General features: G+C 41.6%; 2 protein-coding genes and 1 long non-coding RNA gene across 3 annotated transcripts; 2 read left to right on the plus strand and 1 right to left on the minus strand.

The window, feature by feature from the left end:
• The first annotated feature begins 23,654 nt into the window (after positions 1 to 23,654).
• Positions 23,655 to 30,845, plus strand: LOC121397892. The gene is made up of 3 exons (XR_005964014.1): positions 23,655 to 23,988; positions 27,476 to 27,580; positions 30,642 to 30,845. It is a non-coding gene; the product is annotated as an uncharacterized LOC121397892 (long non-coding RNA).
• A 7,303-nt stretch (positions 30,846 to 38,148) lies between these two features.
• LOC108704742 lies at positions 38,149 to 45,205 on the minus strand. The gene is made up of 4 exons (XM_018241420.2): positions 44,659 to 45,205; positions 39,740 to 39,863; positions 39,135 to 39,208; positions 38,149 to 38,774 (listed from the first exon to the last, which is right to left on the minus strand). The coding sequence occupies exons 1-4, from the start codon at positions 45,110 to 45,112 to the stop codon at positions 38,401 to 38,403; spliced, it is 1,026 nt and encodes a 341-aa protein (XP_018096909.1). The 5' UTR covers positions 45,113 to 45,205; the 3' UTR covers positions 38,149 to 38,400.
• Positions 45,206 to 47,401: 2,196 nt separating this feature from the next.
• Positions 47,402 to 50,588, plus strand: LOC121397890 (P2X purinoceptor 7-like). The gene is made up of 3 exons (XM_041575931.1): positions 47,402 to 48,158; positions 48,991 to 49,400; positions 49,931 to 50,588. Exons 1-3 carry the CDS (start codon positions 48,108 to 48,110, stop codon positions 50,118 to 50,120), a joined length of 651 nt encoding a protein of 216 aa, XP_041431865.1. The 5' UTR covers positions 47,402 to 48,107; the 3' UTR covers positions 50,121 to 50,588.
• The last annotated feature ends 21,501 nt before the right edge of the window (positions 50,589 to 72,089 follow it).

A 72,089-nucleotide genomic window follows, 5' to 3' on the forward strand; every position in this document is an offset into this window, starting at 1 on the left:
TCACCACACCCAGACATTAAAGAGTAAAAAAAGTTCCATCCAGGATGTGGCACTTGCAACAGGATCTTGACTAACTGGCAATCTGGGCAGCTAAGTGGCAAATGAGATTCAATGTTGATAAATGTAAAGTCCTGCACCTGGGATGTAACAATATCCACTTATACCCTTAATGGGACTGCACTAGGCAAATCCATAATGGAGACGGAGCTTGGAGTCCTTGTAGATAATAAACTTGTCTGTAGCAAGTAATGCCAGTCAGCAGCATCAAGGGCAAATAAGGTCTTGACTTGTATTAAATGGGGCAGAGAGTCACGGGAGGAGGGGGTCCCACTGTATAGAGCACTGGTAAGGCCCCATCTAGAATATGCCCTACAGTTTTGGTCTCCATCACTCAAACAGGACATTATTGTATTAGAGAGGGGACAGAGAAGGGCAACTAAGCTGGTAAAGGGAAAATCTTAGCTATGAGGAAAGACTGGCCAAATTGGGGATGTTCACTCTGGAGAAGATATGATAACTATGTATAAATATATATGGGGAACATATATTAATCTCTCTAATGCTTTAAGTATTTAAAATCTTTCAACTTTTGGAAAATAAAATGCATTGTCGCCTGCACTGGTAAAAATGTTGTATATCCTTCATAAAAGCTACTGTAATTGGTATAAAGAATCTGCTGTGCAGACACGGGAGCAGCCGTTGAAGAGGAAATAGGGCTAAAAGGCACAGATTACATAGTAGACAGCAGATAAAATAGATGTGACAATTGGATTAGACAAATCTAATTCTTTCACTGTACCAAGTCCTCTGCCCTAATTCAGCTTGAATGGGCACCTGGGTGACTACACAGCAGCTTCTTTAGATAGACAAAAGTATTGTTTGTAAAGCAAACACACCAGTTTGGCCAGTGCAGGCAACTAGTGATGGGCGAATAAATTCGCCTAGCGCGAATATCCGCATTTTGGATGTCTGAAAAATCGCCAGCGTCAAAATTGGCTCATGTCAACACTATTTGGGTGGTCATTGACTTTAAGACCAGCGTCAAAATTTACAGGACCGACTTTTCAGATGCGGGAGTCAATTTTCGAGTTTCACAAATTTTTCGCCATTTTGCAAATTTAGCGGGAAATTCACAAATTTTTCGGTGAAGCGAAATGAAAAAAATTCGACCATCACTACGGGGGAACACTAAATGTGTACACTAATATTTGTTTTATTTGAAGACATTTTAATAGTTGTTACTAAAAACATAGCAGATGCTTGAAAAGTAAATGGATTTTTTTAATCAACTCCACAACTACCAACACACAGCTGAAGGTGAAATATTGTCACGTAACATCCCATGTCTGAACTGCAGACTTTAAGGGGGGAACTGGCAGCACAGAGGGGAAAATGTGGGAGAGGAAAGGAGGTCACAGAGCAACCACTGGCAGTGTCTCTAATACGGGTGGTGGGGGGAGTGCAAGGAAGGAAAGGCAGGTTTTAGTTGTAGGGGATTCAATTATTAGAAAGGTGGATAGGGGAATCTGTCGTAAGGCCCCTACATGCCGAACAGTCTGCTGCTTGCCTGGTGCTAGGGTTCTGCATGTGGTGGAACAGTCTGCTGCTTGCCTGGTGCTAGGGTTCTGCATGTGGTGGAACAGTCTTCTGTTTGTCTGGTGCTAGGGTTCTGCATGTGGTGGAACAGTCTGCTGCTTGCCTGGTGCTAGGGTTTCTGCATGTGGCGGAACAGTCTGCTGCTTGCCTGGTGCTAGGGTTCATCATGTGGTGGAACAGTCTGCTGCTTGCCTGGTGCTAGGGTTCTGCATGTGGTGGAACAGTCTGCTGCTTGCCTGGTGCTAGGGTTTCTGCATGTGGTGGAACAGTCTGCTGCTTGCCTGGTGCTATAGTTCTGCATGTGGTGGAACAGTCGGCTGCTTAGATGGTGCTAGGGTTTCTGCATGTGGTGGAACCAGCGCCGATTCTACTTACAGTGCCGCCTGAGGCGGTTCCTTCAATGCCGCCCCTCCCTCACCGGCAGGAACACTAATGCGAAGAGCGCAATTTCCGGTTTAAAAACTGGAAATTCGGCTCTTAAAGGTACCAGGAGCGGCTTTTTGCCGCCCCTGGAAACCTCTCCTGCGTTGCCGCCTGAGGCGAGTTTCTCAACTCGCCTCATTGGCGGCACGCCCCTGGGTGGAACAGTCGGCTGCTTGCCTGGTGCTAGGGTTCTGCATGTGGTGGCACAGTCGGCTGCTTGCCTGGTGCTAGGGTTCTGCATGTGGTGGAACAGTCGGCTGCTTGCCTGGTGCTGGGGACGTTTTGCACTTGTCACTTTCTTCATTGTTGAATATGTGGCCTCTTTGCCTATCCTCGTCTTCCACTTGATTCACAGTCCTGTGGTCTGACTGAATATTGTCTTCTGATCATGGTGGATTGATTTGACTTGCAGAACTCCTTGTTCTCCTAACTTAATTCAATGAACCACATTTTAAATTTGGGTTTCCCTTGGCTCTTTACTGACATCACCTTCAATGTGTCCGTCTGTCTAAACATTCATACCTATAGTTAAACAAAGAATGTTTAAGCCTTTTAGATATACTTAAAGACTATTACAAAACTGCATTGACATGCAATAATAACAGCGGCTAAGCAGTATATTGACATTGATTAACAACATGGCTTGATGCTGATGCTTAGTATGATATGTACCTTTTTCCTATATTTTGCTTGCATCGTAGCTACTGTTTGAACTTTCAACAGCTAGAGTTAGAGTCCATAACCCTAGCAATCAACCACTGGTTGTAATGACACAATAGGATTCTAAATGGACACAGGCGTAAAGATTTGAAAAATCGTCACTAACACGAAAATCATTTGCAATGCTAGGATGAGTGAGCACTATTTTAAATATGAAATGTGGCAAAATACTTCAAAACTTTTATTCCGAGTGATGGTAACATGATATGTTTTGGGTACAATACCCTTTATCAAGCGAATAAAGGACCATTACCAAGTGCACCTAATTAGGGCTCATGTGAACTTCGACCTGTTCAGCTTGATGCATTCTGGTTAATCAATTTAAAGGGAAATACCTTAAATACTCATGCCTCTTAATGTAATAAATAGACATCACAATATAACCATGACATTATAAACATCACAATGACACAATAATGATAACGGGTATAGTACCCAAAACATGTCATGTTACCACCACTCAGAATAAACGTTTTGCAGTAAATACTGCTGGAGTTCCTGTTCCTATTTTTGTTTATTTTTGGACTTTGCTAATTAGTTGCAGCACAGCAACCATAAAGGAATTGGACATAATCCTTCAGAATTTTTTGTAGTGACCACCACACCCCTGCTTGATAACATATTTAAAGAAAATGGTGACATTACCCTTGAAATGCTAAATTAAAAAAGAACAATGGTGAAGTTACTCTTGAAATTCAAAATTTTAAAAAATTATGCTTACCCTTTAAAATTAAAAAGTCACATTTATAAACATGTTGACAATGTTCACATGACTGGTAAATTTTATGTTTCAGTAATAGTGATGTGCGAATTTATTCGGCAGCCACGAATTCGCGGCTTATTTGCGCAATTAACTGCCGGCGAATAAATTGGTGAAATATTTCTCAGTTTGGCAAATTTCGCAGGAAATGCACACGTTTTCTGGTGAAATGGCGCAAATTCGCCCATCACTATTCAGCAACACATTCTTTACAACAAATATCTGCAGTATAAAACAATTGCTATGATTATTATTGTTGCCTCAATTCTGCCTTGTCAAAGGCCAAGCAAGAGAACTACAGTTCCCTTATAAACAATCACAAATCCAACCCACGATGCCTGTTTTCTCTATTCAATACTCTTCTCCATCCCTCACTAACAGTATCAGTCAACCAGACACACTCTCCTCAGGACTTTGCTGATTTGTTTAAAGACAAAGTAGAGTCCATTCCATCCGCAATCAGATCCCTACCTCTACTAATGTTAAGCAGTTCCTCCTTCCTAAGCCCCTTCTGCATGTCTTAATTCCTTCCCTCCGATAACAATGTCTGAAGTCTCCAAGCTTCTCTTGTCCCCCCCCCACTCACAACTTGCCCCCTTGGCCTGGTCACTCTACTGAGACTGCTTTGTGCAGAGTTACAAATGATCTTCAGGTGCCAAAGCCAAAGGTCACTTCTCCATCCTTCTCCTCCTTGACCTATCATCTGCATTTGATACAGTTGACCACTCTCTCCTGATGCAGATTCTCTATTCGCTTGGCATCCGTAACCAGGTTGCATCTTGGCTCTCTTCTTACCTTTCTAACCAATCAGTCTCCTATGATAATAAAACCTCATCTGCAGTTCCACTTAAAGGAGAAGGAAAGGTTAAAACTAAGTAAGCCTTATCAGAAAGGTCCATATAAATATACCAGTAAACCCCCAAAGTAGTGCTGCTCTGAGTCCCCACACAGCATTTCTTTTCTTCTATTGTGTACACATGGGCTTCTGTATCAGACTTCCTGCCTTCAGCCTAAACCTCATTGCCCTGGGCTTGAGCATGCTCAGTTTGCTCCTCTTCCCCCGCCCCCTCCCTTCTCTACTGTAATCTGAGCCAAGATCAGGGAGAGACTCAGGCAGGAAGTGATGTCACACCATGTTAATACTGCAGCTCCTATCCTAAACAAACAGAGAGTTTCTAGAGCTTTTTACTCAGGTATGGTAAAACATTCTATAGAATAAATATAGTCTTATAGCTTGTACTATTGCAGCTAATCTATTGGCAAGAAAATGCCTCCGTAGCTTTCCTTCTCCTTTAATGTGGGGGTGCCACAAGGCTCTGTGCTTGGCCCCTTGTTGTTCTCCCTGTACTCTTTGTCTTTGGGAGATCCCATCCGATTATTTGTCTTTAATTATCATCTGTATGCTGATGATACCTCAATATATTTATCCACCCCTTCATTAACAGCTGAAACAGAGGTTCAAATCTCTAACTGCCTCCTGGCTATCTCAAATTGGATCAACCACCTCAAACTCAACCTAACAAAAACTGAACTTATCATCTTTCCACCTAAGCCTACTCCCCTATTTACTATCTCTATTGATGGCTCATTAATCCTGTCAACTCAGCTCACTGTCTGGGGGGAATCTTTGTCTCCTCTCTCTCCTTCTCTGATCATATTAACACCACTGTCAAAACCTGTCACTTTTTCTTACCCAATATTGCCAAAATCTGTCCCTTCCTTTCACCTGATACATCCAAGACGCTCATGCATGCTCTCATCCTATCCCAACTAGATTACTGTAACTTTGTCACGAATCGGCACCCAGAATCCCGAAACAATGCTAGGCCCCCTGGTCTCGGCTCTTACTTCTGCCTTTAACAGCCGCCTTTCACCTTGGGAGGAGCCCTCAGCTAATTGGATGCCACCAGGTCTTATAAAGAGAGGAGCCAAGTGAGGGTTCTGGATGAGCTGAGGGGCACAATCGTTAAGTCTTTTGGGCAAAAGGTCACAGTTGAAGGGTTAAATAAAAACAGTCAAACAGGCCGGGTTGGTGCAGGCAGAATTCAAGCAGAGTCAGACAGGTAAGGGTCAAAACCAAAAGATCAATCAGAGTAGTCAAACAGGCACGGGTCGGATAACGGAGTGTAGAATAGTCAAATAACAGGCCAAGGTTAGGCTCACAGAAGTCAGGAGAAAGTCAGGCAGGGGTCAAAACAGGAATCAGAGGACAGAATATAACAAGAATAGCTACCAGGAATTCACAAATGGAACCAAACAACAGGCAGTGAAAAAATCTATAAGGTCCCTTTAAATAGCTTTAAATCTTGTGCAATTGCGCAATCACGCCAGCGTCGTTTGTGTATAAATCCAGGAGATGTGCCCCGCACGCGCCATAAGGAGCTTCGGCAGCATGGAGTAAAGATCAGCGCCCCCCCCCGAGAGTGCGTCAGGCATCTCCGCTGGCCGACTAGACCACCAGGGTGAGTCTTCCTCATAAACCTTCTACTAACTGGCCTCCCTAACTGCCATCTCTCCCCTCTACAGTCTGTATTAAACACTGCTGCCAGAATTCTCCTCCTCTCATCCAAAAGGTACAGGCCCCTCCGCTGCTGAAGTCCTTATCATGGCTTCCTATAAAACAAAGAATAACTTATAAACTCCTCCTTATAACCTTCCCTTCATTCCTCTGCACCTCACTACATCTCATCTCTTGTCTCTCTATATGTTCCTGCCCGAAACCTCCGCTCCTCTCAGAGCAACCGCTTGGTTGTACCCCCCACTACTACTGCTGTTTCCCGTATCAAACCCTTCTCTCTTGTGACTCCTTATATTTGTAATGTCATTCCTGAATCTCTCAGGAGAGAATCCTCCTTCAGTGTTTTTATAACAAAACTCAAAGACTCCCTCTGGGAGCACCTGGATAACAGCTGAACTGGCACTTATATATCAGTGTAACAAACTGTAACTCACAGCACCTTAATACCCCTCTGAATTGTGTCTGTATGTTACCCTCCCATTTAGACTGTAAGCTCTACGGGGTAGGCTCCTCTAGCCTTTTGTTTCCTTGACACTAAGCACTTAATCTGTATTGTAATTATATTTTATATTTATGTGAATTGTATTTCTAATAATTCACTTATTGTTACTTTTTATTCCAATGACCCCTTGTTTGTTACTACTAATTTATTGTTTTGCTGTACAGTGCTTTGCCCTCAAGGAGCGCTATACAAATACAATTATACATAAATACATAAATGATTATGTGTTACTGAAAGAGAAATGAATTAGAATGTGAAATAACGCAGTCTTCTTTTTGCTGAGAAAGTAAGTTCTGGTGTGAGTGTCCACTTAATGTTGTGACATTGTCGCTTCTCTTGCGGTGCTGCACTTAGACCACAGACTCAGAGAGACCAAATGAATGAGCTGTTAGTTTTCAATTGTCGGGGCCTCCCAAAGTGAAAGGTCTGGCCCATAGCACCTGGACCACAATCACCATTTAGTGAACATTTTTTTTTATTAAGGAGACAAGTAGAGAAAGGGCTGCTCAGAGATTTTTATAAATTGTGCTCAACTAGAAGTGAATCCTTTATGGCAGGGGTCCCCAACCTTTTTTTACCTGGGAGCCACATTCAAATGTAAAAAGAGTTGGAGAGCAACACAAGCATAAAAAAGTCCCTTGGGTGCCAAATAAGGGCTGTGATTGGCTATTTGGTTGCCCCTATGTGGACTGGCAGCCTACAAGAGGCTCTACTTGGTACTATACTTAGTTTTTATGCAATTAACACTTGCTTCCAAATCTGGAATTCAAAAATAAGTGCCTGCTTTGAGGCCACTGGGAGCAACATCCAAGGGGTTGGAGAGCAACATGTTACTCACGAGCTACTGGTTGGGGATCACTGCTTTATGGGATAGAATAGTGGTTTCCTTTTGTAAACGTGGCCCATCATTTGGAACAACATAGATTGATTTGAACAGTTTCATTAAAATGTTTTGCTATAAAGAAAACAGCAGTAACGTTTCTCACATTCCGACAGATGAATTTGCAAGAAGAAGAATTTGGAAAGACATGATATTTTGGAGGTAGAGACTTTCTTGTTTATTTCCACTTTAGTGCATTGAATCCGGCCCATTGAGGGACAAAGAGATTTGTGCTTTGGAAAACCCATCAGCAAGAGCTGTCCCCTTAGGTAAACCTGCAAGTAGTGGTGTGTGGCTCTGTCCTTGAAATGAACAAATGATTAGTGATGGGCGAATTTGCGTTTCGCTTCGCCGAAAAATTTGCGAAATTCGCGAAACGGCGAAAAATTTGCAAAACAGCGCCGGCGTCTCATTTTTGACGCTGGCGTCCGTTTTTGACGCTGGTGTCCGTTTTTTCAAAAAATATTTTTTGACGCGGGCGAATTTTTTCCGCGAATTTATTCGCTGGCGGCGAATCGCGCAAATTCGCCGCAAATTCACCCCTGGCGAATAAATTCACCCATCACTACATATGATAAATCAAAAGGAAAAAGGGGGAAAAAAAAAAGAAAAAGACCAGGACAAACCCCAGTCCATGGGTTGTCAATCAATTTTTCAATATTCAGGATTCAAAGTGGGATGAGGCCCATTTGCTAGTAAATCAGTAGCTCAAGTTTTAAGAAAAAAAAAAAGGCTTTATTAGGACATACAAAAAGCCTAACGTATTTCGTGCCAGAATGGGCACTTACTCATAGGCTGTAGGTCTCCCCTTGGTATAGTCCTTTCAACATCCCTTTAAAAGGACTGTACCAAGGGGAGTTACTGATTTACTAGAAATGGGCCTCACCCCCACTTTGAATCCAGCAATAGCTGCCCCCTCTTCTTTCATGTGACCAGGCTACTTTTGGGGTTTAAGATGCTTTTATAATTCCATTGGATAATCCTTGGCAGGGGAACCGTGGCAGAGGGTGAGGCACTTGAGCTGTTATAGGAGCAGCTGGGAAAAAACTGACTACAAAGATACAAAAGGAACTGAACAAACACAGACAGGTGTAGTCTTTTCAGAATACCTTTTAAATCACTTTGTTATTTCTTTCTTCATTGTTTTTATAGCAGAATATGTTTCACTTTCATTCCTGCTGGTTCCTACCAATCCCATTGTTACCACTGCTCCATTTGATACACCAGCACTTTGCCCATCACAACCGTCTCTGTCGCACTGCTCCTGTTGTGCAGCCATGGAACAGCCAGCACCAAATAATCACCGGGAGAGGCTGCGTACGTACACTATACCCAACCCTATAAACCAAGTCAGGCACCAGTTCACGCAGGTATTTATCATGCTGTTCGGCATGCTGGGACATGGCAAGAGTTCCCTTATTAACTCCTGTATGTGTGTGCTGAAGGACCGCATCTACCAGAATGTGGCTGGAATCGGTAATACAGATTTTGCATCAACAACTGCCAGAAATCAGTACAAACTAACACAAACGCTGAGTATGGTTGATAACCGTGGTTTTAATAGAATGAATGCTTGTGAAATGTTGGAGGCAACCGCTCAACTGAGTAAGTATTAAATCTACTGTAAATGATATTTCTATTTCCACTTATATTGTTACTCTTCTTTAGTGGTAAATGCAATAAACTGGTACTTTTTCCTCTGTGTAGCAGTAACACTTGATAAAGAGCTTTGGAACTTCTGTGCTGTTTTGTATCCACACCTACAATTTGGAACCCCTCTTCTTTACTGACTATATTAATAGCAGGCTGGAGTCCAAACAGTGACCAAACAGACCTACAACCATATATACTGAAATCATTTTCCAGAACATGCTTGTGAGTAAAAAAGTTTAGTTTATTACATCAATCTTATAAAAAATATTATTAAAGAATAATGGGCTATAAGGGGATTCTTTAATAATGTTTTTTATAAGATTGATGTAATAAACTAAACTTTTTTACTCACAAGCATGTTCTGGAAAATTATTTCAGTATATACTCTTCTTTAGTGCCCACTCGCTCCTTCCAATACACTCTCTTTTCTACCCCAGGCACCCCTAGTATATTTACTGTATATTTACTATATACTTACTGTACACTTACTATATACCTACTGTACACCTACTGTATACTTACTGTACACTTACTTTATACTTACTGTACACTTACTATATACTTACTGTACACTTACTTTATACTTACTGTACACTTACTTTATACTTACTGTACACTTACTATATACTTACTGTATACTTACTGTATATTTAGTGTACATTTACTGTACTCAGCCACTTCCATTCCTAAGCAGCTCATTATGACCTGTATCTTTCTCTCTCTATACAAGGGTCCTTAAGGAACATTGGAGAAGTCACATGGGAAAACAACTATATGGAGACATTACAACAATTCATAACCAATATGACTGCTGCTCATACTGCATTCCTTGTTCCAGTTCTGGTTATCAGGTTAGTGATGTCTGTGTTGCTCTTCTAGGGGGCATTCACCATGGCATTGGGCCATTTTCTTGCATTTTGGCCACTGTGTGGAGCATTGTGCAAATAGGCGCAGGCCTCTACATTCCATTTCAGAGTACAAAGACCTGTGTCAATTATTCAGTGCCGAATATCCTTATCATTTACAGTAGGGGGTACATTATCCCTTATAATATGAGTGTTGTGAATACATAATTGTTCCTTATTTAGGCAGTGCAGGAACTTTGGTACTCAGACCACCCAAACAGGCTGCCATACTTCTGATGCAAATTCAAGATCAAGCATTGGAGGAAAGTACTGAACAGGGGAATAACAACCACAGAATATTCCTGTCGCAGCCCTCCTTACCTCTTTCCTATCAGGCCTCCACCTGCAGCACTGGTCACCCTCTTGCTCTAAAGTTACATAGTTACATAGTTACATAGTTACATAGTTAAATTGGGTTGAAAAAAGACAAAGTCCATCAAGTCCAACCCCTCCAAATGAAAACCCAGCCCCATACACACACCCCTCCCTACTGTCACATAAATGATATATCCCCATATCTATACTAACTATAGAGTTTAGTATCACAATAGCCTTTGTATTATGTCTGTCCAAGAAATCATCCAAGTCCCTCTTATAGTCATTCACTGAATCATCACCCGGCAGTGCATTCCCCAACCTCACTGTCCTCACTGTGATGAACCCCCTACTCTGTTCCTTTAAATGAAACTTCTTTTCCTCTAGTCTGAAGGGGAGGCCTCTGGTACGTGATTCTCTTTATGGGTAAAAAGGTCCCCTGCTATTTGTCTATAATGTCCTCTAATGTACTTGTAAACTCTTATCATGTCCCCTCACAAGCGCCTTTTTTCCAGAGAAAACAATCCCAAACTTGTCAGTCTCCCCTTAATGCCCTTTTTTATACAAGAACTTTATTTGCTTTAGTAGTCACAGAATGACACTGCCCAGAATTAGACAACGTGTTATCTACAAAGACCCCAAGATCCTTCTCATTTAAGGAAACTCCCAACACACTGCCATTTAGTGTATAACTTGTATTTATATTATTTTTGCCAAAGTGCATAACCTGCATTTATCAACATTGAACCTCATTTTCCAGTTTGCTGCCCAGTTTTCCAGTTTAGACAAATCACTGTGCAAAGTGTCAGCATCCTGCATGGAACCTATAGTTCTGCACAATTTAGTCTCATCTGCAAAAATAGAAACAGTACTTTCAATGGCACCTCCAGGTCATTAATAAACAAGTTGAAAAGCAAGGGACCTAGTACAGAGCCCTGCGGTACTCCACTAACAACACTGGTCCAATTAGAAAATGTTCCATTTACCACCACTCTTTGTAGTCTATCTTTTAGCCAGTTCTCTATCCAGGTACAAATACTATGTTCCAGGCCAACATTTCTTCATTTAACCAGTAACCTTCTGTGTGGCACTGTATCAAATGCTTTAGCAAAGTCTAAGTAAATCACATCCACTGCCATCCCAGAATCCAGGTCCCTGCTCACCTTCTCATAAAAAGAAATTAAGTTAGTCTGGCAAGATCTATTACACATAAAACCATGCTGGCACACACTCATAGTATTGTGATTTGCTATGAAGTCCAATATCTTATCCTTTATTAACCCTTCGAAAAGCTTTCCTACCACTGACATCAGACTAACTGGCCTATAGTTTTGAGGCTGAGAACGGGATCCTTTTTTGAATAGAGGCACCACATTAGCAATTTGCCAGTCTCTCGGCACTATGCCAGATCTCAATGAACCCTGAAAAATTAAGTAAAGAGGTTTGGCAATCACAGTGCTAAGCTCGCTAATTACCCTGGGATGAATACCATCTGGCCCCGGACCTTTGTAAATCTTAACATGTTCTAGTCTCTTTTGAATTTCCTCATGTGTGAACCATGCATCATTAGTTGTATTACTAGAATTGGGACTATTAAGAAGGAAACCTTCACTTACTGGTTCCTGATTTGTGTAGACAGATGAAAAATATGAGTTCAGAATCTGCGCTTTTATTTTGTTTTCATCAACCAGCTGACCCCCCTCTGATAGTAAGGGTCCCACCCCTTCCTGCTTCAATTTTTTTACTATTAACATATTTAAAAAATAATTTTGGATTCTTTTTACTGCTTGCTGCAATATCCTTTTCCATGTCAATCTTGCCTTATAGCTTCTTTGCATGATTTATTGGCCTCCTTGTACCGTATAAATGATTCGGCTGTCCCAGCTAACTTGAAAGCCTTAAAAGCAGGTCTTTTCTTACCCACCTCAACACCAACGCTTCTATTGAACCAAAAAGGTTTTGCTTTGCAATGACGTTCTTTGCTTACAAGTGGAATATACTGACAAGAAGATTTATTATAAAGACTTCCCATTTTTGTTCTGTGTTTAACCCTGTGAAAAGCATTTCCCACTTAATATGTCACAGAGATGCCCTTATACTGTCACAGTTTGTATGTCTGAAATGTAGTGTTTTAGTTGGTCCCTTATAGAATTGCTTCTGCAACAGAATCTCAAAGGAGACCATGTTATGATCACTATTCCCTAAATGCCCCTCACCCACACAAATGTTAGAGATGAGTTCAGTATTGTTAGTTATTACAGGTACAAAAGAGAGTTATTCCTAGTAGGTTCTTGAACGAGCTGGAATAAAAAGTTGTCATTCAGCATATTTACAAACCTACTAGCTTTTTGTGTCTTAGCAACCCCATTACCCCAGTCAATGTCTGGATAATTGAAGTCACCCATAGTAACAACTTGACCCAGCTGTGAAGCCGCTTGTATCTGCAAGAGTAGCTGGGCTTCATACTCGACACTTATACCAGGTGGTTTATAACATACACCAATGATAATTCTCTTTGTTACCTTTTTCCCAGTCAAAATCTCTACCCAGAGGGATTCTACACCCTCACCAGTGGCAGCTATTGTTATTTCTTTAGCGCATGGCTTTAATTCAGGCTTTACATACAAACACACTCCTCCACCCGCTATTTAATCCCTCTGTCCCTCCTAAAAAGGGTGTAACCATTTAAATTCACAATCCAGTCACATGTTTCATCCCACCAGGTCTCAGTGATACCAATTATATCATAATGTTTAGAGCAATTAATTCCAGGTCTCCCATTTTACCTGACAAACTCCGTGCATTTGCAGCATACAGCCGAGGTTACTACTTTTACTTTTGAAATTTGCATTACTTAGTGGAGAATTATATGTTAAGTTAGTATTATTCTGTTTTCCTTGTAACAGAGGGACCTCCTTAGCTGGTAAACTGTATGCCCCCCTAATTCCTCCCCCATGACCCCTTACTAACCCCACTGCCCCATCTACCCTAGCTTCCCCATAATTCTTTATCTCACCCACCCAACCCTCTTGCCTAGTTTAAACACTCCTCAAACCTCCCCCTTCCATTGAGGTGCAAACTGTCACGACTGTATAGGTTGTACCCCAAGGAAAAATCAACCTCGTGCTCTAGGAACCCAAACCCTTCCTTCCTACACCTAAGACTGGAGCCACGCATTTAGCTCCCTAAACTCCCGCTGTTTTCCTAAACTTGCACGTGGTACGGGCAAAATTTCAGAAAAGATGACATTGGAAGACCTTTCCTTGATCTTAGAGCCTAAATCCCTGAAATCACTCTTTAAGGTCTTCCATCTACCATTTATTTTGTCATTAGAACCAATATGTACTAAGAGAGTTGGGTCATGCCCAGCCCCACCCAACAATTTGTCTATCCGATCAACCACATGCCGAACCCTGGCACCAGGTAGACAGCAAACTGTTCGGTTGTAGCGATCCGGACGACAAATTACCCTATTCACTTTCCTAATAATTGAGTCCCCTACAACCACAATCTGCTTAGTCCTGACTCTACTCTCCCCCCCACCACTACTAGAGAAACTGGTCTCCCGGCTGTTAGAGAGATCAGCCCCATCTAGAATTGCCAATCCAGAGTTCATACTCCCATCATCTTCACACAATCTGGCAAATTTGTTGCGATGTATAAGCTCCGGATCAGCCTCCATTTTCCTTTTGCCCACCTTAGATTTTCTAACTGTCACCCAGCTAGCTGCCTCATCATCCTGCTGCTCTTCTGTTCCCCCCAAACTATCTGACCCCGCTAGGTCCTGCTCAGTGAGCAAGAGACTCCTTTCAAGATTGTTAATAGACCGCAGTGTTGCAATTTGTTGCTCTAGTGCTCTAACTCGAACACTCCAAAGTTTTTATGGCCATGGGAACTACCATAAAAAGTCCAATGGTCTTCCTAAAGGTCACCCTACTCCATGAGGCACATAGCAAGAGTCAATCGTTATTACAAAAACTAAATAGCAAACTGCCTTAAATACAGAAACATAAAACATTGTTACCTAGAGTTACTCTCAGTACTGGCTACAAAAAACATATAACACTCTATGGGGCAAATTTACTAAAGGGCAAAGTGGCCCTTTTGTTAGCAAAAACAACACTTTACAGGGACATCACCAATTTACTAGAAGGTGTAGAGGACGATTCGCTAGCGAAAGCGCTCAGTGCTAACAAAGTTTTGTGCCCTTTCGCCAGGTGCATTTTTCACCACGTTACCCCTTTTGCTACATCCTCCTCAATCTTATGTCAGTGACATCATATCCTGTATTCCGGTAACTCATAAAAAAAGACAAGACAAGACAAAGTAGGATTATGTTTAAAAGCTGTAACTGTTAAATATACAGTATATATTTTAAGTATTTGAGGGGCATGCCACATTTGTTTTAGGGTGGGCTCATGTCTAGGGCATTAGAGGATTGTCATTATTTTGTTTCCTTGGACATGTGTAATAATAAGTGGCCACTTCAAGCATTTGCACCAACATCTCTAATAAAGACATATATACAGTTGTGCTCATGAGTTTACATACCCAGGAGGAATTTATGATTTCTTAACCATTTTTCAGAGAATATGAATGATAAATTAATAAATTTTCTTTCACTCATGGTTAGTGGTTGGCTGGAGCCATTTATTGTCAAACAACTGTGTTTTTAAATCATAATCACTACACAAACCACCCAAATGACCTGATTAAAGTTTACATACCCCAGTCTTAATACAGAGTATTGCCCCCTTTACCATCAATGACAGCTTGAAGTATTTTGTGGTAGTTGTGGATGAGGCTCTTTATCTTTTCCTGGCAAAAAGCCTCCAGTTCCTGTAAATTCTTTGGCTGTCCTGCATGAACTGCACGTTTGAGGTCTCCCCAGAGTGGCTCAATGATATTGAGGTCAGGAGACTTAGATGGCGACTCCAGAACCTTCACTTTATTTTGATGTAGCCAATGACAGGTTGACTTGGCCTTGTGTTTTGGATCATTGTCATGTTGGAATGTCCAAGTATGTCCCATGGCAGCTTCTGGCTGATGAGCAAATTTTCCTCCAGTATTTTTTGTATTTCACCTGAAGTTATTTGTGGGTTTTTCCTTGCATCCCGAACAATTGTTCTGGCAGTAGTTGCTAAAATTTTAGTTGGTCTACCTGACCGTGGTTTGGTTTCAACAGAACCCCCAATTTTCCCCTTCTTAATTAGAGTCTGAACACTGCAGATTGGCATTCTCATTTCCTTTGATATTTTCTTATATCCCTTCCCTGTTTTATAGAGTTTAACTACCTTTTCCCTCAGATCCTTTGACAATTCTTTTGCTTTCCCCATTACTTAGAATCCAAAAAACATCAGTGCAGCAGTGGAGGAAAAATGCATGGGTCTGTCAGGAGTCCAGAAAGTCATCGAGCTTTTATACACAGCCACCAATTACAAGCAAACAGATGGTTACCTTCAATAGCCATTCGAATCCTTTTGTGCCAAGTAGTGTGCAGGTTATCAGGCCAAATCACCAGGGTATGGAAACTTTTGATGAGGGTCATTTGGATAGTTTGTGTAGTGATTATGATTTAAAAAGAGTTAACACAGTTGTTTGACAATAAATGGCTTAAGCCAACCACTAACCATGAGTGAAAGAAAAGTTTTTGTGTTATCATTCATATTCTCTGAAAAATGGTTAAGAAATTATAAATTCTGCCAGGGTATGTAAACTTATGAGCACAACTGTATGACCTCTATGTAAATGCCCTATTCAAATTGATCTAAGCGTAAGAGTACCAATGACGTTTCTCTAGGCAGAAATTAACACTAACGAAAGTCCACTATGAAATGCTTCACCAGCGTTTGCCTGCAGAGACGTAAACGCATTTTGTCTACGTAAGTGAAAGTGTATAACCTGCAAATTAACATCTGACGATGTAAATGTTGGCGAAGCCTTCCAAGGTGAAAATGTTGTAAATCTGCCCCAATAAGTCATTCAAAACATATACGGGGCAAGGCTATTACATTTTTTTATCCAAAAAGCCTCACGTTACGTTACCTCCTCATGCAGGACACTTACCTACTTCCAGGACCTGCCAACACAGTTGAGACTGCTCATGTCTAGCTTCATGGAAGTGATGGGATACAACAGTATTTGTACCTTAATCCGGTTTCATGATTTGGCCTACATGTGTCTGGCCACAGGGTCATTTAAGCAAATAGATAACCTGTATCCCATGTGACAAAACATTTGAGGGCAGTCCCAGATTTCCATATTGACACTGCTCATCACCCCACCCCTTTTCTGTCTCTCCCCATCTCTCACCCCTGTCCCCCTCTTCTTCTCTGTCTCTCTCCCAAGTCTCCCTTGCAGAATTATTCTGCTCCTCTGCTTCCCCATTTTAATTTGTAATTATTAGGTTATTGGCCCCTTCTTTAACCATAAAATGTGCTTTATTTTAGTGCCGAAACACCTCTGAGTGGTGCAGATTTCAGTAGTTTATCTTCATTTGTCACAGACACATTTCGCATTACAGGTATGTTTTTATGGATGTTACAGTTCTATGGCTTTGCTTTTATGGTTCTTTCAAATATAATTTATATAAATGCAGCTGGGATTGTAGGTAAAGAGGGAGGAAAAACGTAAGGAAAAAAAGAACTGATTTAAAATCTACCAGTGAATCTGCAGTAATGTATTTTCTTTGGATGCATGACTTTTTCCCTCTGGGTTAAGGAGGCCACCCACTTTTTGGTCCCATTGTTGGTTAATGAAGGGATCAGCTACTGAGGCCTACAAAAGCCAGTTGGATAAGGACCGTATCAATGATCAGATTTACGAATCCAATGCAATTTTCAAACATGCCAGGCCCCACACATGGACCAATAAATGACCAACTTACAGTGGAGAGGCAGAGCCAGCAGCTTTCGCCCTGTGAGGAGAATAAACAGAGACCAAGCCCTCAATGACTTTATTACACATACTTTTAAAATATCTCGTAACAGTTCACTTGGCCTCCTTCCCCTCCCAGTCATGAAAATTAGCATTTTAGAGACCCCCCCACATCTGTTTTACACTCCCAGAGCAAGTTTCCATGAAGATGTAGCATAGGAATTAACAGGGTGGAAAACGAAAACGTTATTGACTAAAAAACCAAATCCTCTGAAATGCCTTCTCTCTTTTCCATCAGCTCTATATAAAATAAAATAAGCAATAATGCTAAACATTGATTGCATGCTTATATTACTCAACAGGAATCCACCCAATCCTTGTGATCACCAAGGAAAACTCTACAAATACAGATCATATTAGCAAGAAATTTTGTGATCTGGGGATAACGCACAGGTTCACTCTGGAGAATTACACAACAAACAATACCCATCGCAATCCAGAAACTGACAAGAAAATACTTAAATTCTTAGAAACCTGCGTCAGTGAGGCAGAGCGGGGAATCCAGATAAATCGTCCGGACCACTTCATCAGGCAAGGGCAATTGCAGCTTGGCCAAGAAATTAACATACACCTGGGTATGAACCAAAATGAGTTAAATGATCTGAGGAAAAAGAACGAAGAGCTGGAGAAAAAGAACAAAAAGCTTCAAGAAGAGAAGAGAATTCTAGAGAAAAACAAGGATTGTGCAATCTTATAAGACAATACAATGAGGCTGCACTGGTTATTTTAAGGCTGATATCACATATCACTTTATGCAGGGATTCTAACGCTAAAGAGTTCCCATTTTGATTAGATTTGGGTCACTGGGCTTTAACACTGTGTAGTTTCTTCCTTCAACTGACAGACATTAGTAGAATAAGTTGCAAAACTAACTCTAAACAGGTTCTTAGGTGATTCCCAGAATTAATATGGATTCCTATGGGATCAAGGTTAAGCGTTTGATCCTGTTTCTGTTTTTATGATAAAGTCAAATGAAATATGGCAAAGTATTATGTGTAGCACCATATGTATCGGCTGAGTTTACCCCCAGTGCCCACAGACACAACCTGATGGTTTCTAACAAAACGTAACACAGATATAAAATATACTTCTGTACTTACAAATACCTTGATATAAACTAGATATAAAGAAGCCACAACTGACTCGTGCCAACTAGATGCACAAAATGTAATAGCAATGCACCAAATCTGTCATTTTGGGATTAAAATAAACAAGCTCAATGGAACTTGTATTATCTGGAAACAGTTGTCACATTAGTTTAATGCTTGAAAGCTACATGTGCCTTGGGTTTAGACTAAACAGCAAGGGGCCGATTTATCATGTAATGATCAAGTACATGTGACTGGTATCCCTGCATAGAATTTGGTGTGTTTATCAAGCCGTAACTAAGTGTAAAATTCTGGCTTTAGAAAGAAGTGACTGATATGAAATGCTGTGTCTCTCCAATGAGCTCTTTTAACATTGGTATTTACTTGTTGTCTGGATTTTTCCATTGATTGGGGGGCAAATAAAGATGACTTCTTTCAGCCTTTATGCTCAAGCACTCGTGTGCTGAAATACATGGGAGTTCCCAAACCCCTGTGTGTTTTCTGCTCCCATTACTTCTCTGTTTTTGACCTGAGCAAACTTATATAGGTCCCTATGGGTTAGTCAGTGCAGGACCAGAACTAGGGGTAGGGAGAAGAGGTAAGTTCCCAGGTACGGTGGGGGGGGGGGTGCTAGGCAAATATCTCTTTCACCTACCCCTAGTCTAGGCATGTTCCCCCTCACCCCCCTCTCCCACCCACCCCCATCTTAAAAGCCAGACAATTTGCCTAGGGCACCTGGTTGGCTGGACATAGTGTAAAATACAACAATGCAAAAGCAAAACACACTGATAACTTGATAAATATTTGCATATAGTAAATCATTTTAAATAACAGGGGAAACTGCTCCCCAAGAATTTGGCTAATTCTGAAGCCAAAGCCAAATCCCGGAAGCATCGAGTTTGTAGTAGTACAAACTATAGGAGCCCCAGTGTGTTTCATTCTTACACTCTTTATATTGAGTCCTCTTGCCACAAGCCATTCCTCCCTGACTGTGTCTCCCATTCTATGGGGCAAATTCACTAAGATTCATAGTTGCGCCAGGCGTAACTTCGCCACACTTCGCCGCACTTCGCCAGGCGTAGTTTCGCCAGCACTCCGCAAATTCCTTAAAATCCGAAGTTGCGCTCAGGGGTAGCGTAAGGTTGCGAAGATGCACTAGCGATGATTCGCTAAGCAAAGCGAAGTTACGCTAGCGATGGTTCATTTGCATACGGCGCCAAATTCAAATTTCAATGGAGGAATACTTAGAATCACTACAAATGCCTGGGAAACCTTCAAAACATCAAATAAAATTTTTTTTTTGCCCTACACATGTGCCCACTGTATAGTTAAGTTGCCATGAGTCAGGAAATGCAGGGGGGGAAGGAGGGGAGCCCCAAAAAATTTTTTGATATTTTTCAGTCTATCACCCATAATATAGAAAAAACGCCAGCGTTTTTTGAGACTTAGAAAAATTTTGACTTTTTTTGAAGCAATCCCTATCTACTCTATTGTGCTTCGCCTGGTCTGAGGTGGCGAAGGAAGTCTGGCGTAAAAGGTAGCGTTCAGTACACTGCGCGCGTTAGTGAATTTGCGTAGTTACGTCTGTTGCACAAATTCGCCAGGCGTAAGGGTGCGAAGTAACACTAGCGAATTTACGCCAGCGTTCGTTAGTGAATTTGTGAAGTAACGAAAATGACCAACGCTAGCGAATTGACGCTAGCGTTAGGCGCTTCGGCACATAGTGAATTTACCCCTATATGGCACGACATACATTGTTCTGTGGAAATCAGAATCTACTTTACGTTATTTTAAAGGAGTGGGGAAAATAAAAGTCACAATTTTTGCAACTGCACTAGAAACCAATAGCAACCAAATTATCAAATCAGATAATATTTTCAAATACATGGCCAGTAAATGCTGCCTGCTGATTGGCTGCTAGAAAATCTGCTATATTTTATATAAATAGGGTGCTGTGTAGGGATGTAGCGAACTGTTCGCCGGCGAACTAGTTCGCGCGAACTTCGACTGTTCGCGTCCGCCGAATGTTCGCGAACGTCGCGCGACGTTCGCCAATTTGAGTTCGCGTTCGATTCGAATAAAAATCGTTCGACCATTCGACCATTCGATTCCTTCGACCGCTAAAATCGAACGATTTCCATTCGTTCGAACGATTGTAAGCATTCGATCGAATGAAAAGCATTCGATCGAATGGTTTCGATCGTTCGATTCGAACGAAAATCCTTCGATCGAACGATTAAAATCCTTCGATCGTTCGAATCGAACGATTTTGCGGGTGTTCGCAGTTCGCGAACTGTTCGCGAACTGTTCGCATTTTTGCCGGGGTTCGCGAACGGCGTTCGCGAACACCAAAACGGCAGTTCGCTACATCCCTAGTGCTGTGTAGCCCTGGGGGCAGGCATTCTAGCGGACACAGGACAATAGGGCACATGTTTAACATGTTTAATAGATGAGCTGTGTAGAATGGTTTCATTTCTTACCCAGGAAGATAAATACGGCCGAATGCAATTCATTGCTTACTATAAGGCAATAAAATCAAGCCCACTTTTATATAAAGCAGGACATGTGTTGCCAAGAAATGGTGTATTTTGAGTTTCTCAAGCAATAAATGTAAACTTTAAATGTAAAAGAAAGAAATTCACATAATAACATTATTGGTTCTTTAAATTCCTGTATCACAAATGGCTGAACACTTGGCTGAACACTGAGAACCTGTGCAATTCCCCTGCACTAGAACTGTTTCTACTGCTCATATGGACTCCAGGTTTGAAAATCCACTGCTCTAGTAGATCCTTCATTAACTGATGTTAATCCTCTGTATTTGTCATGTTATAACCAAATGTAAAGACCTTCTGCTTCTGTGCTCATTATGGCAGCCGCTTTATATGCTAATTGTTACATTATCTACAATTAATATATTACATGAATACACAATAAAATATACCTGTCTGTGACTCTAAGCATGAGATATATGAGATATATAATTAATATAATTAATATATATATATAATTAATAAGCACATCATTCAGTCAATAAAAGATTGATTCCATTTTATTTGTATTATAAATATAAATAATCTCTTGGAGTAGATTGCACCTAAGAAATAGCAGGTTATAGACTGACCTTCAGGTCTCTATTTTGACACCCCTGCACTTTGGGACTGACAGCCCTACTGGATGGGTGCAGGCAGATGAATGGGACTTGGGACCGGTAGTAGAGAGGGAAAGTACCCTGTGTATTAGTTAGAGCCCAAGTGGGGCCAGGATTTTGTTTTGTTTTATTTTTGTTTTATGCTGCTTTACTCACAGAGGGGCAAATTCACTAAGATGCGAAGTTGCGCCAGGCCCAACTTCGCCGCACTTCGCCGCACTTCGCCACACTTCGCCAGGTGTAGTTTCGCCAGGGCTCCGCAAATTCACTAAAATGCGAAGTTGCGCACAGGGGTAGCGTAAGGTTGCGAAATTGCGCTAGCGTTGATTCGCTATATAAAGCGAAGTTGTGCTAGCGAAGGCTAATTTGCATACGGCGCGAAATTCAAATTTCAATGGAGGAACACGTATCTGCACTACAAATGGCTAGAAAACCTTCAAATCAGCAAATAAAATTTTTATTTTGCCCTACACATGTGCCCACTGTCTAGGTAAGTTGCCATGAGTCAGGAAATGTAGGGGGGAGGAAGGGGAGCCCCAAAAAATTTTCAATCTTTTTCAGCCTATCACCCATAATGTAGAAAACACGCCAGCGTTTTTTGGGACTTAGAAAAAAAATTGACTTTTTTTGAAACAATCCCTATCTACTCTATTGCGCTTCGCCTGGTCTGAGGTGGCAAAGGAAGTAGCGTAAAAGGTAGCGATCAGTACACTGCGCAAGTTAGTGAATTTGCGTAGTTTCGTCGCTAGCGAAGATTCGCCAGGCGTAAGGTTGCGAAGTAACACTAGCGAAACTACGCCAGCGTTCGTTAGTGAATTTGCGCAGTAGCGAAAATGCCAAACGCTAGCGAATTAACGCTAGCGTTCGGCGCTTCGCGCCTTAGTGAATTTGCCCCAGAGTCTTTATATGTGAACAATAAATGGACTTTACCCTGTTAAAGAACTGTCGGTTCATCTGATCCTGCTCACAATTGGTGGAGGTATGTAATGGGCAGAACTTTCATTTGAAAATAGCGAAGACCAACATTTAAAGGGACAGACAGTTTAAAAGGGGAAGACTTCAACAAATATTAAAATGGAGGAGATATTGAAGGTGATGCTGCAAACCCAGCTGCAAAATCATGCCAGTCATCAGGAAGCTTTAAGTGCCCAGCAGCAAGTCCATCAGGAGGCCTTAAGGGCCCAACAGGACACCAATCAGCTGCTGATTAATGCCCAAGTGGAAGCCAGTAAAGTTACCTTAGCACAACAACATAGTGTTACCAGGCATTTGCAGCAGGAGATTCAAGCACTGGCTGAGAAATTACAGGGTAGTGTGGCCCTGGGGCAAGTACCTATAAATATCCGCAAAGCTGTACAAAAATGTCTGCAAAAGATGACTCCAGCAGATGATGTTGAGGCATACCTGGCAGTGTTTGAAAGAGTGGCAACACGAGAAAAGTTACCCCCAGAGGACTGGGCTGAACTGATAGCACCTTACTTAACAGGGGAACCCCAAAAGGTGTACTTTGACCTAAAAGAACAGGACTCTCATAACTATAATAAGTTAAAAGAGGAAATCCTGGGCCACCTTGGAAGCACTTCGGCGGTTCACGCCAAAAAGTTCAATGACTGGGTTTACAGCAAAGGCAAGCCTGCACGTGCTCAAATGCATGACCTCCTGGGTCTCACAAGAAAGTGGCTGCAACCAGACGTCAACACAGCTGATCAAGTGGTGGAAAGGATCATCGTAGACCGGTAACGAAAAGGTCTTCCCCGGGATATACAGCGATGGGTTGGACAGGCAGACCCCCAAGATATGACCCACATGGTGTGTTTCTAATTTTATTGCTATGACCTCGTTATATATAAAGCAAAACTCAAAGATAAGACTATTTCACATAGAATGAGGACTATTGAGTTTAACAACAGAACATAGAATGGTTTTGCTTTGGGAAATCAGTCAAATGTGACACCGAAGTGTAATACGAAGGCTTTGCCATAGACTCTCCTCTTCTCACAACTTTTATAGATTAAAATGGGAGTACACATACATACGTAAATGTTGGAAGAGAACTGAATGTTCTTATTTACAGATATTGAAACTGAAAATAGTTTCCCGCTTACAACTGTCCCTCAGCCTTGTGGTTCTTTATCAGTTAAAAGCAGACACAGGGAGGGACTCAGCAAATGAAGAAAACACTTCTGTACAAGGGGCCTCATCTCGTATCTGCTGACACTCTGAATAAGTAACATTCAGTAACTTACAAAGTGGACTCTCATCACTGGGTGTCATTTATAAGAGAAATACCCTGCTTTGGGCAGTTGGTGTTGTAGCATCAGAATGATAGGGGCATTTGTTATTAGACTTTATTATTCTTACACTCTGACACATAACCATTTGTCCATCATTGGAATAGGCTGTTCTCATATAAATGTGCTCATATAAAAATATCTTATCAGGTGGAACTTGTGGAGAGGTACATGACTACTGAGAGCTACCTATGAGAGGGAACCTCTGCCCAGTGCCCTATAAAGCCTCAGAAACTGCAAGGAAATCCTGGTAAGACTTTTCCTTTTGTTAAAGGGATGGTTTCCCAAGGTAACAGGGACAAAACCTCTGATATGTCTTTGGGACTGAGTACAGGTGCCAAAGATAGGGTGGCCACCAGACAGGGTCAAGAGGCCACTGACATAAAAGGGGTTACAATGCTGGTGGTGTAGAGAGTTTGGCCATTTTGCTGCTAACTGCCCCTAATATCAGAGCCTGATATTAGCTGGGGGAAACAAGAATCCCTGTATGCTCTGCCGGCATGTCTGGCCTCTCTACAAGAAGAGACTGTTAACCATTTTTGCCTGGTAGGACACCGGATGACAGCTCTCCTGGATTCAGGGAGTTTGGTAACATTAGTTCATTCTAGTTTGGTGGACATCGTTGACTCTACCCACCCAGGGGTTGGGGTAGTGTGCATTCATGGGGACACTAAAGACTACCCAACTGCTTTGGTTCTGATTGAAATTTAGTATGGAACTTTAAAGTATCAAGTGGGGGTTGTAAAAACCTAAATGCATGCTGTTATATTGGGAAGAGATTTTCCATTGTTCTGGCAAATGTGGGGTGGGGAGAGTAACTCTGAAAAGGGTTCCTCATGCAATGCAGAGTAACCATGCTTGTCCCCAGAACCCTTTACACACCCTGAGAATGATGTAAAAGTAGGGGTGACCCCTGATGTTCAGTCACCCCTAGAAGTGTTTGTAGGCCTTTAAGAGGGGGTAGAAGCAGTTGACATGATACCTGATATGGAGGTCTCCAAAGACAACTTTGGAACTGTCCTTGGTACTTCTCCCCACAGTTGAAAGTAAGTTCCTGGCCAAGTGGCAGGGGCCATATGAAATTATTGAAAAAGTTGGTGAGGTGAACTATAAGGTACGGCAACCTGATAAGAGAAAACAGGTGCAAATTTATCATATGAATTTTCTTAAGCCACTGGACCATTCTGCAGTCTCATTCCAGAAGTCAGAATAGCCAAAACTCTTTCAGTGTCACAGAAACAAGAAGTAAAAGAATTCTTGATGAGAAATAGGGATGTCTTCTCGGATCTTCTGGGAAGAACTAATCTAATTGAACATGATGTGGTTACTGCCCCTCAGGTAAAAGTTAAGATGAAGCAATATAGACTTCCTGAGGCACGGAGACAGGCCGTCTCTGAGGAGGTAAGGAAAATGTTGGATCTAGGAGTAGTTGAGGAGTCCGACAGTGATTGGTCTAGCCCAATTGTTTTGATCCCTAAACCTAAGGTTTTGTAATGACTTCTGAAAACTGAATGAAGTCTGAAAATTTGATGCCTATCACATGCCTAGGGTAGATGAACTCATTGAAAGGCTTGGCCATGTGAGGTACCTCACAACTCTAGATCTCACAACAGGGTATTGGCAGGTTCCACTAATGGAAGAAGCTAAGGAAAAGACAGCCTTTTCTACTCCTGAGGGTCTTTTCCAATACAGTGTACTACCGTATGGTTTACACAGGGCTTCAGCTACTTTTTAAAAGTTAATTGATCGTTTTCCTAAACAACATAAGCCCTATGCCTCAGCTTATTTGGATGATGTGGTTATTTTCAGCTCTGATTGGGAGTCTCACTTACTAAAAGTACAGGTTGTGCTAGTCTCTATACGTGAGGCGGGGCTTACTGCAAACACTAAAAAGTGTGTGATTGGAATGGAGGAAGCCAAATACTTAGGTCTAGTGATGGGTGAATCTATGGAATTTTGCTTCACCGAATTATTCTCAAATTTGCCAGGAAATTCATGAAACAGCTAAAAATTTTTGAAACGGCGTGGGCGTCTCATTTTTGACTCCAGCATCGGCAAAAATGCACTGGCATCCAAAAAAAAAACAGATCGAATTTTAGCGGCGGTCTCGCGAATTTATTCTCCAGCGCCGAATCGTGGGAATTCACTGCAAATTCGCACATGAATAAATTTGCCCATCACTACTTAGGTTATGTAATTGGGAGAGGTGCAGTACGGCCTCAAATAAATAAAGTGGAGGTAATACAAAGTGGCCCCAACCTGTCACAAAGAAACAAGTCAGAGCCTTCCTTGGGATAACAGGCTTCTATCGTAGGTTTGTGCCTAACTTTGCTTCTATTGCAGCTCCCCTTACAGATCTTACTAAAGGGAAGAGCTTAGTAATGGTTACGTGGTCAGCTGAGGCTGAAAAAGGTTTCATAGAGCTGAAAAATTCCTTCTGTATTGAAACCAGTGTTAATAACACCAATTCTTCAGAAAGAGTTCATTGTGCAAACTGATGCCTCGGATGTGGGTTTGGGGGCTGTCCTCTCCCAAATGGTAAATGATTAGTGATGGGCGAATTTATTCGCCAGGCGCAAATTCGCTGCGAATTTGCGCGATTCGCGCCGATCGAATAAATTCGCGAAACGCCTGCGAAAATTTGCGGTAAAAAACGGACGCCGGCGTCAAAAACGGGCGCCGGCGCCAAAAACAAGTGCTGGTGTCGAAAAAACGGGCGCCGGCGTCAAAAACGGGCGCCGGCGTCAAAGACGAGACACCGGCGCCGTTTCGAAGATTTTTTCGCCGTTTCGCGCGAAATTCGTGAATTTTCAGCGAAGCGAAACGACGCAAATTCGCCAATCACTATAAATGATGAGGAACACCCAGTAGTGTACTTAAGCAGAAAGCTTACACCGGCTGAGAGTAGATACTCTATTGTAGAAAGGGAGTGCCTAGCCATTAAGTGGACATTAGAGGCCCTCAAATACTATCTGCTGGGCCGAAAGTTTAGATTGGTCACAGATCATGCTCCCCTTAGGTGGATGTCTGAAAATAAAGAAAAGAATGCTCGAGTCACCAGATGGTTCCTGGGCCTGCAAAACTTTAAGTTTCCAGTGGAACATAGATCTGGAGCCCTGCAAGGGAATGTCGATGCCTCTCATGGGTTCATTGCCAGGTGGCACAGTATGTTCAGCCCTACTGGTTGAAGCAGAGGGGGGGATATGTGAACAGGTAACTGGAGAACAGGTTGAAGGGAGATATATTTCCCCTAGGTTCATGTCTTACCCCCATATGTACAGCAGTTCTGAGTGGGTTAATTCCCTTAGAAAGTCTCACCTGGGGAATAATTAGAAGGCTAGATTAGCTGCTGATAGAGAGGGGGATCCTGAGGGAATAATTTTGAGATTCACAATGAGAGGGCTGAGAGCTGGGATCTGTGTAGTCATTTGGAGCGGCTGTTTGTTTTCCAGAAGGAAAAAGGACATTGTAAAGGTTCTGGGACTCTGGGGAGTTGTACTTCTGTGTTTGGCCGGGAATCCCAGTAGGGGACCAGTAGTAGAGAGAGAAAGTACCCTGTGTATTAGCTAGAGCCCAAGTGGGGCAAGGATTTTGTTTTGTTTTATTTTTGTTTTATGCTGCTTTACTCAGAGTCTTTATATGTGAACAATAAATGGCCTGTCTGTTCATCTGATCCTGCTCACAGACTCCTCGTATTCCTTGTTTCATTGGCACTCAGTAAATCTCTAACCCTACAGAATTCTCTCACCCAACCCCATGAACTCATCAAAAAGAAAGTGAAAGAACATTTTCCGTGTGGGTGTGTATGTTGTGCTTCAGTTCACCGGGTGTTAGACCCAGGGGTAAGTACAATCCAGTTCTGCCGAGATTAGTGCTATTCGTGTCAGGAATGTAATCGGCTCTTAGATAACAATGATAACTATGGGCATAGTCACTGGGAGGGGTTTTTTCTTAAGAAAACAATATTGTCTGAAAGAAAAATGTATTTCCTAATAATTGAAAGAATCTTCCATAATTGCCATATACTGTATATGTAGGGACCCATAGGATCATGGCCCCTATGGCTTGATTCCCTACCAGAGCCTCAATTCCTTGTTGTTGGGTAAACCCCACGTAACCATTTCTGCTAATTTACATATTGGCATTTGCCTATGACCATTTTTTACTTTAATATAGTGTCTTGCAAGAGAAAGTCCTTCCTGTTTGGCCTGCGTCTGGTGAACCAGGAGGATGCCCCATTGAGCCTTAAATGAACAAGGCCCCAGAAGTGTTAGGCCCAATGGGACAACCCTTTTAGAGAAATCAGGGGGACAGGGACCCTGTGAATGAGGTGAAGTCAGTGTGTAGTGAAGCTCCTGTTGTAGCACTCTATAGAGAGAGTGAGACAGTGAGGCTAGTAATAAAAAGCAGCTCATACTCCACCAAGGAGGATAGAAGGGAGTAGCTCTGTAGTGAAGGGACCACAGTACTGACTGTTTCAAGTCTACTGTAGGGGATCTGGACCACATGAGGTACTGACAACCTGGAAAGTGTATACGTTTCCCCTGCTATTACTTCAGTGCTGCCATCTATGCTATATCCGCTACATCTTTATTTGTACCTGCCATTATATAGTCTGCTTCCTCGTTGCTGTTAGTATTATTAACCCTGTGGTGCCTCTGTTAAATAAAACCATTTGTTATTTTGTTTGCAAATAATCCCTGTCATGCATTTTCCTTTATTTTGTATTTATTTCAGTATAGAGGTGTAGTTCAGCACCAGCCTCACATACACTTTCCATTTAATGAAAATCCATCCTGCTGAAAGTATAGCCCATGCTCTACCCCTCTAGTTGATATTTGCCTTTTTCAGGCAAATTAGGGTTACATATATATTTCAGTAAATATTGCCCCTTCATATTTTCCCTTGATCTGCCATTTTGTGCTGGTCTGTGTGTCCCTCAGAGATCACCTGACAGGAAATACTACAGCGTTAACTGTAACAGGAAGCAGTGTAACTCTGGCCATTCATTGGCTGATGTAAGGAGAAGGAGAAAAAGGAGAAGTTATGTCTAGACAAGGTAATGCATAAAAAAAACTACTTCGTAACAAAGGATACTTAATAATAAAATCCGAAGACATAAAAAAAAAAACATTAGAATGTTCATGGGTAGAAGCCCTTCCTCTGGTACTCACCTCAATCAGATGCACTCCCACAGCAAAACATGGATTGTCCCCAGATGAGATTTTGTTTGGTAGGAAGATGAATACTAATGTTGCCATGACTGTCCCTACAGAACTCAGAACCTGTAGTGATGATATAGTTAAATAGTTACATAGTTAAATTGGGTTGAAAAAAGCCAAAGTCCATCAAGTCCAACCCCTCCAAATGAAAACCCAGCCCCATACACACACCCCTCCCTACTGTCACATAAATGATATATCCCCATATCTATACTAACTATAGAGTTTAGTATCACAATAGCCTTTGTATTATGTCTGTCCAAGAAATCATCCAAGTCCCTCTTATAGTCATTAACTGAATCATCACCCGGCAGTGCATTCCCCAACCTCACTGTCCTCACTGTGATGAACCCCCTACTCTGTTCCTTTAAATGAAACTTCTTTTCCTCTAGTCTGAAGGGGAGGCCTCTGGTACGTGATTCTCTTTATGGGTAAAAAGGTCCCCTGCTATTTGTCTATAATGTCCTCTAATGTACTTGTAAAGTCTAATCATGTCCCCTCACAAGCGCCTTTTTTCCAGAGAAAACAACCCCAACCTTGTCAGTCTCCCCTCATAATAAACAAGTTGAAAAGCAAGGGACCTAGTACAGAGCCCTGCGGTACTCCACTAACAACACTGGTCCAATTAGAAAATGTTCCATTTACCACCACTCTTTGTAGTCTATCTTTTAGCCAGTTCTCTATCCAGGTACAAATACTATGTTCCAGGCCAACATTCCTTCATTTAACCAGTAACCTTCTGTGTGGCACTGTATCAAATGCTTTAGCAAAGTCTAAGTAAATCACATCCACTGCCATCCCAGAATCCAGGTCCCTGCTCACCTTCTCATAAAAAGAAATTAAGTTAGTCTGGCAAGATCTATTACACATAAAACCATGCTGGCACAAACTCATAGTATTATGATTTGCTATGAAGTCCAGTATCTTATCCTTTATTAACCCTTCGAAAAGCTTTCCTACCACTGACGTCAGACTAACTGGCCTATAGTTTTGAGTCTGAGAACGGGATCCTTTTTTGAATAGCGGCACCACATTAGCAATTCGCCAGTCTCTCGGCACTATGCCAGACCTCAAAGAATACTGAAAAATCAAGTAAAGAGGTTTGTCAATCACAGAGCTAAACTCGCTAATTACCCTGGGATGAATACCATCTGGCCCTGGACCTTTGTTAATCTTAACATGTTCTAGTCTCTTTTGAATTTCCTCATGTGTGAACCATGCATCATTAGTTGTATTACTAGAATTGGGAGTGTTAAGAAGGAAACCTTCACTTACTGGTTCCTCATTTGTGTAGACAGTAGTGATGGGCGAATTTGCGCCGTTTCGCGAAACTGCGAAAAATTCGCGAAACGGCGCCGGCGTCTTGTTTTTGACGCCGGCGCCTGTTTTTGACGCCGGCCCCGTTTTTGACGCCGGCGCCTGTTTTTTTTTCAACGCCGGCGCCCGTTTTTGACCCCGGCGCCCGTTTTTGACGCCAGCGAATTTTTACCGCGAATTTTTGCGGGCGTTTCGCAAATTTATTCGCTCGGCGCGAATCGCGCAAATTCGCCGCGAATTCGCACTCATCACTAGTAGACAGATGAAAAATATGAGTTCAGAATCTGCGCTTTTATTTTGTTTTCATTAACCAGCTCAGTACTGTATACAACTCTCACACAAAATGTCTTTGATTAAAACACAGGTGCAAACCACTCAGCCTGATGAACATCCATTGGAACCTCATCAACTACAACCAGGAGACTGGGTTTATTACTGTAACCATATTAGCAAATCCCCGTTGGAACCAGACCCGGACTGGCAATCTGTTAGTTCAGGCAAATGCCAGAGGGGCCGCTTTGTATTTTGTTTGTGGGCCGTATCTGATCCTAATTAGAACCTGCGCAGCAGCGTCACTCCCACAATACTGACTCGCCCCTTCACTGTCTGGCAGCTGCACAGAGACGGCAGCCAAGCACATAACAACAGAAGAGGCAGACCCTGCGGCCTCGGGCGGAGAACAGGGGGCCCCAGAGGGCTCTATGTTTGATGTGTTTAATGGAGAGAGCATCCTCCATCCAAGCGGCATGACGCAAGCAGTGATAGCGTGGATAATCCACAACAGACTCATCCGTTGGCGCATGCGCAGCCTCACCTTCCTCCTCCCCGATTTCCTACAGACACTGCTTCCTTTTTACAACAAAAACTTTCTCACAACTACATTACACAAACAATATGCTTCTCAGGTTATGCTTAGTTAGAGTAGACGTGCACCGAACAAACTCGGGATGTTTGATATATATTCTACCATGCAGATACTATTTTGAAACACTAACCCTTCTAGCTTGTTTAGCGAATACAATAAAGGTACAAATTGTGCAGCCGTTTACCTCACTATTATTCACTCACTTTTATTTGTGTCAATGTGGTCTCTCAGATGTGACATGGTTTGGGAACCTATTGAGATTAGGAGAAAGGAGGTTCCATGCTAAAGTGCAGAAACTGAACTCAGAGTATCACTCATGTATTATAAGGGATAATGTACCCCCTACTGTAAATGATAAGGATATTAGAAGTCACTGAGGGGTTGTTCTGTGACCATATAAAGGCACAAGGCTGCAGGCTGAGTTATACAGGGAACTCTGAGTATCACTCATGTATTATAAGGGATAATGTACCCCCTACTGTAAATGATAAGGATATTAGAAGTCACTGAGGGGTTGTTCTGTGACCATATAAAGGCACAAGGCTGCAGGCTGAGTTATACAGGGAACTCTGAGTATCACTCATGTATTATAAGGGATAATGTACCCCCTACTGTAAATGATAAGGATATTAGAAGTCACTGAGGGGTTGTTCTGTGACCATATAAAGGCACAAGGCTGCAGGCTGAGTTATACAGGGAACTCTGAGTATCATTCATGTATTATAAGGGATAATGTACCCCCTACTGTAAATGATAAGGATATTAGAAGTCACTGAGGGGTTGTTCTGTGACCATATAAAGGCACAAGGCTGCAGGCTGAGTTATACAGGGAACTCTGAGTATCACTCATGTATTATAAGGGATAATGTACCCCCTACTGTAAATGATAAGGATATTAGAAGTCACTGAGGGGTTGTTCTGTGACCATATAAAGACACAAGGCTGCAGGCTGAGTTATACAGGGAACTCTGAGTATCACTCGTATTATAAGGGATAATGTACCCCCTACTGTAAATGATAAGGATATTAGAAGTCACTGAGGGGTTGTTCTGTGACCATATAAAGACACAAGGCTGCAGGCTGAGTTATACAGGGAACTCTGAGTATCACTCATGTATTATAAGGGATAATGTACCCCCTACTGTAAATGATAAGGATATTAGAAGTCACTGAGAGGTTGTTCTGTGACCATATAAAGGCACAAGGCTGCAGGCTGAGTTATACAGGGAACTCTGAGTATCACTCATGTATTATAAGGGATAATGTACCCCCTACTGTAAATGATAAGGATATTAGAAGTCACTGAGAGGTTGTTCTGTGACCATATAAAGGCACAAGGCTGCAGGCTGAGTTATACAGGGAACTCTGAGTATCACTCATGTATTATAAGGGATAATGTACCCCCTACTGTAAATGATAAGGATATTAGAAGTCACTGAGGGGTTGTTCTGTGACCATATAAAGACACAAGGCTGCAGGCTGAGTTATACAGTGAACTCTGAGTATCACTCATGTATTATAAGGGATAATGTACCCCCTACTGTAAATGATAAGGATATTAGAAGTCACTGAGGGGTTGTTCTGTGACCATATAAAGGCACAAGGCTGCAGGCTGAGTTATACAGGGAACTCTGAGTATCACTCATGTATTATAAGGGATAATGTACCCCCTACTGTAAATGATAAGGATATTAGAAGTCACTGAGGGGTTGTTCTGTGACCATATAAAGGCACAAGGCTGCAGGCTGAGTTATACAGGGAACTCTGAGTATCACTCATGTATTATAATGGATAATGTACCCCCTACTGTAAATGATAAGAATGCTTTACATGCTGTGAGTGATGTCACAATTTGATATTTATATCACAAATTATCTGTTACATGAATGGCTCATAATCCTGTTTATTTTTATGTTAAAAATGCATATCAATTCTGTCACAATACTACACATATTAATAATTACATGCTATATGGATGATGTCACTATACTTTGCTAATTCACGTGATGTCACAATAATAATTAGAGCAACCCTTCACTACCAGGGAAATTTTAGCATCCCTACACATTGGTTGCAAAGTACATTTTCCAACACTCCAGGGTCTTTCCTGATGAAAACAATTTATTTTTTAGGACAATGTCAGGTCAGTGCGGCTGACTATGGGTAATGGGCAAATGTACTTTTGTAAACAGTAAAAAAAAAAGAGAGAATACAAAATAATATTTCACATTATAGACAAATGTGCAGTAGATCTATTCTTTTATAAAGTGGAGTAGATGTAAAGCCCCTGTACCCCTGAGAAAGCTAATAGCAAATATAAAAAGCTTTATGGAGATCCCAGACTTGTGTAGGTGAAGGTCCCATAGAAACACAAAGGAGAATTATCCATGGGTGTCAGTATTGATTGCAGGCTAAGACATATGGTATATATATATATATTTATATTTACCAACTTTCTGCAATTTTACTCACAGATTTCAGTTTAGAGCACTTTAGTCCCATGGGCCCCAGAATACAAAAAGAAAACCTCATAATAAGTAAGAATGAGTGGCGTAGCAGTGCTGAATATGAGCTTAATACAAATTCATGGACCCAATGTGGTACGTTGCTACACAAGAATGAAATGCAAATGTTCAACTCTTTGAACCCTGAATAAAAACACACTGGGGCTAATTTACAAACATAGGTGCTCAATTGCTCCAGCTCAGTTGCCTTTAACAGCCAATCAGATCTCTGTTTAGATTTTCTAACTTGTGGCTCACTGTTAAAAGCTAATAGTTTATTGGTTGATGTTGGAAACTGCACTTTAGCCGTTGTCTGAATTTCATAGCGGGGATTTCCTAATGTAGCCGCATTGTGTTGCACTAAATGGATACATACGTTGCCCTCATTGAAACCTTGTATTAAAGGTACATGTGTCCAAACATTGTTCTTGTAGCTCCTTCCTTACTGTTGCACTGATGTTTGTCCTTTCTACCTCTTCTGGTAAATTATACACAAGTGCAGCTATTGATGATTAGGAACCCTGGAGCTGCCATCCCCCTGAACATGGTGGTAGTTCCAGGATTCCCAGTGGGTTGCATCAATAGGTGCTATGGAGTCCTCCCAAAAGGTATTAACGCTAGCAGCATTTTAACACTAGGTTGATTTTTTTTTCAATTCTTTTTTATGCATAAGTTTGAGCAAGTGCTTCAAATCACCAAAAAGTGCAAGTACATAAAAACAACACACGTGCAAATTAAGGGCGCCCTGTAGAATCCCAAAACTCTTGTCACTTACCAAAAGGCATTGGATGATAGAGTCTTCAGACCCATCTCCACCAGAGGATTTAGGTGGATCCCTTTGTCCCCAACCCCCTGGTCAATCGGCCTGCAGGGGGGGAAGGAGCTTAATGGCCACACATACCCCCCCCAAAAAAAAAATTTGGTGCATTAACCCAGAGATTGCTGCATCAGACGCAAAAGTGTAGGGGACCAGAGAAATCCTTCCCCTGTTTTTCTGTCTGTGACATCATCCAGCCCAGTTACAGGCTGGAGAGCCATCAGATTAGCTGCGCACCCCAGTGCATCCTTGGGAGTGCCGGACTTTGGAGCCTTTGGTACAGGGTCTCCAACAGAGCTTAATGGCTCTGAGCATACCACCCCTTTAAGGGCTCTTACTGACGAGCGGTTGTAGCTGCGCTCCCCTGCGTAAAGTTTTATGCGTTCAGCTGCAGGGGAGCGCAGGAATAGACGCATTACTTTTTTTCCAATGGCGCTGTACTTACAAAGGCGCGTGTAGGCGCCGAACGCCGGTTGAGACGCAACATGCTGCATTTTTCCTGCATTCAGCGCCTACACGCGCCTGTGTGAGTACAGACCCATTGGAAAAAACGTAATGTATCTATTCCTGCGCTCCCCTGCGGCTGAACGCATAAAAACGGAACACAGGGGAGCGCAGCTACAACCGCTCGTCAGTAAGAGCCCTTAAACGGGTGGTTCACCTTCAAACAACTAGTTGTTTTCAGATAGATCACCAGAAATAACAACTTTTTCCAATGACTTTCTATTTTCTATGTGTGACTGTTTTTCTAATATTGAAGTGTCAAGTGTCATATCTCACCTTCTGAAGCAGCCCTGGGAGGGGGGTCGCCGACCCTGTAAACTGATCTAAATTGATACATTTTGTTCTTATAGATGTAGGGAGTGGCCATGAAATAGGCCAACATTGAGCAACCTGAGGATCCACTGACACCTGGGCCCACCGGGAGTTTTCCTGGTTCCTGGTGGGCCAGTCCGACACTGGATAACATAAAATGTTGCCTATTTGTTTAGTGACAATTCTCGCTGATTACTTTGCGCAGGTGTTGAATGGGGGCGCAGATACGGAATTGGAGACGCTGGTGAGTAAATGTGACGCCTGCATCAAAGCAGTTGAAAAGGCTTTAGATATCCTGGCAAATTGCTTTCTGTGCCTTGTCCAGCAAACATTCCTTTTTTGTGGGTTTGTGTATTTGCTAGGAAGATGAATCATTTTCAGGATGCTGCTATTGCAATTATAATATTGAGGAGAAGAAAGCATCAGCATCATAGGAGTAAAGTGAGATTGCCACCTATTGCCCCCATCAGAAGGCCTAGAATCTTTAATGAAAGAGAATTTGTCAGCAAAATTGTGGCAGTGTTTTGCTTAAACCGTCAGGCAATTGTAGAGCTTTATGCTCATATAAGTGAAGATGTTGATGGGTAGAAGTCATGCTGTGCCAGGGATTTGTAAACTTCTCTCTTCTCATGATCGGCACCCAAAATCCAGAACCAATGCTAGGCTCCCTGGTCTCAACTCTTGCTTCCGCCTTTAACAGCCGCCTTTCACCTCGGGAGGAGCCCTCAGCTAATTGGATGCCGCCAGGTCTTATTAAGAGAGGAGCCAAGTGAAGGGTTCTGGACGAGCAGAGGGGCATGATAGTTAGCAAAGTCTTTTGGGCAGAAGGTCACAATTCAAGGAGCAGACAGAAAGTGTAGTCAAACCAGGCCGGGTCAGTGCAGGCAGAATACAAACTGAGTCAAACAGGCAGGGGTCAAAGCCAGGAGATCAATCAAGAATGGTCAAACAGGCATGGGTCGGGATACAGATATCAGAGTAGTCGGTTACCAGGCAGAGGTTGGGATCACGGAAGTCAGATTAGTCAGGCAGGCAGGGGTCAAAACAGGAGTCAGATATTATGAACAGACAGAAATAGCACCCAGGAACTCTGAGAGATGAACCTATAATGGGCAATCAAACAAATGCCAAGTCCCCTTTAAATAGTTTCGAATTTCGTGCCATTGCGCAATGTTGTCATAACGCCAGCGCCAATGCGCCTATAAAGCAAGGACATGCATGCCGCGCGCGCCCTGAGAGACCGGCACTTCAACAGCAGAGGAACAGCGTGGCGGGTGTCCCAGACAATGGCGCGGTGGGCATCCCGCCAGCCCACTAGACCACCAGGGTGAGTTGTTACACTCTCTGTCTTATATTTTCTTGCTAATGTCCAGCATGTCATATCCCAAGTCATGGAAATCAGCCAGCCTACTATGTGTACAATCATTCCCCAAGTGTTTGACACTATCTTTAAGCTAACAGCCAATTATATACAGTATTCTTCCCATCTAATAATGAAGCATGGCAAGCACTTAAGATAGGATTTTATCAGCTTGGGGGAATGGCCAATGTGCTGGGGCCATAGACTGCACACATGTCATGATTGCACCACTCAGGGCACATGAGGAGCAGTTTAGAAATCGCAAAAACACCCATTTCTTAAATGTTCAAGTGGTGCGTGACTACAAAATGCAAATCCTGAGTGTCTGCTCAGCCTTTCCAGGTAACTGCCGTGATTCCTTCATCTTGCAACAGTCTGACCTAAGGGAAAAGTTTGTTTCTGGAAACATGCCAGGCAATGGCTCATGGGTAAATACTTAATATGTTCAATTAGCCAATAGTGTCTATATATGTAAAAGAGAGAATAGAGGTACCTTAAAGGGCTTGTTCTGCTTTGAGTTCACTTAGTATGATGGACATATTGATATTCAGAGACAATGTGCAATTGCCTTTCATTAATTATGATTTGTGGTATTGGAGTTAATTGCTTTTGTACTCAGCAGCTCTGCAGTTTGTATTTTCAGGCTGTGCATATGTCATGAAACGGAGACATTTATATGTCTTGGAAATATACATCGTTAAGTGGATATATAGTGACTAAAGTACCCCCTATTGTAAAATATAAGGAAATAATAAGTGCCCGATGAGTTCCATAATCATATAAAAGTACGATGGCCTCACAGAACTCCGAGGTTACATCAAATATCATTTTGTTTTCCAACAGGGGGTACTTTATTTATTATAATACAAGTTTTAGTGAGTCATGTGACAAAAGTGACATCACTACTCATCATTTATAACTGATGACATCACTAGTCACCGTTTATAAGGATATAATTTACAATATATTCATGGCTTTTGTGTATTCTAATCTATATATGCAATAAACAAAAACACAAACAAATAATGACCCCCTTTGTTAATGCTAAAGGTTCCTCAGAAGCTTTTTATTTGTTGCGGGTGCTGGTTATGGGGTAAAGTCATCGGGGGCTGGTGCCCAGGGACTGTGCCATGTTACAATGGAGTCAGTACTTACCTGGCCACACCCCCTGCACCTGAGGGTCACTTGGCTACAAAATGGACATAAAAGGTTGAAACTGTTTCCTGTTTGGAAGCCTATGGGCTGGTCTTGCCAGGGCAGTGAACTCTATGGTTAGACACGAGTATCAACACTTTGCCCCCTGCTTTATCTGCAGGATAACTGGGAGCACTGTATATGTACCCCACAACAGTGACCACAATTCCCTCCAGGGGTTCATTTATTAACTACATTCGCTGTTTCCACTGCCCCAGCTGCTTATCACAGGCCAGACCTCCCCACCCTCCAGACTCCTCTCTGATGGACATGATCAATGTGCTCTGTATCCAACAGGAACAGCCCAGCAGAACATTAAGGACAAACAATTTATTTATCTGATCAGCACTTTATATGCATTTCTGGCACAACAACATCCATATGGGACATACACAGAGCAATTCTAATGAGGGGTAAGTAGAACTTGGGCAAATAATGGGCCAAACCTAATGACTCACAGTCCATTCATTGTGCACGTTGGAGGTGGGAAGCAATAAATACCCCCCATCAGTTACCTGTCACTAAAACAGCCCCTGGCCAATGTGCCAACAAGGTGCCCAAGTAAATCTAGTCAGTTGCTAGAGAAACAATAGTGGGGGTGACTGAGGTTTTGTCCTGTTCCTGCTTGATCTCCTCTCTCACCCTCTGCCTCACCTTCTCCCTCTCCAACTCCAACTCCACCATTATCTGTTCTTGGACCTGGCGCCTGAACTCCACCTCCCTGCCCAGCCTCTGCCGTTTCTTGATACCCCTATCAGCCTCATCAAGACAAGCAGTGAGGATGTTTAGAATCTCCACGTCAGTCTCATTGTCGCGCTCAGGCTGCTCCATCTGGAACTTCTGCAAAGCAAAGACATAGCTGGCGCCCAACATGTGGAAGTTATTGCTGATCTTCTCCTGGCTCTCACCAGACTCAATCAGCACAACGATGGGGAACACCCCTAAGGGGCAAAGGAGAGAATGTTATGGGTGAATAAAATAAAGTACATACAGATACTGTACCCCAACTCCCCCCAAACACCAACCCTCAGCCAATGCTGTTCCAGTATTAGAGCAGTTATTCCACCCCAGACTTTCTGCTGGATAAAATACTCCTGCAGACATACATGAGTGGAGCCACTGCTGGAGGGCCTATGCTCAAGGGACCCCACCACCACTGATGACACCCCCCAGCTTGATGAGTTCAATAACCCCTGTATACAAGACAGGACCCTCCCAGACTAAAACTTGTCTTCCCCTTGAGTCAGCTGTGGGATTGAACAATATGGAATTTTGGGAATTATCCCTCCCGAGTTCCTCACCTGTGACCGCGAAGCTCCTCACAATGAAGTTTTTCATATGATCCGATTGTTCTGTGGTGAGATTCATTGTGCCCCTAGGGAAGAGTCACCCAGTTAGTGCCAATAATATTATTCCCAGTGCCAGTAAGTGCCCCCCACAGACAAATTGTTACACAGTTACACAGCTCATTTGGGCTGAACAAGAGAACTGACACGCTTAGGCCCTTCCCCCTTATGTAATAATAGGCACAAGGTGTGCTCAGGTGTGTTTACCCAAAACAACCAATAAGATGTCAGCTTGCCAACACATGACCAGTGAATGCTGCCTGCTGATTGGTTGCTATAGGCAATTAGCCTATAAATGCTACATACATGTGTCTCCCAACATCAGTGTCGCCTTTATTTTGGCAAAATTAAACTCTTCTCACCCCAAACTGGATCTTAACTGTTATTAGATATAAGACACCAGTAGTTTCTTAGGTTATCTTTCCTTTCATTTTGCAGTTTATTAACAAAATATCTCTATTCCTGATAATTATCATAGATGCCCCATTAGCACCTCACTCCTATCATTAATGCCCCCTGCCACCCCTGTTACCCCACTGCTATCCTTGTTACCCCATTACCTGTACACAATGAGCGGAAGAACAAAATCAGTGGGGGGAGTGTGACATCTTTGTACCAGAAACTCCAGTTTTTCCTCCATATTCCGGTCCCAATTCACCGATTCATCCACCAACCGCAGGCCCCCTGCAATGTCACACACTCAACTCACAAGAGGGTCAGTCACTCATAACCAATGCCCAAGGCAAACTGGCACTAACTGCCACTGACTGCATGACATTTGGCATTGCTTATGGCACTGCTGGTACAGACTATAGAAGAATATGGCACTGACTATGGAACAGTCTATAGAAGTATATGGCACTGACAATGGCACAGTCTATAGACACATATGGCACTGATTATAGAAATATTTGGCACTGACTATGGCACAGTCTATAGAAGTATATGGCACTGACTATAGAAGTATATGGCACTGACTATGGTGCAGATTATAGAAGTATATGGAACAGACTATAGAATGAGGTGGCACTGACTATATAAAGTATATGGCACTGACTATGGCACCGACAATAGAAGTGAATTCATATATTGTAGCCTCCGCACACCTGTAGTTCACTCTCCCTGCTTATGGTGGTGCTGGACTTCCATAGACCAGGTAAGGTCCCTTAGCAACAGTGAAAAGAAGTAACCAGATCCACACACACAAATTTTTAGCAGTTGGGGAATATCCCCTTTTATTGTGCCACCAACAAGATCAACATTTCGGGTGGGGGTTAGGTTAACCCACCCTTCATCAGGATAACAATACATGTGCAGAAAACACCTTTATACCATTAGCCCCTCCCTTTTTCCCATGGTTCCACATTTCTGTGAAAAATTAACCATTTGTGTGTAGTCAGAAACATAGTATGTCCAAGTATTCAGTCTAATTTTTGGTAGTGTCCATTTTCCTAAAAAGTTCGTGAGAGTCCAATTCCGGATTGCAATCCCAATAAGTCTACTTTTCAAGAACCACTATAATTTCAGTGAATCTAAGACTACTATTAATAATAAGAAAAATTAACTACTCACAGCCAGTGGGGTTGTTACTTAGAATTAATTCTCTATGCATTCCCCCCGGCAATTCTAATCTGTGAAAAAAAGAAGGGATGATCAGCCTATATTTATAGATTTAAAGAAAACACGTGAAGCTAAAATTTTCTTTGAGACCTTTTGGCCAGAGCATTTTCAGTCTCCATATCCAAAAGGCCTCACGTCTTAATAATGACCTTTTATTATCTTTACCTGCATCTTTATTTACCACCTCGAGAATCTGCCATCTTAGTTGAGAAATGTTGTGTTTTACTTCGAAAATATGTTTGGCCGATAAGGTCTCTTTTTTGAACCTGTCTTTTTCTTTTTTTCGGCCAATCTCACTACCTTCCTCTTTCACTTCCGGTTTGAAATTTCTTATAAGACTTTTGTGTTCATTTAGCCCTGGATGTCTGTCCCACATAACAGAGTCCACACGGGCACTTCAATAGTTAAATCACTCCCTCTGTCTCACAAGTGACAACGTTTCTCAATTTGATGTCATACCCTTGGCTAGGAGGCTTACACTCCTCCCCCCTGAGAATTCCATTGCATGACCACAATTGAGGCATGGATAGGTGCCAGTTCTATTGTATTTTATACACTGGATTGTGTTTTTCTTATAGTCAGTTTTAGTAATTCCGTCAGCTATGTCTTTACCTGTTTTCTAACTGAACATTGGTTTATCAGTAAAAATGTTCAAAATGTTTTATCATTTTGTAAGATAGGCCAGTGTTTTAGTATAAGCTTTCTTATAAAGGCCGAGTGGGGACCGTAGGTAGTTACAGACACCGTATTTAGTTTTTTCACTCAATCCTCAGAACCTCTCTGCTAGTTGTCTGCAGTTCTCCCCTATCATAACCTCTTTCACAAAACGTACTGACCAATTCATCAGCTTGGTTACTGTATAATTCATCTGTGATCCTTCTAGCCCTGATGAATTGGCTCTTTGGAAGTCCTCTAGTGACCCTTTGCATAAGAGGTTCTTTGGACTCTGTTATGTGGGACAGACATCCAGGGCTAAATGAACACAAAAGTGTTATAAGAAATTTCAAACCGGAAGTGAAAGAGGAAGGTAGTGAGATTGGCCGAAAAAAGAAAAGAGAGGTTTAAAAAATAGACCTTATAGGCCAAACATTTTTTCGAAGTAAAACACATTTCTCAACTAAAGGTGGCCATACACGGAGAGATCCGCTCGTTTGGAGATGTCGCCAAACGAGCGGATCTCTCCCCGATATGCCCACTTTGCCCACCTTGCTCCCCGATATGCCCACCTTGGCAATATCGGGCTGATCTGATCATGGGCCCTAGGGCCCAACGATTGGATCCTAAAGGAGGCTTTACGGGCGGTCGGATCATGGGACCACATCAACGCCCCATACACAGGCCAATAAGCTGCCGACTCAGTCTGTCGGCAGCTTTTATCTGCCCGTGTATGGTCACCTTAAGATGGCAGATTCTCGAGGTGGTAAATAAAGATGCAGGTAAAGATAATAAAAGGTCATTATTAAGACGTGAGGCCTTTTGGATATGGAGACTGAAAACGCTCTGGCCAAAAGGTCTCAAAGAAAATTTTAGCTTCACGTGTTTTCTTTAAATCTATAAATATAGGCTGATCATCCCTTCTTTTTTTCACAGATAAGAATTGCCGGGGGGAATGCATAGAGAATTAATTCTAAGTAACAACCCCACTGGCTGGGAGTAGTTAATGTTTCTTATTATTAATAGTAGTCTTAGATTCACTGAAATTATAGTGGTTCTTGAAAAGTAGACTTATTGGGATTGCAATCCGGAATTGGACTCTCAAGAACTTTTTAGGACACTACCAAAAATTATACTGAATACTTGGACATACTATGTTTCTGACTACACACAAATGGTTAATTTTTCACAGAAATGTGGAACCATGGGTAAAAGGGAGGGGCTAATGGTATAAAGGTGTTTTCTGCACATGTATTGTTATCCTGATAAAGGGTGGGTTAACCTAACCCCCACCCGAAATGTTGATCTTGTTGGTAGGAACAATAAAAGGGGATATTCCCCAACTGCTAAAAAATTGGGGGGGGATAAAGTGTGTGAGGATCCAGTTACTTCTTTTAACAGACTATAGAAGTATATGGCACTGACTGTGGCTCTGACTATAGAAGTATATGGCACAGACTATACAATGAGGTGCACTGATGATAGCACAGACTATAAAAGTATATGGTACTGACTGTGGCACCAGCTATACAGCATAGACTATTGCACTGACTATTGAAATATATGGCACAGACTATAGACGTATATGGCACTGACTATTGCACAGACTATAGAATGAGGTGGCACAGACTATAGAATGAGGAGGCACAGACTATTGCACAGACTATAGAATGAGGTGGCACAGACTATGGCACAGACTATAGAATGATGTGGCACAGACTATGGCACAGACTATATAATGAGGTGGCACAGACTATGGCACAAACTATAGAATAAGGAGGCACAGACTATGGCACAGACTATAGAATGTGGTGGCACAGACTATAGCACAGACTATAGAATGGGGTGGCACAGACTATGGCACAGACTATAGAATGATGTGGCACAGACTATGGCACAGACTATAGAATGAGGTGGCACAGACTATAGAATGAGGTGGCACAGACTATAGAATTAGGAGGCACAGACTATAGAATGTGGTGGCACAGACTATGGCACAGACTATAGAATGATGTGGCACAGACTATAGAATGAGATGGCACAGACTATAGAATGATGTGGCACAGACTATAGAATGAGGTGGCACAGACTATAGCACAGACTATAGAATGTGGTGGCACAGACTATAGCACAGACTATAGAATGGGGTGGCACAGACTATGGCACAGACTATAGAATGATGTAGCACAGACTATGGCACAGACTATAGAATGAGGTGGCACAGACTATAGAATGAGGTGGCACAGACTATAGAATTAGGAGGCACAGACTATAGAATGTGGTGGCACAGACTATGGCACAGACTATAGAATGAGGAGGCACAGACTATGGCACAGACTATAGAATGTGGTGGCACAGACTATGGCACAGACTATATAATGAGGTGGCACAGACTATGGCACAAACTATAGAATAAGGAGGCACAGACTATGGCACAGACTATAGAATGTGGTGGCACAGACTATAGAATGAGGTGGCACAGACTATAGCACAGACTATAGAATGGGGTGGCACAGACTATGGCACAGACTATAGAATGATGTGGCACAGACTATGGCACAGACTATAGAATGATGTAGCACAGACTATGGCACAGACTATAGAATGAGGTGGCACAGACTATAGAATGAGGTGGCACAGACTATAGAATGAGGTGTCACAGACTATAGAATTAGGAGGCACAGACTATGGCACAGACTATAGAATGTGGTGGCACAGACTATGGCACAGACTATATAATGAGGTGGCACAGACTATGGCACAGACTATAGAATAAGGAGGCACAGACTATGGCACAGACTATAGAATGTGGTGGCACAGACTATGGCACAGACTATAGAATGATGTGGCACAGACTATAGAATGAGGTGGCACAGACTATGGCACAGACTATAGAATGATGTGGCACAGACTATAGAATGAGGTGGCACAGACTATAGAATGAGGTGGCACAGACTATAGAATGAGGTGGCACAGACTATAGAATGAGGTGGCACAGACTATAGAATGAGGTGGCACAGACTATGGCACAGACTATAGAATGTGGTGGCACAGACTATAGAATGTGGTGGCACAGACTATGGCACAGGTATATATTAGCAGTCAATACATAAAAAAGCATGCTTTAAAAGTTAAAAAATACAAAGTACAGGTATATATAAATGGCTGGCACAGCTGGAAGAGAGTATTTGGAGGTGGCACTTACTGAGCTGGGCAGAGGCCTCAGTGATCTCCCCTTGGTCGAGGCTGATGAAGCCGCGGTTGTCGGTGATGCAGACGGTGTTAGTGAGGGGGAAGTCGCGTCTCTCACGTATGACGGAACCATCGGACCATCCCGACCCTGCGAAGTTCTGGTAGGGCTGGTTCCGCAGGACACTCACACACAGGTTAATCAGGGAAGACTTGCCGTGTCCATAGAAGCCAAAGAGCTGAATGGAGACTCGCTGGAAGCCGTGAGTATTGGCCAGAGCCAGGAGTGAGCCCGGGGTGTATTGGGTCAGCTTGGTTCTCATTGCATCTGCCATGTCTCTCTCCTGCTCGGGGATAGCACTCTCTGCTGGGTTATACTGGGGTTGGGGATGTGCTGGGTAAGACTGGGAAAGTTCTGGGTAATACTGGGTTTGGAGAAGTTTTGGGTTAAACTTAGATCGGGAAAGCATGACTTACGGTGCCGTATTCGGTGTTGACACTCCTTGCAACCTCTGGACACTCATGGCACTATGTGCTGAAGGCGGGGCCCTGGGAGAAATGAAACTCACTGGAGCTGAGAATAAACCGGAACCTGAACTTCCTCTCCCTCTCTGCCCGGGCATATTTATTTGTCATGTGAGGGAGCAATTATTACTCGCAATTATTACTCGCTCCAACTGCCCCACAGATCCACCTACACTGGGGCAATTTTACTCGCTCCAACTGCCCCACAGCTTCCTCCTACATTGGGGCAAGTATTACTTGCTCTACTGCTCCACAGCGTGCATCTATACTGGAACAAAAATTACTCCTTTCAACTGCCCCACAGCTTCCACCTACATTGGGGCAATTATCCCTCACTCCACAGTGTTCATCTACACTAGGGCAATAATTACTCCCTTCAACTGCCCCCAGCTTCCACCTATACTGGGGCAATTATTACTCGCTCCAACTGCCCCCAGCTTCCACCTATACTGGGGCAATTATTACTCGCATCACTGCTCCACAGCTTTCATCTACACTGGGGCAATAATTAATCCCTTCAACTGCCCCACGGCTTCCACCTACATTGGGGCAATTATTCCCCACTCCACAGTGTTCATCTACACTAGGGCAATAATTACTCCCTTCAACTGCCCCACGGCTTCCACATACACTGGGGCATTTATTTCTCACTCCAACTGCTCCATAGCTTCCACCTACACTGGGCAACTATTACTCCCTTCAAGTGCCCCCACAGCTTCCACCTACACTGGGGCAATTATTACTCCCTTCAACTGCCCCACAGCTTCCACCTACACTGGGGCAATTATTTCTCACTCCAACTGCCCCCCATTATTACTTGTTCCATCTGCCCCACAGCTTCCACCTACACTGGGGCAATTATTACTCGCTCCAACTTCTTCCCCTCTGATTCTACCTACACTGGGGCAATAATTACTCCCTTCAACTGCCCCACAGCTTCCACCTACACTGGGGCAATTCTTACTCACTGACCCACTGCTTCCACCTACACTGGGGCAATTATTACTCACTCCAACTGCCCCATAGCATAGGTGGAGGCTAAGCTTTTGAACTGTTACAATTTGCTACAATTAGTTGATGCAATGAGTTCATTTTATACTTACCGAAATGAACTGTTCCCTTAGTCCCTTCGGCAGCAACCATGAGATTTAACTCACTCACTTTTACGTAGGACAAGTGGCCAATCACAATTTAACTAACTCCGTCTATAATTATGAGTTAACTCCCCCCTCACCAGTACATCAAAAAAGTACACAAATAGAATGCAAGAATTTTATTGTGGTGGGACAACTATCTGGTGCCGAAGAGACTAAGGGAAAAGAACATTTCGGTAAGTATAAAATGTACTCATTCCCTTATGTCCCATATGGCAGCAACTGTGAGAGTTAGCAAGATAAGGACGGGATCCAGTTACAATGCCTTCTGGAGAACTTTCCTACCAAAGGAAGATGTCCACTCTGTAGTGCTGAATGAATGTATTCAGGGTACTCCAAGTGGCTGATCTGCAGATGTTGTCCATAGACTCCCCTGCTACTTCTGCCCACAATGTGGAGTTTTTGGTGGAATGGCTCCTGATCCTGAAGGGAGGCGACCAGCTTAATATACATCATCTGAATCATCTCCTTAATCCATCTAGAAATGGTAGGTTTGGCTGTCTTCATAACTTTGTTCTTTCCAGAGAATGAGACAAACAGATTCTCAAACTTTCTAAACTCGTTAATGCGATCAATATAAATCCTGATAGCTCGGTATCAACCAACATCTAGGAGGAGCAATTGCGTTTCTTGCTCTTCTCCTGGTTAATTAATATATGGAAGCACAATCTCCTGATTATTTTTGGGAATGGAATTTACCTCTAGCCTGAATGATGGAAGAGGTCTCAGGATTCTTCGGTCTGGTAAAAACATCAGGTAAGGTTCCTTGATGGATAAAGACTGCAATTCTCCAATTCTCTTAGCTGATGTAATATCTACCAGGAATAAAGTCTTGAAAGAAAGACATTTTAGGGAGCATTCTTCCAAGGCTCAAATGGATTTCCAGACAACTTTTCTAACACCAGTGATAGATCCCACATAGGAAAAGGTTGGAGCTGTCTGGGGTGAATCTTGGATATGGCCTTGAAAAGCCTCTTAAAGGAGAAGGAAAGGTTTAAATGCTGTTACCTTCATTAGATTTGGCAAACCTGTGCCATCCCAACTGTTATATTATTTTTTCATTGCGCGCATTCATATTCCGTGTTCAACCTTTGTGAGTTTAGACTTTTTTTCTATGTTAGCGGTCGCCATTTTAAACCCGCTGATGTCATTTCCCCCTGCCACTCCTGTGTAATGTGCATGCTCCAAAGTTTTTTTCCATTTGACCCCACTACGTCATTACGCTCCCTCCTACTATGCCATACGGCTATCCTTCACCTCTTGTGGCGCCATTTTAAGTATTGCTGCACATCAATCAGGTCAGGACATGTTAACTTTCTTATATTGCCTCTTTTTCTGACATTACCCTACAGCAAAACAGCAGCATGGTTACAGAAGCATGGAAACCATTTTTATGAAGTTGCTGCGCATGTAATTTTTTTTATATATGTATATATATATATATATTTATATATAGACACACACACACACACAATTGTTTCCAGACACTCCATCCGACGCTGCCCTAGATCCAACTCAAGCCCTCCCTCACCTTGTGGCCTAATCGCCTGTCTTGTGGCGCCATTTTTCGATTTGCTGCGCATCTCTCAGGTCAGGACACATTATCTTTCTGATATTGCCTCGTTACCCTACCGCAAAACAGCAGCACTGTAAAACAAGCATGCAAACCAATTATATGATGTTGTTAGCGCATGTAATATTATTATTTTTTTTTGTTTTTGTTTTTTTTTTAATAGGATTGTTTCCAGACATTCCATCCATCTATTAGTATTGTTCAATAGAAGACATGTCTACTGAAGATGACGAATTGCCTACAATGTCCTCCTCTGAAGATCGGGTAAGTATATTGTATGTTTTGGTTAATTTTTTAAAATGTTTATCTGTACAACTCTATTTGTTTGTCTGACGGAGACTCTTTCATTCTATAGTTAAAGTACCATTTATACATAATCCATCGTTAAACATATTACATAAGGTGTTGAACAATAGGAACAATGTATTATCAATTTTTCTATTCTAATTTCTACCTTTGTTTATTCAGAATTCTGCACTGAAATCCATTTCTCAAAAGAGCAAACAGATTTTTTTATATTCAATTTTAAAATCGGACATGGGGCTAGACATTTTGTCAATTTCCCAGCTGCCCCCAGTCATGTGACTTGTGTCTGCACTTTAGGAGAGAAATGCTTTCTGGCAGGCTGTTGTTTTTCCTTCTCAATGTAACTGAATGTGTCTCAGTGGGACCTCGAATTTACTGTTGAGTGTTGTTCTTAGATCTACCAGGCAGCTGTTATCTTGTGTTAGGGAGCTGCTATCTGGTTACCTTCCCATTGTTCTGTTGTTTGGCTGCTGTGGGGGGGGGGAAGGAGGGGTGATATCAGTCCAACTTGCAGTACAGCAATAAATGATTGAAGTTTATCAGAGCACAAGTCACATGACTTGGGGCAGCTGGGAAATTGACAATATGTCTAGCCCCATGTCTGATTTCAAAATTGAATTCTAAAAAAATCAGTTTGCTCTTTTGAGAAATGGATTTCAGTGCAGAATTCTGCTGGAGCAGCACTATTAACTGATTCATTTTGTAAAAATGTTGTTTTCCAATGACAGTATCCCTTTAAATTTAGATATGTATTTTGCATATAGCTATATAAAAAACTGTTTTCTTTTAGTATCTGGATCTATTGAGGAGAATGAGAAGTCGACCAGAAGTCACTAATCTTCGTGACTGTTTCCCCTACAATCCTCCTCTTTCCAAAAAGCAAAACATAAGAGCAGCAAATGAAGTAGAACAAGAAGAAAGTGAGCACCCTACAGAAATAGTTATCAATCCAGATGTTGAACGTCTGGGAAACAGCAATTGGTGCAACTGTGGAAACTGCACGCCTATGGCCACCATTATGGAATCTATGTGTTGTCACGACGAACCGGCAATATTTGCTATGATACCAACTGAGGATGGCTGCATTATCCAGGCCGATAGGTTCCCTAATGAGTTCCTAAACATAGAATGTGCTGATTGGGCGTACAAGATTACCAACTTCAATGTGAAAAAACAACCAAAGGAAGATAAATACATGAGGTAAACTGTAGTAAATAGTGTGTATGTGCCAGAGAGTTTGCGAGTGTGTGTATGAGAGTGAGTGTGTGTGGAAAAGAGTGTGTTACAGTGAATGTGTGTGTGAAATTAAGTATGAATATGGAAGAGAGTGATATTGAGTAAGTGTTTGTGTATATGTATGTAATTGTCTAATGGCACAACGACATCAATCTTCAAATAAATGTACCCCTTTATGTGCATCATTCATCTTTGATATTTACGGTATTTGTTTTGTCAATCTGCTTACTGGCACTTTGGCAAACATAATTTGTGATATTTATACTAAAAATATATATACAATACAGAATGAATTTAACTGATTTTTTTTTATTTTTTTAAAAACTTACTTAATTCACTATGTATTCCATCTTGTTAAGTGAGTATATTCACATGTCTTTCAATGGAAAAAAAATGTTTCACTAATTAATATCGTTGTAGCTTGTCCTGTGATCATGAAAAGCTAAACTGGACAACTATGAATAAATATTTATTTTGTTCTTTGATCTAAATAGGGGTCTTCGAAAGGCAACATACCGGAGCTTCAGTGTATGGATCTATGGATATTTGGGAACGGGAGTACGCAAAGTAATTCCGTTGTGTGCCGTTAATGCCATTCGAAATGCATACCCTGACCCAAAAGGGAAATATGTAGGTTTCCTGAATGCCTACGATTACCCTGCTGAATATATGATTGATTATTAAAAATGTTTAGTTTATAATGTTGTAAATGCTCAGTAACGCCAAAAATTTAATTTTCTTTAAGTTATTTTAATTTATTGTACTATTCTCATGCAGTAGTAAAATTGGTGTATGCTTCAGACTCTTTACCCCAAATTTTAAAACTAATATTTGCTCTATAGACATGGTGGCCGGCATTCAAAAGATTTGTTAGACTTCAGATAACAAATGTACATTCTATACTTCCAACACAGTGTTTTAAACTTTTCCACTTAAAGGGATACTGTCATGGCAAAAAAACATTTTCAAAACAAAGTTAATAGTGCTGCTCCCGCTTAATTCTGCAATGAAAACAAATTTTCAAAGGAGCACACAGCTTTAGTTAAAATTAATTTTGAGTTTTGACAGGGGGCTCGCCCTTATGTAAATTTCCCAGCTGACTCCAGTCATGTGACTTGTGCTCTAATAAACTTCAATGACTCTTTCCTGTTGTACTGCAAGTTGTAGTGATATCACCCCCTCCCTACCCCTCCCCCAGCAGCCCACAACATAACAATTGGAAGGTAATGAGGTAGCAGCTCCCTAACACAAGATATCATGTCCATGGAAGATCTAAGAACAGCACTCAATATTAAATATAAGTCCCACTGAAACTGATTCAGTTATATTAAGTAGGAGAAATAACCGCCTGCCAAAAAGCAGTACCATCCTAAGTGCTGGCACAAGTCACATGACTGGGGACAGCTGGGAAACGGTCAAAATGTCTAGCCTCATGTGAAATTTCAAAATTCATTTAACAAAAAACTTGTTTGTTCTTTTGAAAAATGAATTTCAATGTATAAATCATGCAGTATTGACACTATTAAATTGTTTTACTATGTCAGTATCCCTTTAATTTACAGACTCTTTTCTCAATGAATGGTGTACTCCATGACTAAAAAGCATCTATTTTTTCAAAAATAAAAGTGTTTTTCATGCAAAAACAAAACTGTTTCCAAAAAAGAACAACATAAATATATTTATATTATTTTTTCATTATTTATTTTTAAATAATTTTTGGTGTTACTCTTTTCAAATAAACACAAGGGTTATGTTTACTTTCAAACTATAAAGAAGATAAACCGTCACTGTGGACACCATGCAAGAGGGACAAGCCCAGCATGTTTATTCAACTTAATGTTTCGTGGCCATGCCATTTCGTCTGATGAAGGAGCACGCCCCCGAAATGTTACGTTGAATACTGGGCTTTTCATGGGTTTTTCTTCGTTATATTATGGTTATTTGAGGGTGCAGATCCATGTAACTAAGCACTGGACCAACTTAACTGTGATAAGCCTAGGTGTGCTGGAGGGTTTGGATAAGTTCAGAATATGCAGTACTCTTGTAGTAACTTGAATTTCTATGTCCATAAAAAAAAGACAAAACTGTTGTAATTTCTTGAAGAATTTATTCGTATATTTGCCAAGTTCACATGAAACTTTTTTGAAATTAGTCATGTAATAAAGTTTTACTACAAATTTTTTCAAATAGCAACGTATTTGATATACGTTGATCGTGGAATTTTTTTTTCGAATTCCCACGATACTCTGTATTGTGATGTCCATGAAACATAGGACCAAACTATTGAAAATGTTGAAAATAAATGTTCACATTTATGCAAAGATCGCATAGAACATATTTGACATTGTTGAGTAATAAAAAACTTTGAATGTGAAAACTTTTTTGTATGTTTTCTTTTGGAAACTCTGTTATATTTGTTACATAAATAAATTACTGTATAATCAGTTAAATTAAAACTTAAAAAATTATAAAGCACTTTTTATGAATGCATACATTAGCTCATGCTGGTAGGCTTTGAAATCATGTCCATGAACTCTGGATTTTTTTTCACGTTGATATGGTAAGTATGTTTTTTTTTAAGAGGTCTATCTTCCAAATCTGGAGTAACTTTCTGCAATTACAGTGGTTTTATCTGGCCTTTCTTTGTCTGCGATGTTCTTTGGTAAATCTATGCTTCTCGATTCCCATCTGTGGACAATGTTTCCATTGAGAATTTTTGGAGCATCGCCCATAATGTCAAATAGATGATCATCTGTCACATTTTCATAAATAGGCTTAGCCACCCAGTCCTTCTTGTGTTTGGGATAGACTAATCGGAACTGTTTCTCACCAATAGGTAGTGATGTTCGCTTACTAAAACGTACAGTAGCTTGCGATCTATTGACATTTTTGTTGTGAGACAAAATGGCAAGCATTGTTCTTGCATGCATGCCATCCATTTTGAATGCAATTCTTTTGGGGTGATAATTTGAGAACCTTGCTGTGAAAATTTTCCAACCGCCAGTGTGGCAAAACTTTTCAATACTAGAAATGTCTCTAATTAAAAAAGGGTCATTGATGATTTTCACCAGGGTGCTGTGAGCAGGATGAGTGTGGGTTATCCATTTTCTTTCTTTTTTTTTCAAGGGGAGTGAGTGGTTTGTGTTGACATTTTTTGTAAGTTTTCAATTTAGGAAAAGTGTGCTTGTTGGCAATGTGATATAGAAGTGAACGCCACTTATCCAAGAGCAAATCCACTTTTTGTTCACAAGTCTGAGCACACCACCACAAGTGGTTAGTAATTGGTCCTATCCAAGTGGTGAGATCTTTGCAATTTCTTTTCTTACTTGCCGCAGTAAGTTTTTTAACTAGACTCTTGCAGATGTGCCACACATCAAACTGATGATTGATGTTTCCAAATTTGGTCTTCATCAATAACCTGATCAAACTGTGTCTATCACTTGCCAAAATTTTAATATCCACTCCCTTTTCAAGTAAATTTTTCACTGTGTCTGAAATGCCATAGTCTCAATTGCACCTGATTTCTTGCCAGGCCCAACATTGAGTATGCAAATACACAAGGGGGGTTGTGGGAGCACCCGCATTGCTAAGTAAAAATATATATAAGTATAAGGGAAGTGCTACTGGCATATCCAAATGGGTCAGTGCACATTCCCTGGGCCCCTGTCTAAGAAATTCAGTAGATATGCAAATGCATGTGTTAACAAAGACAGGGGTTTTTAGTTACAAAGTTATGATCATAAAGTTGAAAAGCCAAAATACCACGTCAAGGTAAACCCCATATGGCGGTCCCTAACTTATTTACCTACCAGTCATAGTATTGAGGATCCTGTGTCTCTCTGCATAATAGCAATAGTAAAGTAAAAAGTAAAAGTCTGCTGATCCTTGGTTTCTGGAGGGCTAAATCCTCCCCCGCTGCTGAATTGCAGCTTTTAAGAGAGAGTGATTGCCCAAACCAACGCCCACTTTTGACAAAAATGTATAAATATGGTGCAGTTAAAAGCACCTGAGAATAAACAAGTTAGGGACCGCCATATGGGTTTTACCTTGACGTGGTATGGTGGATTATCAACTTTATGATCGTAACTAAAAAACCCCTGTCTTTGTAAACACATGCACTTGCATTTATACTGAATTGCTTATGAGACAGGGACCCAGGGAAGTGCATTGTAAGTAGCACTTCCATTATACTTAAATATACTTTGATTTAGCCTTAGGAGTGCTTCCACAACCCCCCCAATTTCCAACATTGAGTATGTGCAATATTTGGCACAATACCCTGGACTCTCGAATTGCCAAAACCACTGCTTGTACAAAAAGGTCTTTTTCCAGAATTTCTTGTTCCCTAATCCAAGCAAGTTCAATAGCGGGATAAATGTATCTCTTTTGGTAGGAATAATATATTGTGTGCGAAATGAATGGTATGTTAAGAAGAAAAAACATTTCTTTCACCTTCATGTATGAAGATCCGGTAAGTAGTAGGGACATGCAACTGCTAAATTGCCTACTGGAATTTGACCAGAAATTGGTTGTGATTTCCACGTAAATGCACAATGTCCTGCGAGACACATTAGATTTACTTCAATCATTGTTCCATACTCCTTTTTGTTTAGTTCCACTATTGGAGCTTGGCATGGAGGTTGCACATTATGCTGGCATTTCACCAGGTAAAACAACTGGTCTAGATTTGCATCAAAAACTATGAAGCGTCTTTGATGAATTTCTTCTACTGAATCTACAAATCTAGTGTCTTCATCAGTGAGATTAGTGAAATGACTGTCTTCTGGGTCATACATTGAAGAAACTTGTAAACCTTTGTGGCTTGCATCTGTCAGTGACATACTCTCTAAAGATCTTTGATCAAATAATGCATCACATGTATTAAAGGATTCATCCAATGGCACTGCATTCTGTGCCGATTCATAAATAGGCGATTGTGAGCTGTCAATCATAAAAGCAGCTGGTAATTTGGATGGTGTTGAAAATAAAACTGGGTAAGTATGATCCTTTCTTATCCACCATGGTTCTGCAGATACAGTTTCATCACCAGTTTGGACTGCAACATTCAGTTGTCTCATATCTTGATTATCTCCACAGGCTACATCTTTACTAAATGGTAAACCAGTGGTTGAGGTACTTACATCTTCTACTATATTTTGCTCTGTTTGATTGCCAGTAGTTACATAACGAGTTACTATATGCACTAATGTGTAAGACGTTGATGCATCTTCTTCCTCCATTCTTCTCCTTTTCTGACATTGAAAAGGAGTAGATTCCATTGTCGTTACGATTATTGGATTTGGTTGCTTCCTAAAAATAGTTGGTATGGCTTTTGGGCTAAGTACCCTCTTTGAACCTTTTTTAATAATGGAATCAGGAGTAAAATGTTCCGAACAAATTCTGTGCCTGCCCGTCTTAATTGACTGAAAAATTTCATTGGCAGTTGACTGTAAATCGCCTTCATATTGAGATGTTTGTCGTAGCCTATTGCAAATTAGATCAAGATTGTTTGGAAAATAATGCAATGTGACGTTGGGATATTTGTCCTTTTGTCCTGTTTTATGTGAACATCTGTGAACAATACAATTAGGCATTTTCCTAGGATGCACAAAAAAAGAATTAATATGTAACAGTAAATTCATTTAGCTATATGTAACACAACTAATATAAAATTAATTGAATTAATTATGAAAAGCTAGTTACAGTTCAAAAGGAAAAAACAAACGCAGGGAGCATAGGGCAGACAGAATAGAGTAAGAGAGGTAAAAATATAAAGAGATTGACATAATTAGGATTGATGCCTATGCAGTATTAGGGATATCCCCCTCCCCCCATTTTTTTAAATTAATTTAATTTTTATATTTTATTGTTGTAATGTAGTAAAAATAATTAAAATATGTTAAAAAATAATATATAAAGACAACTTTGAGGCTGATTGCAGACTGTAAAATTTATTCAAACAAAGTAGGGGAGAATTGTCGCCGAGTGAATAATCTGCTCATCTGCCACCACTCTAGGATTAACTGCTCATACTTTGCTACAATCAGCGACTAAATTGTGTTGCCCTTAAAAAGATTTTAATAGGAGTGAACAATAATGGACTTTATGGATGTGAACAATAGAGGTGTATTAGGTGAAAACAATGTAGGTTGAATTTTATTTAAAGTCAATGCTTGTGAATAGAGTCAAAATTTGAAGATTAAACAATTAAGTTGCCTTTATCACACTCCTAATACCCGAAAGTTTACTCATAGTAAGCAGTCACAGCAGGAAGACATTCACACGGGAGGGGCACACAATGAGGGGGAAACAGGCAGTCAGTTGGGCAGCCCCATGTAACATTTTTAAAATTTTTATTTTAGTAATATAAAAAAAAAAGGAGGAGACTTCATAGATAAAATCTTTATTAAAATATTTGGAATAATGAAATAGATTAAAAAATTCTTATGGAGTTATACTAAAAGTAAAACATACTGTTTAAATAAAAATGAACAAAGATGCATTCTACTCAAGGGTAATAACATGCTTTCAAATTATATTTGAAATGGTACAACATTGGATATTAATATTGGATATTAATAATTAAATATAATAAGTATACTACTATATAGATATATAATTAGCCTATTTTACGTAGATAAAATTTCACTTAAGATGCAGTTCTAGGAAGTAATGACTTAACATGGGCATTGTTTGAGTGAGCAAGCTCAGAAAATAAAAGAGTAAAACAAAAGTAAAATTACACACTCATGCTACACAGCTGACCTGAAATTAAAGCAAGCTTGCCTGTAGAGCAGTGAGATTCAACAAATATAGATATTCAGCTCAGCAAGCTGCAGTTCTCTGCACTGAAGAATTCAAGGTAAGCGCTTAGATTTGATTTGCGCATTGCTATGGCAACCCGTTGTCAGGATTGCGATTGGCTCCTGTAGCCAAGAGGGTGGGCAGACCAGAGGTCAAGAATGACGTAGGCAGAGAAGAGAACGAGCAATATGTGCATGCTCAGGACTACTGGAGAGCCGAACTGCGCAAAATCTAAGTCGTGAGTCGTGATGGAAAGCAAGGCACGCTGGGAAAATCATCCCACGTAGTCAACAGTATTTATAGAAACGGATTAACAGAGGTGCAACATGAAAGCTGTGAAAGCTAAATACGGCACACCAGCGGACTCGTTGTAAGACAGCCTTTCTTTTAAAGATATTTCTTATCTGAGCTTTACATGCCCTTTAATGAGGGCCAACTAAGACAATGTCTTGTTGAAGAGAGCTGACAGACCTGAAATCTGTACCTTGAGTGTATTTACTGCCAGCCCCTTGTCAGACCCCTCCTGTAGAATTTTAAGGAGTGTATTGGTGCAAGATAATTCATTCTCAAACTCATGTTCAGCACCCCATTTTTGAAAGATCTTCCAAATTCTAGATAAACTCTATTTGTAGATCTTTTTCTGGACTGATTTAAGATGTCAATCACCTCAGAAGACAGCCCCTGGACTTCTAGTATGGACCTGTCAGTCTCCAAGCAGTCATCTGAAGTAGTTGCAGATTCTGGAACCATAGGACCCCCTGCATCAGAAGTGAGGAAATCTGGGGAAATATCCAGTAGTCATTCCTGGACATTCTAACATTCATTAGAAGGGAGAACCAGCTCCTCCTGGGGCAAAATGGTGCTATAAGGATAGCATTCACCTGTTCTTGTCTGATCTTCTGCAAGGCTCTTGGGATCATCAGCAGAGGGGGCAAAATGTATGCTAGGGGAAAATCCCATCTGAATGACATAGCATCCAGGTAATTTGGCTGATCCTGTCTGTTCAGAGAACAGAATCTGATTACCCTCAATTCCATCTGGTTGCTATCAGATTTATATAAGGGTGAACCCAACAATGAGAAATTTCCTGGAAAATATTCTGATCCAGCATCCATTCCCCTGGCCTCAGACTCTTCCTGTTGAGTTTATCTGCCAGGATATTGTCTTCCCCTCTTATATGGACTGCTGAAATTTTGGGAACATTCATCTCTGCCCAAGAGAGGATCTTTGAAACATCCTAGTTCAGCACTCCGGATCTGGTTCCCCCCTGTTTGTTGATATATGCCACTGTCGTGGCATTGTCTGACTTGATTCTCAGATCTTTCCCTCTCAGTCAATCCTAAAAGACTGAGATTGCATTGTAGACTGTCCTCAACTCCCTGAAATTCAAAGACATGGAGGCTTCCATGCGGTTCCAAAGACTTGGGCTCCCCACCCTGTTTGGAATGCATCGGTCATAAGTACTGACCAGTCTGTCTGTCTAAAAGAGAGACCCCATGTGAAAGGACCTTTTGTAAATAAACTGGTTGACAAACCTTAGATCTATTATGGTTCAGAATTTCCTATCTGGCTTCAGGACCAAAAAAACTCTTGAGTAGGTTCCTAGACCAATTTCTAAAGTAGGTACAGGTTCCAGAACCCTTCTGCAATAAATTCTAAGATGGCCTGTTCTAATGCCTTCTGCTTTTTGAGATCTGTTAAAGTAGTAATTACCACTCTTGAAAAAGGTATATTCTTCTGCAATGAGCTGTAGTATCCATGGTTCTACAACTATTTCTTCCTATTCTGGAAGAAAATAGGTTAGTCTCCCACCAGCAGGGAGAACCTGGCGTCAGAAGGTAATCTTCTTCCTCTTGGCTGATTGTCCATCACTTCCTCTATCATTCTTCCCTGAAGGGGTATTCCTGAATGGATGAAAGGCACTCTGGCACTCTTGGTCTCTGAAAACTAGATTCTCTTTTAGGAGAATATCTCCTTGAATGAAAAAAATGATTTCTCAGTTTCCTAGCTGTTTCCTGAGGAAGATGTTTGCCTCCCTTAGAGCCCAAAATGGATTCAATAAGCTTGTCAAGTTCTGAACCGAACAACCTCCCAGGTTCAAATCCCATGGAACACAGGCTGTTTTTAGATGTGACATCAGCTGACCATGTTCTAATCTAAGCCATAGAGCTCTTCTGGCTGCCATGGACAGTGCCATAGCCTTTGAAGACAGCTTAATACTCTCTATAGTAGTATCACACAAAAATGTACTGCTGACCCAATCTTAGATAGGGATTCTAATACATTATCTCTGGGTACTTTATTATTCACATCTTGTGCCAACTGCTTGATCCAGAATTTAGATGCCCGAGCCACTGGAAGCTGCTAGGGCAGGGTTACACAGGGCTACCACTGTGGAATAACAATGCTTCAGGATACCTTCAGCTTTCCTATCCATGGGATCCTTAAGACCAGACCCATCCTTTACAGGAATTAAAGTCATTTTGGATAATCTGGCCACCGCCACATTCACCTTGGGAGGCAACCCCCAGGCACTCACCTGTGTTTCCTGAATGGGAAAAAGTAATTTAGGTTGTTTAGTAAATGTGGGCCCTTTTTCCAGACTCTTCCACACTCTGGTCCTAAGATCTTTCATAATAGTATGAACAGGAAAAATCTTAGGTTTCCCCACAAGTTGTGATGAGGAAGTCTTAGAGTCCTCTGCCTCCAATGCTTCCATGGTGGTTCTGACCCTCCTAATTAATCTAGAGGTACTGTCATGTGGAAACAGATAGATAGTTTCTTCTTTGTCGGAGGATACTGCAGAATCATTATCTGACTCTTCTAATTGAACTATGCTGGAAAAGGAAGAATGCACCGGACTTGAGATGCTTTCTAAATTAGTCATATGCTTAGACTCGGATAACATCTCCTTTATGGTGGATCTTACAACATCCTTAATCCAGGCAATTGAAGTCTCTGGGGTATTTCCCTTCTCCTTATCTGCCAAATATTTAAAGCACTGCTCACAGAGGGGCAAATTCACTAAGATGCAAAGTTGGGCCAGGCGCAACTTCGCCGCACTTCGCCAGGCGTAGTTTCGCCAGCGCTCTGCAAATTCACTAAAATCCGAAGTTGCGGGGGGCGTGGCCAACCGGCGCATGGAGTAGGCAGCACAAAAGCGGAGCTCCGGGACATCACCCTGTTATTTCCCCTGCACTCACCGACTGGACCGCTCACCCTGCAATATTCGGTCGGGTAAGATCCGCCCCTACACTGACGGCAAGAAAATGCCCGAAAAATAAGCCGGCGCAAACACGCGGCAAGGGACCCGACCTACAGTGCGGACCTTCCCAAAATGGCGGCCCCGCTCCTGCAATGCCAGAAAGAGACACGGGCGAAGAAACCGGCAACCCCCGCATGAATAAGGTGAGCGCCTCAGCAGCTCAGGCCCTGGGGAGGTTTGCTCGCTACCCACTCGGGGAAACTAACCAGGGAGGGGAAAAACAAGCTGAAGCCATGACTCTTAACACTGAAGGCCCCACAGAGAGTAACCCCTCCCCCCCTACCAATACAACTGAAAACCCTGAACCGACTCTAGGGGAAATACTGCAAATACTACATATGAACCATGCCACAGTACTTAACAGGCTGGATGCTATTAAACTGGATTTTAATATTATGAAACAAGATGTACAAAAGCTGAGAGAGCGCACACAAGAAACAGAAAGACGCATCTCTGACCTAGAGGACACCACACAACCTCTGCAAACTACCATGAGGGAGCACTCACGAGAAATTGCCGCCCTACAAGCTAAAACAGACGACCTGGAAAATAGATTGCGGCGCAATAATATTAGAGTGGTGGGCATACCTGAAAGAGCAGAGGGAAGACAAGTGGAACTCTTCCTAGAAAACTGGCTGATGCAAACATTTGGGAAAGACACATTTTCACGGAACTTTGTGTTAGAACGGGCCCACAGAGTCCCAAGCAAAGCCCCACCACCAGGTGCCCGTCCTCGCCCAATCATAGCCCGTTTACTCAATTACAGAGATAGGGACAAAATACTGCAAGCTGCCAGAACCCTGGGATCTATACAATTCGAAAACCAGAGAGTGTCCATTTTCCCAGACTTCTCTATGGAAGTTCGTAACCAAAGACTCAAGTTTACAGCCATAAAAGAAAAACTCAGGAAACTACAACTCCCATACTCTATGTCCTTTCCGGCAAGATTGCGTATAGTGAAAGATGACAGCTTATTTCTTCACATCACCGGAGGAGACACAAAAATGGCTGGAGTCTGCTAACCCACCGCCCTCCCCCCCAAAGGAGCCACGAGTTTCCGACCACACAGCCTCAGGAACCTGAATAGGCATATATTGGAAACACCCATCATCACCCTTTAAAGGCCCAAAATGGCCTCCCGGAAGACTGCTGCATAAGAAGTTCATTTAATCCAAACTCCTAACCGGAACTTTGGAATCAAGGAACTGGAAACAGTACTCTTTGATTCTCACCCTCCTACAAGTTTTACCATGTTTTATTGTTACAGGGAAAAAACCTGCTCAAGTTGGGGATGGGCGGGTAGGGTGGGCTGGGCCTCAGAAATTCTTATGGAAACGTGTGCATGCTCTGCTGTTTTTTTCTCCCTTTCTTCCCTAACCAGTTCTTTACCCGCAAGAAGCCGGAACACTAGCTCTAACCAACAGGACTACTCTACAGACTTGATCGACATCAGGACATCCTCTCTACCCATCACCTCGCCAGAAGATCATGGCTGAGGTAAAAGTACTATCTTGGAATGTAAGAGGTTTGGGTAACCCCATAAAAAGAAGCCTGGTGTTTAAGCAGATAAGAAGGATCAAACCGCACTTGATTCTGCTCCAGGAAACACACCTGGATGGAAACAAATTGAGATCATTGCAAAAACCATGGCTGGGAGCTTATTTTCACTCCACATACTCCACTTATGCCAGAGGAGTATCTATTCTTGTATCTAAACAATGCTCTTTCACCCTTACCAGAACTATCACTGACTCTGAAGGTAGATTCGTAATATTGTTATGTTCTTTGCATGGGAAAAGTTATATCATAGCTAATCTGTATTCACCTCCTCCCTTCACGGGGGCCTTGTTAACTATGCTGATGAACAAAATTCTAACTTTACCCCTACACCCAATTATAATCCTAGGAGACTTTAATGCTGTAATGTCTGAACAGGAAGACAGACTTCACCCAAGAGTTATTTCCTCCTCAACCCTTCCAAATTGGGCCTCCACCTTTGGCCTTAGTGACCTGTGGAGAAAAAAACATCCAGATGTTAAGAAATATACATGTTTTTCGGCTTCCCACAATACTATGTCCCGTATAGATCTAGCCCTGGGCTCCTCAGAAATCCTTTCTCAACTGACCAAAATTGAAATTCTACCAGGAGGTATATCTGACCATTCACCCCTTTTACTAACGATAGAAGTGAACCCCAGGGCTACGGGCAGAATATGGCGTCTTAACAGTTTTTGGGTACAACAGGCTAGCATAACTGAACCTATAGAGGAGGATCTCAAAGCCCATATAGAAATAAACCTACATTCGACCACCCCCCAAAATATGTGGGATGCATTGAAGGCCTACACTAGAGGTGCATTTATCCAACATATCAAGAGTTTTAATAATAATGCTCGGAGGAAAATTGCCAACTTAGAATCCCTAATGACTCAGGCAGAGAAAGAGTTTTGCCAAAGTCCCAACCCTCAAACTAAACTGAGATTCCAAGCCTCACAAACGGCATTACAAACCGCTCAAATAACACAAGTTAAAAAAACACAGTTGTATTACAAGGCCAACATATTTGCAACGGGAGATAAAAATGGCAAACTATTAGCCATGTTATCCAAAGACGCCTCCCCACTGACTACTATCCCAGCAATTAGGGATGCAACAGGAACTATTGTTACTGATCCAGATGAAATAAATCAGGCTTTTGTGAAATATTATAAAAATTTATATTCCTCTCGAACTAAACACACAAGGGACACTCTTTCTTCATACCTTAAAGATATTCCCCTCCAAACCCTTGAACCCCAGGACAGTTTACTGCTAGAGGGACCTATTACTGAATTAGAACTACAAGAAGCCATCTCATCCCTATCACCTGGGAAAACACCGGGACTAGATGGCCTTCCCACTGATGTTTATCTAAAATACGAAAAACTGTTGGTACCTTTATTATTGCCTCTATTTAATGGGATTCTGGAGGGGGCGGACCTGCCACCCTCTATGAGCGAGACTTTAATTACTTTGATTCTGAAACCTGAGAAAGACCCCCTCAATTGTGCCTCATACCGCCCAATATCGTTAATAAATGTAGATGCCAAAATTTTAGCCAAAATTTTAGCCCGAAGACTTAATTTGGTAATTACCAAAATAATTTCTCCAGATCAAACGGGTTTTATCCCAGGCCGAATGACAGACATCAACATTCGGAGACTTTTCACAAATATGAACATCGCACATGATAACTCAGGAAATAGGATTATAGCGACCCTTGACAATGAAAAAGCCTTTGATTCCGTGGAATGGGACTACCTCTGGGCAACTATGGGAAAAATGGGAATCAAAGGCAACTTTCTCAATTGGACAGCCATGTTATACAATAATCCAGTGGCATGAATCAAAACAAACCAGACAGTCTCACCCTTATTCTCGCTCTTTAGGGGGACTAGGCAGGGATGCCCCCTCTCGCCCCTATTATTTGCAATTGCGATGGAACCGTTAGCCTCTCTTTTAAAATGTAATGCTGAAATTAAAGGCTTGTGTATAGGGTCTATTACAGAGAAAGTTGCTATGTACGCTGATGATACTTTACTGTTCCTAGAGAACCCCTATAACGCCCTAGACTCTGCACTAAATGTAATAAATAGACATACAGAATTCTCTGGTTTATCTATAAATTGGGGGAAATCCCAAATTTTCCCAATAGACACGTTTCAACTTGAAAGTCACAGGTATAAGGCTCAGCTACCTTGGGTCTCTACCTTTAAATATCTAGGAGTACATATCCATAGGGACCTGAACCAATTTGTTGAACTTAACTTAAACCCCTTGTTAACCTTGATGGAAAAGAAAACCAAAAACTGGAACAACCTCCCCCTAACACTTCTTGGTCGTATTAATCTTTTTAAAATGGTTCTGTTACCCAAATTCACCTACTTATTTTTACAAGCTCCTATTCAGGTCCCCAACCAATTCTTCCAAAAGCTTAAATCCTTACTGAATACCATGTATTGGGGCGGAACATCACCTAGAACAGCTCTAACAACACTGCAACATCCTTCAGATAAAGGGGGCCTAGCAGCACCTAATATGTTCTTATACTATCTAGCTACAAAATTAGTTACGGTATGGAGGTGGGCCTCGTCGCCCCCTGACATTGCGTGTACAACACTTGAAGCAAAATTGGTAAACTCTTATGAAGCCCTTAAAAACTTGTTATATAGGGGAACCAAAAACCAGAATAAAATTTCCCCCCTAATGAGAGCGACTATACACAGCTGGAAAACCGCCCTAATCTACTTCCCTAGAGGGGAAACTCACTATTCTACTCATACCCCCTTGTGGTATAACCCCAATCTCCCCCACCTCCAGACAGTACCAGATCCCAGTGTTTGGGCACAATATGGTATAAAATATATAGAACAGGTCATTTCACAAGGTGAAATATCTACTTTTAATGCCCTCAAAGAAAACTTTAACCTACCCAATAAAATGCTCTTCCGTTTTCTCCAGCTGCGACATGCCCTCCAAATGCAATTAGGTAGGGAACATATTGATACCTCCCCCAGGAGAATAGAAGATTTAGTCTTCAACCCGGGACTAATAAAACCCGTTTCCCAATTCTATTCTCTCCTGAACAATCCCAAAGAACCCGTTTTAGACAAGCTCTATATAAAATGGGCAGTGGATATCCCTCAACTGACTTTGGAAAGTTGGAATGAAATTCTTGAAACAAATAATTCGCCATTAATTAATTCAAAAGATAGAATGATTCAATTTAGATACCTTCATAGAACATACTTGACCCCCCACAGATTGCACCTAATCAAACCTTCTATACCCGATGTCTGCCCAAGATGCCAAAACTCCCCGGCTGGCTTCATACACATGATATGGGCATGTACCCAGATCCAAAGATTCTGGATCAAAATAACACAAGAAATCAGCTCTCTTCTAGCACTCATAATTCCAATGGATATATCCCTTCTCATCCTTAACCAAACTGAAGATACGGCTCCCACGGTTGCTGAAAGGACTCTAATATGTTTCCTCCTCATACAAGCAAAACGGTTGATAGCCCTCAAATGGAAGTCAGAACGTCCCCCAACAAAAACTCAATGGATTGAACTGGTAAATAATTCAATTCCCCTATATCGACTAACCTATATTAATAGAGGCTGTCCAAAAAAATTTGAGAAAATATGGACCCCATGGTTGTCTGAGCATCTCCCCGCATTCTTGGTTCAGAGCGAACACCCATAATACCCAACACCGTGCACCTCAACTGGACCCGGCTCACCCCCCCCTCCTCCCCCAATCCCCTCCCCCCCTCCCCCCCACTCTGGAAGAAACAACAGTAGACACAGTTTATTGGGAAAATTCTTTAACTGTTTATTGTATATTAAAGATGACTGTATATGTATCTAGACATTCTTTTGTATTATCATAATTAATATTTTCACAAATTATTACATTGCTCAAAGGAACCTTTTTACAAATTGAATGTTAATGATGTCATCTAATGTTTTGATGTATAACTTTTATTCGACTACAGTCATGTATCACAAGTTTGCAAAATATTTCAATAAAAAGGAAGTTTGAAAAAAAAAAAATCCGAAGTTGCGCACAAGGGTAGCGTAAGGTTCGCGAAGTTGCGCTAGCATTGATTCGCTATGTAAAGCGAAGTTACGCTAGCGAAGGCTAATTTGCATACGGCGCGAAATTCAAATTTCAATGGAGGAATACGTATCAGCACTACAAATGCCTAGAAAACCTTCAAATCATCAAATATAAATGTTATTTTGCCCTACACATGTGCCCACTGTCTAGGTAAGTTGCCATGAGTCAGGAAATGTAAAAAATTTCGATCTTTTTCATCCTATCACCTATAATGTAGAAAACACGCCAGCGTTTTTTGGGACTTAGAAAATTTTTTGACTTTTTTTGAAACAATCCCTATCTACTCTATTGCGCTTCGCCAGGTCTGAGGTGGCGAAGGAAGTCTAGCATAAAAGGTAGCATTCAGTACACTGCGCATGTTAGCGTATTTGCGTAGTTACGTCGCTAGCGAAAATTTGCCTGGCGTAAGGGTGCGAAGTAACACTAGCGAAACTACGCCAGCGTTCGTTAGTGAATTTGCGCAGTAACGAAAATGCCAAACGCTAGCGAATTAACGCAAGCGTTCGGCGCTTCGTCGCTTAGTGAATTTGCCCCAGAATCTCTTGTCATAATTATCAGGCAACTGATCACATAAGCTCTGCACTGCAAATGTTTAGATTTCCTGAGCTTCTTTGATGGTGGCTCATTGCAACAGTGGACATCTGCAACACAAGAAGAACACCATTCGTTTCCGTGAAACATATTAACAACAAGGGGGGTTCACCACAAGGTACCTTATAGCCTACTCAGGAGGCTGCAATCCAGCCAGGAATCAATACAGCTCTCAGCGTGTACTCTCCTCCATATCTAAAAGGCAACACGGGTAAATGTCATGATGCACACTTTTTCCTGCGCACAACAATTCTCATTGTGCACGACAATTTCCTGTGTGAAACCATTTCAACACTTTTGTGCACATGCCCATCAGAACGCTCCTGACTTCTTGAGACTCCAGCATCCTCAGACCACCAGTAACTCCTCTCCAGAGTGCACATCGGCCTTAGACGTCACTGTGAGGTGCCCACTCACCTCCAAAAAAACATACTCCTGAAGGAGTTAACTGCTGAACGTTCAATATGTCTCCATCTGCCATCTTTGGGACTGGCAACCCTAAGGCTGGATAATGAGATGATAGATCAACACCTAAGGGCAGTAATCTACCCCCGGCAATTTACCCCTTGGGTGTCATGTCTGTGGTCAACAAGCCCCCTTGGGACCTGGACAGCTATATACTGAAAAGAGAATAAGAAAACCACTTTCCTACTGCAGGTAGGACAACAAAACACTGGTGAGGAGGTGGAGTAAACTCATAATTATAGGTGGGGTTAGTTAAATTGTGATTGACCACTTGTCCTACCTAACAGGGAGGGAGATAAATCTCACGGGGTTGCTGCTGTATGGGACATAAGGGAACTAGTTGATACATTTCTCAGCAGTATATGAGGAATATTAGCAACTATTGTATCAATTCAATTTCCTCTGGATCAGTTAACAGATCAGTTTGGCTAATTTCACTAACACACAAATTTTGTGTTGATTGTTGAATGGAAATTGTTTCTCAACCTCATCTACTGTTATATTGTGTTACTTTGAACCTGCAGTAAAAAGGCAGCTACTTATCCCTTCCCTTAATCTCTGGGATGTTTTTTTGTTTATTTTCTTTATTTTTGTTTCTTTTTGGAAAAAACAAAACAAAACAAAAACTCCTTCCTACCTGAATAATGAGGAAGAAAGGAGATACTGCCCCTGTTAGCCAGCGATCCTGTCTGGGCTATGGAAGGAGGGCTGCTGAAGCCAGAATGGCAATGGCTACTGAGTGCAGCAGGAGAAGTGCTAGAGCAAAATCCCCAGTAAAAGAAACAGCGGGAAGTGAATTGTCCTCGGAAAGTGAAAAAGTGGATGGTGGCTCCGATCGGGTTCCAGGCGCTAGTGTGACTGCGGGGAGCTGCGGTGCAGCGGCAGAGGAACCAGATCAGGAAGTTTGCAAAGTCCCAGCGGCGAAAGGACAGAAGGTACCAGAAAAACTGGGGGAAACCTCAGCAATGGAGGAAGCAACATCAGCAGTGGCACAAAAGGTGGCAGAAAATGCATTGGGAGACAATACTGATCAGAATACAGAGGTGCAGTCTGCTGGAGAAAACACATGGGGGAGTCCTAACATGGAGGGTGTTGCTGTGAGAGACACTGGTGCAGAGAGCATGGGGGAAGGGAGATCTCAGACTCACACTTTGCTCCTTAAGGAGAAATGCTGCAGAGGGAAATCTCTCTCACAAGAGACTCGACAAAAGATAATACAAATGCTATGGAAAATGAGTGTGGGGGAGGAGAGGGAAGTGCTGTGATTGAATATGACAAGATTATTGCTGCCCTAAATAAATGAAAGTGTCTGGAGATAAAGCAATCCATCCTTACTAAAGGAACTGATTTACTGATAAGGGATTTAACGTTGCTAAATGGAGAAAAGAGACCAAAAACTATACAAGAACTGACTTTTTTGAATAAAGATTTAGAGGATGTGGACGAGGAGGTGATCAAATGGTGGTATCAAATGAAAATGTGTCTGTTACTGACTAAACCTCTGATGTTTTTTGTGTGAATGAAATATTTCTAGTGGTGAGATAAATTCCAAACAACCTGATAATGATAATGGAGTAGGACTTAGTCATGTAAATCTGCCTACAGGGGAAAGTGTTTGGGGGAAAAAGAAATTGTTTCAGGAGGAGGAGGAATATGGTAAAAGAAAGAATGTGGTTAAAATCAAATGGGAAGGTGAAAGAGAGGAATTCCCAGGTAGAAGATTTGTAGCCAGAAACCTGTTAAAACAAGTTCTAGGTTTCTCTGCTAAAGATGTGTATGTGATAGAGGAGGGAGAGGAGGAAATGGAAACAGATTTATGTTCCAGAATTCAAGTAAAAAGATCAGGAGTAGAGAGTAAGGTCCCCACTAAAAAGAAAAAAAATGAACTTGTCAGTTGATGTTTTTCACTCTTAACATGTGTAGTATCAAGAATCGGAAAACAAGGTTTATAGCTTATGAATATCTTAAAGAGACAACAGCTGATATTATGTTTCTTCAAGAAACTAGACTAACATCTTTAAATGAGATTAAAATGGCCAAAAGGGATTTGAGAGAAGGTTCATCTTATTGGTCCTTAGCCACAGAACCAGCAGGAGGTGTGGGCATCTTGTTTAAAGGGGACAAACATGTTGTAGTTAAGAAGGTGGTAGATGTATTAATGGGAAGATGTCTATTATTAGATGTTTCAATAGAAGGATATTTATTGAGACTTATTAACATTTATGGACCTCAGGCAATCTCAGACAGGAGGTCATTGTTAAATGACATTAAGCCTTTTCTTTTCACCTCATTTCCCATCATTTTTGCAGGAGATTTTAATCAGGTTTTATGTGAGAAAGACGGAACAGGTAAAATAAATAAGTATTTATTTTTCAAAAATGTAATTGATGATGATGGTTTAAAAGATCTAGCAACTTGTGATGGAAGAAAAGGTCGACACACATACAGGTGTGGAACTAGGAGCATTAGGATTGACTTTATTTTTGTAAAAAGGGAAGATAAAACCTCAAATTTCAAAGAATGCGCTGTAGAATTTTCAGACCATTTAGGCCTTTTTGTTTACTTTGGTATGTCAAGAATATTAAGTCCTGGGAAAGGGTTATGGAGGATTGGTAAGGAAGATGAGGAGATAAAGGCAGGGTTTGGAGATATCTTGGAAATACAAAATTAAAGATTGGATTTTTTTGATTCTGTCGCAGAATGGTGGGACTCGGCTAAGGATACTTTCCAGACCTTTTTCATTTCTGCCTCTTTTAAAAAAGGGAGGGCAAAAGAGAAAGAGAGCCAGTGTTTGAGAAGGAAACTGGAAATCTGTGTTTCGAAAGGGGAGGAGGGGGAAAAATTGAACCTGCTTAAGTATTTGTTGAGACAACATCAGTACAACCGCTTAGGTCCCTGGTTCTGGAGAGGGATATTGGAACATCTTGTTCCCTGGACCCTTGCCAGAACTGTAAGGTGACCATTAAGAAAAAGCAGGTTGAGAGCCTTTATAACTCACAGGATAAATTAGAAGTATCAAGGGAGGGTATCCTGGGGGTTGTGGGAGCTTACTATGCTGATCTTTACAAAGAAAAAGTTTTGGATGAGAGAAAGATTCATGCTTTCCTAAAGGCGACCCCGGTTTCGAATACTAATAATTTGGACTTTTTCCCTTTGGTGTCAGAAATAACAGAGGAGGAAGTAAGGCAGGCAATTGATAAACATCAGACAAAGAAGGCTCCTGGACCAGATGGGTTGACAGTTGAATTCTACATCACTTTTAAGGAAGATCTGGTCCCAGTGTTAAGTGTTTAATGCCTGCCTGTTAGAAAAACATCCCCCGCAATCTATGCAGTCCTCATCTTTGGTTTTGATATCAAAGGGAAAGGATTTGAGGTACATTGAGAACTGGAGGCCAATTGCCCTTCTCAACTGTGATAGAAAGATTCTGGTTAGGGTGCTTGCACAAAGGTTGGGTATGTTGGCTGGATCTATCCTCTCAGACTCTCAATTCTGTTCAGTAGAAGGTAGAAACATCTTTGGTGCGGTTCTTTTACTAACTTACTGTCTTTCCCTCCTTGGATCTGGCAAAAGCATTTGATAAGGTTAATCATGAGTATCTGTGGGCTGTTTTGGGTAGATACGGCATACCGGAAGAATTTGTAGAATTGACTAAAGTATTGTATGAAGGGGGCGAAAAGCTTCCCACTTATTAATGGTTGGAAAGGCAAAGACTTTTGGTGAAGGCTGGTGTGAGACAGGGGTGTCCACCGAGTCCGCTCCTGTTTGTGTTTTCTTTGGATCCTTTCCTGAGGAGACTACAGAATAGTGGGCTTGGGGGGGTATCTTTTTCCGCTGGGTGGATCCTTTAAGTCTGTTGCCTACGTGGATGATGTCACTCTTGTAATATCTAAACCTGAGGAGGAGGGAAAGGTTTTGGAGTACATCAGAAGCTAATCTGAGGCCTTAGGGTCTCAGATAAACCAGGAAATGTTGGAAGCTTTTTGGACTTTAGACGAGGAACCAAGCTTTAAGCTTGGAAAATTTCCAGTGGCCCCAGGTTTAATTAAAATCTTGGGAATCAAATTCAGGAAGGGAGATCTAGCAAAGGTAAATTGGGAAGAAAAACTAAATGCCGGTCAAGCAAAAGTTCATCCCTGGAAATGATGGAAGCTGACTTATGGAGAAAGGGTTAATATTATCAAGACTTTCTTGATCCCGCTTTTTCTTTTTGTCTCATGTTTTATTGCTGCTGGAATCTCTCTGGGCCGGATCCAGAGCCTGTTCTTCCAAATGCTTTGGGGGAATAGGCTCAACCCGGTAAAGAGGGGGATCACATTCCTACTGAGGAAAATGGGAGGGCTGGACATGCCATGTCCTGTGGTTTTCTTCTGCACCATCTTTTTGAAGTTTTGATGGTGCTGGGGAGAGAATATCTGTGGGAATCTAGTGTTAGAGATTGGGCATAGACTTTTATCCAGGATTGGCTACTCGGTGGCAGAGTGAAAGAGGTTCGGATAAGAGGAGGCCTTACTCCCACCTATTTGCGACAAGCGATAAAAATATTGAAAAAATGGAGCATCAGCTCGAGGGAGTTGAGAACTCAGCATAGGAAAATATTATATTGGAAGATTTTAGATCTTCACTCTGTATCTCCAATTGGGATTAGAGACTGTACAGAGGAGCAGTTGGAGGAAAGTGTCAAACTGCTGACAAGCAAAAGAATACCTAGGAAATATTGTGACAATGCATGGCTATCAATGCAGGGAAAGCTATTTGTTAGAGGTAATATGAAATATCTAAGTATCACAGACAGAGAGTGTCCGTGGGGCTGTGGAGTGGAGGAACCACAGGAACATTTTTTGTTGGACTGTAGGCAGGGGTGCTTCGCCAATGAGGCAAGTTAAGGCTGTCGCCTCAGGCGGCAGGGCCCCACTAGGTACCAGGGGCAGCAAAAATGCTGCTCCCGGTACTTTAAGAGAGATTTTCCGGGGGAGGGGGGCAGCAGCAACTGCTGTTGCCTCAGGCGTAGGAGGGGCCAGGATCGCCCCTGACTGTAGGGTATCTTGTACTTTAAGAGCAAAAGTGGCAAACCGTCTCCATTCAGACTTGATTAAACATCTAAGCTACCTGGAATTTGCTTATGGAATAATTAGAAGTCATAGAGCTGGTAGTAAAGATAAAACGATTCTGTACATTATTATTTCCACCATACAGTATTACTTATGGCACATGAGATGTAGGATGACTACAGGCAAATTGAATACATCAATTGAAATTACAACTGAGATCATATGTAGAGAAATCACATTTATTAAAACCAAAGAAAGTCAATCCTCTGAACAATATAAAAAAATGTGGAAAAGGCTGTAAATTTGTTTTACTTATGTTTGGCTGCTATAGATTATACTTTTGTTTGACATTGTACATATATTTTTGTAAATCTGAATAATTTTAAATAAAATTCCCTAACACAAGATTACAGCTTCCTGGTAGATCTAAGAACAACAGTCAATAGTAAAATCCAGGTCCCACTGAGACACATTCAGTTACATTGAGTAGGAGAAACAACAGGCTGCCAGAAAGCAGTTCCATCCTAAAGTGCAGGCTCTTTCTGAAATCACATGACCAGGCAAAATGAGCTGAGATGCACCTACACACCAATATTACAACTAAATACACTTGCTGGTTCAGGAATGACATTTTATATTGTACAGTGAATTATTTGCAGTGTAAACAGTGTCATTTAGAAATAAAAACATCATAAAAATCATGACAGAATCCCTTTAATGTTAAACAAGCCAATCATTAGCCCTGATTTCCTGTAATGTGGATGAACTGATCTTTTTCTGTAATTCTGATAATAAAAGAGTGCTATGCAT

This window comes from Xenopus laevis, chromosome 9_10L, assembly GCF_017654675.1.
Source record: "Xenopus laevis strain J_2021 chromosome 9_10L, Xenopus_laevis_v10.1, whole genome shotgun sequence".
NCBI classification, from domain to species: domain Eukaryota; kingdom Metazoa; phylum Chordata; class Amphibia; order Anura; family Pipidae; genus Xenopus; species Xenopus laevis.

Coding starts and splice junctions, on each gene's coding strand:
- LOC108704742 (XM_018241420.2), bottom strand. CDS start 45,112: ATGCTTTCCCGATCTAAGTTTAACCCAAAACTTCTCCAAACCCAGTAT. Junction 39,209..39,739: donor CTTCCGCTCATTGTGTACAG/GTAATGGGGTAA, acceptor ACTCTTCCCTAG/GGGCACAATGAATCTCACCA. Junction 38,775..39,134: donor GAGGAGCTTCGCGGTCACAG/GTGAGGAACTCG, acceptor TTTGCCCCTTAG/GGGTGTTCCCCATCGTTGTG.
- LOC121397890 (XM_041575931.1), top strand. CDS start 48,108: ATGTCTACTGAAGATGACGAATTGCCTACAATGTCCTCCTCTGAAGAT. Junction 48,159..48,990: donor TGTCCTCCTCTGAAGATCGG/GTAAGTATATTG, acceptor GTTTTCTTTTAG/TATCTGGATCTATTGAGGAG. Junction 49,401..49,930: donor AAGGAAGATAAATACATGAG/GTAAACTGTAGT, acceptor TGATCTAAATAG/GGGTCTTCGAAAGGCAACAT.